Source organism: Zea mays, chromosome 8 (assembly GCF_902167145.1).
Source record: "Zea mays cultivar B73 chromosome 8, Zm-B73-REFERENCE-NAM-5.0, whole genome shotgun sequence".
In the NCBI taxonomy this organism is placed as follows: Eukaryota; Viridiplantae; Streptophyta; class Magnoliopsida; order Poales; family Poaceae; genus Zea; species Zea mays.
The window spans coordinates 138,027,967-138,097,212 of NC_050103.1; the positions used below are offsets into that span (position 1 = coordinate 138,027,967).

A 69,246-nucleotide genomic window follows, 5' to 3' on the forward strand; every position below is an offset into this window, starting at 1 on the left:
TGAAAGCATCTAGGCCCCTGGTTGGTTTTAGTGATTAATGACAACGTAATATTATATGTGACTAACGTGTGTTTTGCAGAGACAAATGGTAAGTTAGGTCACATGACAGGTAAAAGCACTACAATGTGAAAGCAATCCCGGAGATAAGAACTCGAAGCGACGGCTAAAACGACGGAACAAAAGGTGAAGGTCTACGGAGTCCGAGTGTCAAGGAGATGTGGACACTCGCGATTTAGTTAGGTCTTTTATTCTCTTTTAGCCGTACTATAAAGAGGGGTTGTCGATGAGTAGTTTGACCAAGAGAGTTCTAGTGTAGTGTTGGTGCACAATCACACTCATACACAGTGCTAGGTGTCACTCTAGAACTCACATACAAGTTAGAGCGAAAACCGATTTGAAAATCAGCTGAAAAACAAGACTTAGGGTTTCTGGCTTTGGGGCACCGGACTGTCCGGTGTGCACCGGACTGTCCGGTGCACCCTCTGCCAGGTGGGACCAGGCTGGTTCACAGCAGAGCCTTCCCAGTCGCAGAAACCCGAGAGCGCTGCCTTCGGAGATGAATTTTAGTGGCACACCGGACATCGCACCGGACTGTCCGGTGTGCACCGGACAGTGGACTGTTCACTGTCCGGTGCGCCATGAGTCCAACGGCTCTGTGTCAGAACTAGCCGTTGGAAGTGACCGTTGGCGCACCGGTGGCGCACCGTTGGCGCACCGGTGGCGCACCGGACTGTCCGGTGCGCCATCGCGCAGCAAGTTTCCTGTAACGGCTAGTTGGTGGGTGAGGGCTATTTATACCCCTTCCATCCACCATATTCAATGTCTTGCACTCCACATTTATTCCAGCACCTTGGTAGAGTATTGCAAGCACCAAAAGCCTAGTGAGGAGATTAGAGAATCATAATCCGCGCTTGTTCCTCATTAGCGCTAGTGAGAGCCACCTAGAGCACACACCACTTGCATTAGGCTTCTCTTGGTCAAGCGAAAGTCTATGGCTTGTTACTCTTGGTGATCGGCATCACCTAGACGGCTTGGTGGCGTTGGGAGCTCGGTGATCACCGTGAAGATCTTGTTGGTGACCCGACTCAAGTTTGTAAGCGGTCTCGAGGGATCCACCGCGCCGGAGTGGCAAAGGATCATCTCGTAGTGAGCACTTGGTTCTTGCGAGGACCAAGGGGGAGCGATACCCTTGCGCGGGTGCTCCAACGAGGACTAGTGGAGAGTGCCGACTCTTCGATACCTCGGGAAAAATTGGAGGAGTCTTCTAAACTTTGCTTTACATTCCGCACTTAATTCAAGCTATTTACTTTGTGTATTTGTTTAGCAAGTATTTGAAGCATTGTTTTAGCCTTGTTACATTTCTAGTATTATTTTCTTAGTGCTAGTTGTTGGGGTGAAGTTGGGCTCTTGTTTAGCTCTTGCTTAGGTTTTAATTAGTGTTGATTTTTAGAAAAGCCCAATTCACCCCCCCTCTTGGGCATCGTGATCCTTTCAGTTGTGTTTGATGAGACTAACAGCTCTCAAGTAGAGCAAGTTGATCTTGATGAGATAGGTAATGAAGAGGCTCCATGCATCGCGCTAGGAACATGTCCATTGGGGATGTGTGTCCTAAGGAATCCAAAGAGCCTCCAAATTCACAAGATCAACCGTCCTCCTCCACGCAAGTATCTCCACCAACTCAAAATGAGGATGAAGCTCAAATTGATGAAGTAGAAGATCAAGCAAAAGAGCCACCTCAAGATGATGGCAATGATCAAGGGGGAGATACAAATGATCAAGACAAGGAGGATGAAGAGCAAAGGCCGCCACACCCAAGAGTCCACCAAGCAATCCAACGAGATCACCCCGTCGACACCATCCTCGGCGACATTCATAAGGGGGTAACTACTAGATCTCGTGTTGCACATTTTTGTGTGCATTACTCTTTTGTTTCCTCTATTGAGCCACACAGGGTAGAGGAAGCACTCCAAGATTCGGATTGGGTGGTGGCGATGCAAGAGGAGCTCAACAACTTCTCTAGGAATGAGGTATGGCATTTAGTTCCACGTCCTAATCAAAATGTTGTAGGAACCAAATGGGTCTTCCGCAACAAGCAAGATGAGCATGGTGTGGTGACAAGGAACAAAGCTCGACTTGTGGCCAAGGGATACTCACAAGTCGAAGGTTTGGATTTCGGTGAAACCTATGCACCCGTAGCTAGGCTTGAGTCAATTCGCATATTATTGGCCTATGCTACTTACCATGGCTTTAAGCTTTATCAAATGGACGTGAAAAGTGCCTTCCTCAATGGACCGATCAAGGAAGAGGTCTATGTTGAGCAACCTCCCGGCTTTGAAGATAGTGAGTACCCTAACCATGTTTATAAACTCTCTAAGGCGCTTTATGGGCTCAAGCAAGCCCCAAGAGCATGGTATGAATGCCTTAGGGATTTTCTCATCACTAATGGATTCAAAGTCGGAAAAGTCGATCCTACTTTATTTACTAAAACTCTTGAAAATGACTTGTTCGTATGCCAAATTTATGTTGATGATATTATATTTGGGTCTACTAACAAGTCTACATGTGAAGAATTTAGTAGGATCATGACACAAAAGTTCGAGATGTCTATGATGGGGGAGTTGAAGTACTTCTTGGGATTTCAAGTGAAGCAACTCCAAGAGGGCACCTTCATTAGCCAAACGAAGTATACTCAAGACATTCTAAACAAATTTGGGATGAAGGATGCCAAGCCCATCAAGACACCCATGGGAACCAATGGGCATCTCGATCTCGACGAAGGAGGTAAATCCGTCGATCAAAAGGTATACCGGTCGATGATAGGTTCTTTGCTATATTTATGTGCATCTCGACCGGATATTATGCTTTCCGTTTGCATGTGTGCAAGATTCCAAGCCGACCCTAAGGAAGCTCACCTTACGGTCGTAAAACGAATCTTGAGATATTTAGTTTATACTCCTAAGTTTGGGCTTTGGTACCCTAGGGGATCCACTTTTGATTTGATTGGTTATTCGGATGCCGACTGGGCAGGGTGTAAAATCAATAGGAAGAGCACATCAGGGACTTGCCAGTTCTTGGGAAGATCCTTGGTGTCTTGGGCTTCAAAGAAGCAAAATTCGGTCGCTCTTTCCACCGCCGAAGCCGAGTACATTGCCGCAGGCCATTGTTGCGCGCAATTGCTTTGGATGAGGCAAACCCTGCAGGACTACAATTACAAATTAACCAAAGTCCCTTTGCTATGTGATAATGAGAGTGCAATCAAGATGGCGGATAATCCCGTCGAGCATAGCCGCACTAAACACAAAGCCATTCGGTATCATTTTCTTAGAGATCACCAACAAAAGGGAGATATCGAGATTTCTTACATTAACACTAAAGATCAATTAGCCGATATCTTTACCAAGCCTCTTGATGAACAAACTTTTAACAAACTTAGGCATGAGCTCAATATTCTTGATTCGCGCAATTTCTTTTGCTAAAATTGCACCCATAGCTCATTTGTATACCTTTGATCATGTCTCTTTCATATGCTATGACTAATGTGTTTTTCAAGTCTATTTCAAACCAAGTCATAGGTGTATTGAAAGGGAATTGGAGTCTTCGGCGAAGACAAAGGCTTCCACTCCGTAACTCATCCTTCGCCGTCGCTCCGCGCATCTCTCCATCTTGTTGGGAGAGTTCAAAGCAAAAGGACTTCGTCTTTGGTACAATCTTCACTCATTTATTTATGACCAAAGGGGAAGAAAGTACTTCAAGGGCTCTAATGATTCCGTTTTTGGCGATTCATGCCAAAGGGGGAGAAAGTATGAGCCCAAAGCAAAAGGACCGCACCACCACCTAATTTTAAAATTGGAGATTTTCAATTGGTATCTTATTGTGTTCAAAAGGGGGAGAAAGTAGTATTTCAAAAATGATATATCAAAACCCTCTTGAACACTAAGAGGAGGATCTCATTTAGGGGGAGTTTTGTTTAGTCAAAGGAAAAGCATTTGAAACAGGGGGAGAAAATTTCAAATCTTAAAAATGCTTCGCAAAATGTTAAAAATAAAGAAACAATTTGCAAAAGAACTTTAAAAAAGATTTACAAAAGAGTTTGCAAAAACAAAACATGTGGTGCAAGCGTGGTCCAAAATGTTAAAAATAAAGAAACAATCCATGCATACCTTGTAAGTATTTATATTGGCTCAATTCCAAGCAACCTTTGCACTTACATTATGCAAACTAGTTCAATTATGCACTTCTATATTTGCTTTGGTTTGTGTTGGCATCAATCACCAAAAAGGGGGAGATTGAAAGGGAATTAGGCTTACACCTATTTTCCTAATTGATTTTGGTGGTTGAATTGCCCAACACAAATAATTGGACTAACTAGTTTGCTCTAGTGTATAAGTTATACAGGTGCCAAGGTTCACACTTAGCCAATAAAAAGACCAAGTATGGGGTTCAACAAAGAGAGCAAGGGACAACCGAAGGCACCTCTGGTCTAGGGCACCGGACAGTCCGGTGTACACCGGACAGTGTCCGGTGTACACCGGACAGTGTCCAGTGCACCACCGGACAGTGTCCGGTGCACCAGAGGACTCCAACTCAAACTCGCCACCTTCGGGAATTTCCAGAGGCGCTCCGCTATAATTCACCGGACTGTCCGGTGTACACCGGACTGTCCGGTGTAACTGCAGGGCAACGGCTACTTCGCGCCAACGGTCACCTGCAACAGCAATTAATGCGCGCCAGAGCGCGCAGAAGTCAGGCACGCGCGTAGTGGCGCACCGGACACTCTACAGTACATGTCCGGTGCGCCACCGGACATCAAGGCGGGCCAAGAAGACAGAGCTCCAACGGTCGAATCCCAGCGGCGTTGGTGACGTGGTTGGCGCACCGGACATGTCCGGTGTACACCGGACTGTCCGGTGCACCATACGACAGTCAGCCCCACCAAACGGCTAGTTTGGTGGTTGGGGCTATAAATACCCCCAACCACTCACCATTCATTGCATCCAAGTTTTCCACTTCTCAACCACTTACAAGAGCTAGACATTCAATTCTAGACACACCAAAGAGATCAAATCCTCTCCAATTCCACACAAGGCTTTAGTAACTAGCGAGAGAGATTTGCCGTGTTCTTTTGAGCTCTTGCGCTTGGATTGCTTCTTTTCTTTCTCACTTGTTCTTGTGATCAAAACTCCATTGTAATCAAGGCAAGAGGCACCAATTGTGTGGTGGCCCTTGCGGGGGAAGTTTTGTTCCCGGTTTTGATTTGAGAAGAGAAGCTCACTCGGTCGGAGGGACCGTTTGAGAGAGGGAAAGGGTTGAAAGAGACCCGGTCTTTGTGACCACCTCAACGGGGAGTAGGTTTGCGAGAACCGAACCTCGGTAAAACAAATTCGTGTGTCACACTCCTTATTTGCTTGAGATTTGTTTTGCACCCTCTCTCGCGGACTCGTTTTTATTTCTAACGCTAACCCGGCTTGTAGTTGTGTTTATATTTGTAAATTTCAGTTTCGCCCTATTCACCCCCCCCTCTAGGCGATTATCAGCCTTCTTGGTTCATCAATCTCAACATAGCTTGCTCTTTACTGTTAATTTATGTCCATCGATGCCAAGTCCTTGCTCTTGCTTCACCGCCACACGGTCCCTCACACATGAGCCTCTGACTTGCCCTTCACACTAGCCACTTGGTCCATCGAAGCCAAGCCATATCTCTTGATCTTCTCCATATAGACACATGACACCATGTCATGTCTTCATATGCAATGAGCTCCTTTATCACACTAGTTGAGCATCTCAATATCACCAAGCCACATCACCACCATGGCTTAAATAGCTCACACTAGTGTACTTGTGGACTAAACACCCGTGTATCTCAACATAAACACTTATTAGTCCACCTAAGTTGTCAATCAATTACCAAAACCAAACAGACTTTCACAATAAGTTAGCGCAAAACCAAACCAAGTTGGAGTGAGAAGAATAGAGAAAATGTCCTCTTCACTTGATTGCTTTTAATTTCAAGATATAGAATATACTAAGAGAAATATTACAAGTGAATTTTGAGAACTTAGGAAGAACAAAATCGCAAGAAATTATATGCACAAGTGACACAGGCGATTTTTATATCGTGGTTTGGCCAAGTCACAATGCTTGCCTATATCCATGTTGTGGTGTACTCTTTGGACAATGGTTGCTTTCAACCCCACTCAAGTGATCCAAAGATCAAACTTGAGTGACACGGTCTTCCTTATATCAATAGTCTTCCCTTCGCAAGGAATCTCCACAAATTGGAGTCTCTTGCAACCGTACACAAGATCAGAGTTACAACTTACCACAAGAGAGGGAGAGAGAGTACACACACAAGAGACAAAACCAACAACACAACACGGGAGCAAGATCACAAGAGCGCAAACACAAAGAGTTACAAGAACCGCTCAGAAACAACGCTCATATCTCACTAAAATAGCTGGAATGCGTTGTGGTAGAATGTCGGAGTGTATAGAGCTCTTGGTGTGCTTGTGTTATGAAGAGGTGCACCATGGGGTCTATTTATACCACCAAAAGGTTCCATAGTCGTTGCCCCTTCCTTCTAAAAAGATGTTTAAATCCAGCTATCTTCGGGGGCACCGGACCGGTTTGCTGCACTACCGGATTTGGTCCTTGTGCACTAACTTTACGATCTGACAACCTCCTTCCATCTGGGGAGCATATCGGACTGGGTTCGTACACCTCCGGACTGGACAAGTGGCGCCTCCCATGAAATAGTCGTTGGACTCCTGAGCTAGCCGTTACTGGACAATCCGGTGTGCCACTGGACAGTGCACAGTAACAGAATTATTAAAAATAATTCCCGGGACCTCACTGTTTAGCTGTACGAGTGGTCCGGTGCACCAGGCCGCCAAAACTCCAAGTCCGGGGCCCCTGTCGATTCGATCCGATGTGCCACCGGACCGGTCCGGTGAGGCCCAGAACAACCCAACTTAGGCTCTTCTAAACCTATCTTCAATTCTTTTTGGTTTTTCTTGGGAGCTTTCCTACGACTTAGACAAACCTAATTAGCACATAATCCAATTGACTAAATGTAGAGAACTCACCATTGACTTGGTCTTTCACCAGGATTTGTATTTGGGCTCAAACTAAGTCCTTAAAGCACTTTTCTCACAGAATAGAGTTAGAGCTAAAACAAAAGTGCTAAGCACATAGTATTAGGTATATGCGACTTATCTAAGTACTCAAACCTCATGTTTTACCCTTTTACTCAAAGTTGCACTTTGTACCCTCCATTTCAACTCTTTTGGACTTAGTGCCTTTAAATTGCCTTCAAGTGAACCTATGATTATACTCATATCAAACTAGTTAGTCAACGTTGGTGCGTTGAACACTTAATCACCAAAACAGGTAGAAATGTATATCTTGCGCATTTCCCTTTCAGAACATTTTGGAAACGCTGCCAATACTGCTTCTTATTCCATTAACCCCAACTGGTATGTCAACAGTGGCACCAATGACCTTCTTACTAGCGATCTTGATCACCTAAGTGTCCACGAGCGCTACACCGGCAAGGACTCCATTTAGGTCACCAGTTGCACAGGTCTGCCAATTTCTTATACTGGTCATTCGTTGCTTCCTGGCTTGACTCGTCCTCTTTACCTACTCAATATTTTACATGTGCCTGGTACATGTCTGCCTATTACATGTCTGACTCGTTTGCTTATTTGGGCTAGGGGCACCATAATTTTATACCTTTTAACATATTGATCAAGCAGCCATGACCGAAGAAGATGCAATCACAAATAGCCTTTATGAATTAGAGTTCTAAATGGACTATTTGGTTGAAAAAGTTGGAGACTTGCATGGGCTAGAGTTCTTATTTCGGGAACAGGGTGAGTTGTGAAATCTATTGCTTCTCGAAAGACACTAGTAGTACAAGTGCTTTTGGTTCATGACCTCCACCAAAAGGAGGGGGCATGTGTTGAACAACAAATTTGGCACTTGGATAGTCGGATGGTCCGGCCTTGTGGCCCGAACGGTCTATGCCCTGGACGATTCGCAGGAGTAGTTCGGAAGGTACGCGATTAGATTAGTTCAGGCTGGAGTCCTTATCCCATGCGTGGTTATCCTAACAAACTCGGACGGAACTATTGGATCTCGCCTAGGAATGGGTCCAAACCCCCCTATATACATGATAGGTACGACCAAATGAGAATACAAGATCAAATCGAAACCAATTTATTACATTATTTATCTTCATGCCTTAGGAGTAGATGTAGTGTAGCTCTAGTTGTAGTTTCCCAAACTCAACCTTGACCTCTTTAGCTCTACGTCATCTAGAGGTGCTTTAGGTGGCTTGTTGATATCAAAACAACCCTATGATCTCTTCTCCCCGACGGGGTCCTCGAGAGACGATATTTAGGTTCTACACAAAACCCTCTACGGCATCGTGGATGGTCCACCACCTACAAGTGGACGGTCCACGCGCCTGCAGAGAAGAGCATAGTTATTTGCTCCATGGTGACCTACACGCGAACGGTCCAGTGACCTATCACGAACCGTTCAGCACCTTGCAGAGAGGTCTCCAAGGTCTCGACTACTCATGAGCGGAATCTAGTGATTATTGGTGTTTAGCGCAAAAACGGCGCCAACAGTAGGGTTTACGTGCGAAGTAAGATGGAGGGTCATAGAGTTTAAGATATAGAAATTGACAGATTCCTCCTATTGTTGGATAACTCGGCGGATTTTGTTCAGATTGATTTAGACCATTTTCACACACTATCAGATGCCGATCCTAGCTAATGGCCAGAATCTGAGAAACAAACACCCCGAAACGTACAGCGGTGGGCGAGGTGGTTAGGTCACTGTTCACCGAGTTTTGATAAGTTTCTGTCCGCGTCAGCGCCAGCTACGCGCGCTGGAAAATGCTGACTATTTTGGCTGCAAGCATGGGATAACCATGGATTTTTTTTCCTGCAGTGTTGCTATCTGTTCTTTGTTTCGTAGTGGCTGTTTATCCTCGTGTGCCTCGCGTGCGTATATACACACACGTCCTGCCTGCACGCAACGCAGCTCTATAAATACCTCATCACCGGTGCACTCGCTTAATATATATCCAACAACCAGCAGTGCAACAAGCAAGATTTACCTGCCCGTGAGTGTGCCTTTCAATAATATAATGTCTTATTTTATTATTATGTTTTTGCAGTGATAGTAGTCTGTAATAAATCTCTCCTTTCAATATATATAATTCACATGCCAGATCGATCATATCGTCAACTGGTCCGGCAGTTCGCGACACCATGAGCTCCACGGAGTGCGGCGGCGGCGGCGGCGGCGCCAAGACGTCGTGGCCTGAGGTGGTCGGGCTGAGCGTGGAGGACGCCAAGAAGGTGATCCTCAAGGACAAGCCGGACGCCGACATCGTGGTGCTGCCCGTCGGCTCCGTGGTGACCGCGGATTATCGCCCTAACCGTGTCCGCATCTTCGTCGACATCGTCGCCCAGACGCCCCACATCGGCTGATAATATATAAGCTAGCCGCTATTTCCTTTCCTTGCCCCAGAACTTGAAATAAATATATATACGATGAAATAACGCGGGCATGCCGAATAATGGATGTGTGAATTCTCACTAATTAAGTAATGCATAAATAAACGTATTCAAATGTCGCCCCTTCTTGCACAGTGAATATATTGTGTTGACAGCAAAAAAAAAGTATGAGGTTAAATTCGGTACAATTAATTATGGGCCTATTTGGATCGTCACCGGACGAAAGTTTAGCCTAACGTTGACTAATTAAGAAATTCTAATGAGTTCTACTCATCAATTAGCTTCTATTTGTTCTTGTTAATTTATGTTTAGATCTTAGAGTTGGCAACCGAAGTATGCAGTAAAGTTTAGTCCAAACATGCCCCGTACTGAAGATAGGATCTGATTAGAAAATAAAGTGAGAAAACATGCGTCCTTTGTGTTTTCTCTTAATATGTCCTAAAATCTCTAGAATGAAATATATCACAGGGGAGAGGAATTAGGGTATAGATCATCTGCAAGTTTTTTTTTTATCCACCGGAAAGTGAGGTTACCAAAGTGGGGTTACTATTAGGAGGTTGCAGTAAGATTTTATTAAAAATCGAAGGGCAGGAGTTCTATATGATTTCCCCCCTACTAATTACACAGTAGACGCACATGCATAAACATACGCACGCAAACCATATATCATACCAACGTTGTAGCAGTCATCGTGTCGACTAAATCAACGTGTGTTAGTGCTTATTATAGAGCCTTGTGTCAAGAAACCATTATTTCAAACCTTGCAGCATATAATTTACAAGAAATCTGTATATATCGATTGATGGTGTATATATAGCTCCTACTTTGGTTCTTATAAAACACAAACAAACATCTGAAAGTTGGCAATTTGCGTGTATCGCCGATCTGGATATCAAATTTCCATTTATTGGTGTTATTGAATTCTACAAGTTGTTGTGCTTCATGAACTGCATTGGAATATTAGATTCTGACGGATATTACATTCGTATAAATGCTGACGAGTTGTGTAAAGTCCACATGATAATGAGTTCATCTTAAGTGACCATGCTTCCGAGATGCTGATAGTTAGTGCTGCCTAACAAATCAGAATGTGCTTCCAAGATACTGATAGTGCTGTCCAACAAATCAGAATGGTAACTGACGCTAGTCATATTATTGTCAGATAAATGAAGCCAGACAATCAGAACTGACGGTAGAATATTGGCTTGTAACAAAACTAGGAGGAACTGCTGTTAGCTGCTGGTTTCAAACAATCAGACTTCCTTGCTCAACTGAGATGACAATTAGTCCAGTAAGATGCATTCCGATCACACTTTAAACCACAGAACCCACAGCAGCTCAGAACATTCGATGAATTTCGTGACAAGTTACACATGTAATAAAACCTCACAAAACTCTTGCTAGCTTATTCGACAAGTTCGACTCGTACAATCGCGAGGGGGGCAAGGGCAAGTGGGCAACAAAGCTAAGCAGACTCCGACTTGGTGTACATCCTAACGGCAACAGCCAAGCCCAGGATTGCCAGGGGAACCAAAAACTGGAGGATCTTGATGACAAACTCGGGAGTCTTGTCCTGGTTGTAGTGCGGTTGTTTCGGGGGGACATACTTCGTCCTGGAAGGGATCGTCGACGCGTCGATTTCACCCACCAAGTACTCATCCATCATCGCGCGGGCAGTGTTGCTGTGACCGACATCCTCGAAATCATCAGTCGCATCCTTGCCTGTATAAGGTTCAAATGGATTGTATGTTACAGCATACCTTTCGCAACCTTAGCCAGGCACTGGTTTAGTGGTACGCAAAGACAAGAAGGCATACCAGTTGAGGACAACAGAACATCATCACCTCCTGGGTGGTCTACCAAAAACTTCGTCACATCATACACCTATTCCACAGCAAAACATAGAGCTGGTCAGGTTCCTTATTATGGAGAAAAGGTTAAAAGTACTGGTTATTAGAGAAAGTAACAATAGCACTGAAAGAATTGTAGCAATGCCACCAGCAAAAGGGGGGCACCGTAAGAACATGTGTTCAAATATTATCAAGATGTCATTGTCGAATAATGTTATGTGAATGCAACTTTCAGGTTTCAAAGGAAGGCAAAACAGAAAATGCAGAAGGCCGAGAAGACACAAGTTTCATCAAGGTTATGTAGCATGTCTTATCTAAGTAAAAAGCCATCAATCTTTGGGGAAAGGCAATATAAAACATCTATATGTTATATGTGATAAATCAGCAAACGAGTTACGAAACTTTCAAAAACTTATACTCCACCAATTTACATGCTTATCAGTGTGAAGATAAAAAAATGCAGACTTGTTATTAGAAGATGATGTTTAAGAGCTTGCTTTCCCTAGCCGAACAAAGATATGGCACTTAATGTTTAAAGAGAAGTCCGTCAAACATCTGTCGCGGTTAAGCAAAATTATGGATAAGTCAGCAACCCGACATAGCAGAATTATGGACAGTTTAATGCTGACAACATTACTGGCTGCTGCATTGTTGGGGTGCAGAACATGTTGAAAGGTTTAACATGCATTTCTATCAAGGAATTGTTGCTGATGTTTTGATGGCTTGTCGCATGGGTGACACAGGACATAGCCAAACATCTGACCGCGCTATGGCACTTTGCAGAAAGGGAATTTCCTCATTAGTCATTACAAGGAGACATCAGGATAAAAGATGACATCACAAGCACAAAGGTGCAGGCAATTGCCGAAGTAGGGGGTCTGCTTGCAGATACGAACGAAACACACGCAGATTCGATTTGGTTTGTGGGTGCGCAGGCACTGGACTGTAAACATCCACCGGAGCAGCCGCGAGTCGTCAGCTGAAACAACGAGAGGCTATCTGACTCTGAATCGGCCGCCCCGAGAACAGAGACCAGTCGCTAGTGCAAGAGTCTACGCGGGAAACAAGCACCGGACAGATCAATCACGATGGTCTCCACCGGATCTGCGGGCTCGTCGCCAGCACACGCAGAATCAAGGAGAATCCATCTTGGACAGAACAAGGCTACCTAGCACCAAAATCGAGCAGGGCCCGTCGGCGTGGCTAGGAGACGCAAAATCTGATCTTTGGCAAGGGAGCCATGGCTGGCTGGGGAGGAAGAGAACAGGAGGCATCGACCATCCATCCACCGTAAGGGAATGGGGGAGGGGAAGTGGAAGAGGAGACGGAGATGTATACCTTGCCGCCGATGATGAGCCAGCAATCCTCCTTGGAGTTGTGCTTGGCGACCGCGTCGAGGGTGAAGACCTTGGACATGGCTGCTGCCTGCTGTCTGGATCGAGGAGGTCGATGGCGAGGTGGTTGGTTGCGGTCCCTCCTTTTAAAACCGCGGCGGCTGGTCCAGCTCCGCGAGCCACAAATCCGATCGACTGCCAAATTTCGTCTGCTCCGGCTCTTGCCACCTACCCCCACAACACACCAAACCCTCTCCGTCGTCGGACCCACCTGTCAGCGGCCGAGTGCAGGGTTTTATGTTTGCTGTTTTTCTGTTTGTTTCTGTCCTGTTGGGCTAGTTTTGTGTTGGGCTACCATCTTTTTAACAGAATTTTTATTTTCTAAAAATTTAGTTTTTTAAAAAAATAGGAATTTTATGAGAAATTAGTTTATTTTTTTGTTGTTGTGCAAATGCTGTTGGATAATACTCTTTTTGTCCACAAATGTTAGTTGTCTTAATTTTCTAGAAGTCAAATATTTTTAACTTTGATTATGTTTATATAAGAAAATATTAATATTTATAATACATAATTAGTATCGTTAGATAGATCTTTGAATATATTTTTGTAGTAAAATTATTCGATAATATAAATATTGCTTATATATTGTATAAATCTAGTGAAATATAAAAAGTTTGACCGTCACGAATAACATAGCATAAATATTTGTGGACGGAGTGAGTAGAAGCTTCTAGAGTGAGGACCGGTAGTGGTTGGCCAACATGTACGTTGGATGGAGTATTGGCGGCGATTGAAACTTGCCGGCGAAACAGAAGAAGCTGCTGGTCGCAATCAGTTGGCTGGTGGCTGCCATGCGCCCCCGGGTTCTCGCTCGTGATCGACCACCAGGCACTCCACGCCTGCCACAGTGCCACACATGACCTCCATTCCATTTCATATGGTCAGCGGTAAGAATCTATTTTTTTTCTCGTGTCTCTACCATTGCTCCAAGAACACCACGTTAGAGACGAGAAATGAATCATCTATTGGGTTTATGTATAAAACTAGCAGGTTTATATGTCTTCACGTTGCAAAGAACTTAATTTTTTCAAAAAAAACATTAGTATTATGTAAACCACTGTAGTCAAAATACAATAATCAGTTATTGAATTGATTTTATGTAAAAAAAATTATAGTTCCTAATCATACTCCGAAACATCACATGAGCAACAGGACACCCAAACTCTGAAACACTAACATGGTATTTTTGTAGTCCCAAGACAATACCATGGTATTTTGACATACCACGACATTTTAAGCAAAAGGTTTTTGGGAATACGTAATGCAAACTTTGTATTTTAAACCATGGTTTTATTAAAACCATAGTACTTTTGTGGTCTAAAACTTTGGACTTGACCAAAGTTTTTCGCTGGCGGAGGGAAACGACGAGCCCATTCGCCCCCCCCCCCCCCCCCCCCCCCCCGTCGCCACATCCTTTTTCTTCCCTGTGTCTCTTTCCCGCATGATAGGGCTCTTCATTTTGTTCATTTCCCCTAATGTCCACCGTAGAAGAAACCCTAGATAAGGATAATCGCCAAGTTAATCTGATCATTGGGGGCGCAGAACGTCCAGGCCTTAGGGCTGGACCGTCCGCCACTTTTGATGTTCAACACATGCCCCTGCCTTTTGGTGGAGCTTGGCGTACCAAAAGCACCAGCGCACTTCAAAAACAATAGGTCTCATGAGTTATTTTGTTCCCAAAATAAGGACTCAGCTCGATGCAAGTCATCGACTCTTGTGATCACATAATATAAATATTTGATAGAACTTTGATGCACAGAGGTCGTTTTAGATTGCATCCTCTTTGACCATGTTTGCCTCATCAATATGTCAATATGCAAAAAAATATGGTGCCCCTAGCCCGAATAAGTAAACGGATTGGGCCGGTAATATGGATTCATCGCTATACCGCCCCATACTTGAGTAGGACAACACATTGACGATGAATAGACCAGAAAGCACCATGGCATCCCTGTAGGAGGATGACCAGGCGATCTTGGTTGCACCATTTCTTGGGTCAGTTTAGTCATCCTTTGCTTTCACACAGATCGCCTTTTGACTTTGTTTGTTTTATTGGTCGGTTGTGTGGAACGTCCTTCTTCTTCATGTATTTAGCAATCAGCTAATCAAAAGCAGGGATGACTCTACGGAACCGGCCAAATGTATTAGAAGTGTTTTGCTTCCTAGTACCTATTTTAGGACGTTATGGTCTGACGATCTAAGGTCGTTGCTGCTTCTGATCGTCTACGGACCATCCAACCTTCATAGTCGGAACTGTCCGCACCTGTCCCGGACTGTCTAGCCTTAGTGCCCGGACCATCTGGGGTACGCAGAACAGGTGACCGTGATCGGGTGTCCGATCGTGCTTGCCCCCGGCATCTCTGGTCTTTCTTTTGTCCTGAGCCTTCCGAGTAACCACTCTACATGACATGTTTGGCGTGCGAGGATCACCAATGATGATATCTTTATCTTTGCTTTTATCGGCCACACATGACCGAATTAAGAATTTTTTGCTCATTGGCTCTAATATGGCGACTAGAACAGGTGGCCTGTCAATCTTCACCTATTGAAATCTCAATCGGTCTTCGTTTATAGCCGATTGTATTTGCCGATGGAAGACAACACAATCATTGATGTTATGAAGAAATGAGTGAAAGAGAAATGGCCTTAAACCATTTCTTATATTGATTTTGGTGCTTGATGACCATCAAAACTATTCGGGCTAACTAGTTTACCTAGTCTTTGATTCACAGGTTCATAAGTTCAACAGTTTAGTCTCTAAGTCGTAATCAACTCAGATCCAACCAAATAGGGGCAAAACATGTAATAGATGAACTACCAATTATTCTACTTTTTGGATAAGTTTTAAATACCCCAAGGAACCTATTCAACACTTCTAGAGAGGTTGGAAAGCTCGGAATCAACATCTCACTATTTTGGAGCTAGTTTGAGCAAAAGAAGAAATATGAGTTAAAGAATCAAAATGTTCATGGTCCATGACTTAGACTAGATGGAAAACCACTTGAGATATTTTTCTAAGTCATAGGATCTCTCTCAAGTTTATCCAAAGCAACTTGGAGAAAATTGTTCAAAGATCAACGACAAGTCAGAAACTCAAGCTCTGAAATCGCCAAGTGTGGACCGTCCGACCCCTTCCAGCGGACTGTCCGCTACACCACTATGACTTTGGACAGGAACTAAATCATGGATAGTCCGGCTAAATCATGGATCGTCCGACTATAATTCTCGGACCGTCCACACGTGAAGATCTGGTTCAGCCCGAAGGTGACAAGTTGAGCAAAAAGATTTTTAGAGCTGGCGCGGATCGTCTGGGACCAAGGGCAGACCTGAGAGCACCTAGAGGGGGGGGTGAATAGGTGATCCTGTAAAAGTTCAAACCTTAAGCCACAAAAACTTGTTAAGGGTTAGCACAAGTATGGCCAAGTGGCTAGAGAGAACACGATAACCACAAGAAAGCAATCACAGAGTTGACACGGTGGTTATCCCGTGGTTCGGCCAAGTACAAAACTTGCCTACTCCACGTTGTGGCGTCCCAACGGACGAGAGTTGCACTCAACTCCTCTCAAGTGATTCAATGATCAACTTGAATACCACGGTGTTTTTCTTTCCTTTGATCTTTTCCCGTTTGCGAGGAATCTCCACAACTTGGAGTCTCTCGCCCTTACAATTGAGTTCACAAAGAAATACGGAGTAAGGTGGGAATGAGCAACGCACACAAGACTCGAAAATCAGAGCAACAACACGCACACAAGTCGCAACAAGAGCTCGCAACGCAACAAAGAGTTCACAACTCCACAAGAGCTCTATATGCTATCACAATGAAACGAATGCGTGAGATTGATGTCTTGGTGCTTAGAAGAGTTGTAGGAATGCTTGGTGTGCTCCTCCATGCGCCTAGGGGTCCCTTTTATAGCCCCAAGGCAGCTAGGAGCCGTTGGGAACAAATCTGGAAGGCCATCTTTGCCTTCTGTCTCGTGGCGCACCGGACAGTCCGGTGCACACCGGACACTGTCCGATGCCCGATTTGTTTCCTTAAACAGCGCATCCGACTGTTGCTGTCAGAGTCAGATCTGCGCACCGTTGGCGCACCGGACATGTCCGGTGCACACCGGACAGTCCGGTGCTTCCTTCCGACCGTTGGCTCGGCCACGTGTCGCGCGCCGATCGCGCGGCCGACCGTTGGCTCACCGGACAGTCCGGTGCACACCGGACAGTCCGGTGAATTTTAGCCGAAGTCGCCGGAGAAAAACCCGAGAGCGGCCTCTTCGGCTGGGGCAACCTGGCGCACCGGACACTGTCCGGTGCACCACCGGACAGTCCGGTGCCCCAGACCGAAACAGCCCCTTGGCTGCACACAGCCAAGTCTTCTCTTCTCTTCTTCTTTCTGTTTCTAACACTTAGACAAATATATTAGTACACAAAACCAATGTACTAAGACTTAGAAACATACCTTTGTTGAAGATTTGCACTTTGTTCAACCATGGGCATTGATTTACATTTAAGCACTTGTGTTTGCACTTAATCACCAAAATACTTAGAAATGGCCCAAGGGCACATTTCCCTTTCAATCTCCCCCTTTTTGGTGATTTATGCCAACACAACATAAAGCAACTAGAACAAGTGCAAAATCACTTCACATAAAAACTAACTTTGAGTTTTATTCAATTTTGGCATATATGGATCATCCTTTGCCACCACTTGGTTTGTTTTTGCAAATCACACTCAAATCTCTATCTCTAAGTCAAACACACATGTTGAAGCATAAAGAGAGTCATTCCAAAAGAGATTGATCAAAGATTTCAAAAACTCCCCCTATTTCCCATAATCAATACTTCTCCCCACAAGAAACCAATTTTTGACAAGAGAGACAATAAAAGAGTTTAACAATACAAAAACTCTATTCTATTATTTTCAAAATCTCTCAAGTGGTAGCTGATCCATTTATCACTTTGGCCTTTATTTTCTCCCCCTTTGGCATCAAGCACCAAAACGGGATCAATCTTGGCCCTTTAACCCCATTGCCTCACCAAAGTCTTCAATTAAGAGCAAATGGCAATAAGATTTCATGAGATGAACTTGGAATTAGTTACCCTCTCATCGGAGTGCAGTGGAAGTCTTTCATGGTCCAAGTCCACCTTTTCCCTTTCAATCCTCCTTCGAGACTAAATTACCAAACTCAAGCACATGGTTAGTCTCAAAGGGTCAAGTTGTAACACATCTCCCCCTAAACATGTGCATAACTTTGCAACGGACTTGTGAGGTCCAGGGAGTGTTTGTACAACTTGAGCACCACAATAAGCAACAAAATGCAGAATGAACATGATCAAGGGCATAAACACATGTATGCTACAATTCAATCCAAGTTCCGCGAATCTAAGACATTTAGCTCACTACGCAACCTGCAAAAGGTCTTCTCATCTAGAGGCTTGGTAAAGATATCGGCTAGCTGGTTCTCGGTGCTAACATGAAACACTTCGATATCTCCCTTTTGCTGGTGGTCTCTCAAAAAGTGATGCCGGATGTCTATGTGCTTTGTGCGGCTGTGTTCAACAGGATTTTCCGCCATGCGGATAGCACTCTCATTATCACATAGGAGTGGGACTTTGCTCAGATTGTAGCCAAAGTCCCTGAGGGTTTGCCTCATCCAAAGTAGTTGCGCGCAACACTGTCCTGCGGCAACATACTCGGCCTCAGCGGTGGATAGGGCAACAGAGGTTTGTTTCTTAGAGTTCCATGACACCAGGGACCTTCCTAAGAATTGGCACGTCCCCGATGTACTCTTCCTATCGACCTTACATCCAGCATAGTCGGAGTCTGAGTATCCAACTAAGTCAAAGGTAGACCCCTTTGGATACCAGAGCCCGAAGCAAGGCGTAGCAACTAAATATCTAAGAATTCGCTTCACCGCCACTAAGTGACATTCCTTAGGATCGGATTGAAATCTAGCACACATGCATACGCTAAGCATAATATCCGGTCTACTAGCACATAAGTAAAGCAAAGAACCTATCATTGACCAGTATGCTTTTTGATCAACGGACTTACCTCCTTTGTTGAGGTCGGTGTGTCCGTCGGTCCCCATCGGAGTCTTTGCGGGCTTGGCGTCCTTCATCCCAAACCGCTTTAGCAGATCTTGCGTGTACTTCGTTTGGGAGATGAAGGTGCCGTCCTTGAGTTGCTTCACTTGGAACCCAAGGAAGTAGTTCAACTCGCCCATCATCGACATCTCGAATTTCTGCGTCATCACCCTGCTAAACTCTTCACAAGACTTTTGGTTAGTAGAACCAAATATTATGTCATCGACATAAATTTGGCACACAAACAAATCACCATCACATGTCTTTGTAAAAAGAGTTGGATCGGCCTTCCCAACCTTGAAAGCATTAGCAAGTAAAAAGTCTCTAAGGCATTCATACCATGCTCTTGGGGCTTGCTTAAGTCCATAGAGCGCCTTAGAGAGCTTACACACATGGTCGGGGTACCGTTCATCCTCGAAGCCAGGGGGTTGCTCCACGTACACCTCCTCCTTGATTGGCCCATTGAGGAAAGCGCTCTTCACGTCCATTTGGTACAACCTGAAAGAATGGTGAGCGGCATATGCTAGCAAAATACGAATGGACTCTAGCCTAGCCACAGGAGCAAAAGTCTCCTCAAAGTCCAAACCTGTGACTTGGGCATAACCTTTTGCCACAAGTCGAGCCTTGTTCCTCGTCACCACCCCGTGCTCGTCCTGTTTGTTGCGGAACACCCACTTGGTTCCCACAACATTTTGCTTCGGACGAGGCACCAGTGTCCAAACTTCATTGCGCTTGAAGTTGTTTAGCTCCTCTTGCATGGCCAACACCCAGTCCGGATCTAGCAAGGCCTCTTCTACCCTGAAAGGCTCAATAGAAGAGACAAAAGAGTAATGTTCACAAGAATTAACTAATCGAGATCGAGTAGTTACTCCCTTGCTAATGTCACCCAGAATTTGGTCGACGGGATGATCCCTTTGAATCATCGCTCGAACTTGGGTTGGAGGTGCCGGTTGCGCTTCTTCCTCCATCACTTGATCATCTTGTGCTCCCCCTTGATCAAGCGCCTCCACTTGAGGTACCTGTTTGTCATCTTCGGTTGGGGGTTGCACCATAGTTGAGGAAGAAGGTTGATCTTGTTCATCTCGTTCCTGTGGCCGCACTTCTCCAATCGCCATGGTGCGTATAGCGGCCGTCGGAACATCTTCTTCATCTACATCATCACAATCAACCACTTGCTCTCTTGGAGAGCCATTAGTCTCATCAAATACAACGTCGCTAGAGACTTCAACCAAACCCGATGATTTGTTGAAGACTCTATACGCCTTTGTATTTGAGTCATAACCTAATAAAAACCCTTCTACAGCTTTGGGAGCAAACTTAGAATTTCTACCTTTCTTCACTAGAATGTAGCATTTACTCCCAAATACACGAAAGTACGATACATTGGGTTTGTTACCGGTTAGTAGCTCATACGACGTCTTCTTAAGGAGGCGATGAAGGTAGACCCTGTTGATGGCGTGGCAAGCAGTGTTAACGGCTTCCGTCCAAAAGCACTCGGGGGTCTTGAACTCTCCTAGCATCGTCCTCGCCATATCGATGAGCGTCCTGTTCTTCCTCTCTACCACACCATTTTGCTGTGGTGTGTAGGGAGCGGAGAACTCGTGCTTGATCCCTTCCTCTTCAAGGAACTCCTCCACTTGAAGGTTCTTGAACTCGGACCCGTTGTCGCTCCTTATCTTCTTCACCTTGAGCTCAAACTCATTTTGAGCTCTCCTGAGGAAGCGCTTGAGAGTCCCTTGGGTTTCAGACTTATCCTGCAAAAAGAACACCCAAGTGAAGCGGGAAAAATCATCAACAATAACTAAACCATACTTACTCCCTCCTATGCTCAGATAGGCGACAGGTCCGAAGAGGTCCATATGCAGCAGCTCCAAGGGTCTTGAAGTGGTCATCACGTTCTTGCTGTGATGCGCTCCTCCCACTTGTTTACCTGCTTGACAAGCTGCACAAGGTCTATCTTTTTCGAAATGCACGTTAGTCAAACCTATCACGTGTTCTCCCTTTAGAAGCTTGTGAAGGTTCTTCATCCCCACATGTGCTAAGCGGCGATGCCACAGCCAGCCCATGCTAGTCTTAGCTATTAAGCATGCATCTAGACCGACCTCTTCTTTTGCAAAATCAACTAAATAAAGTTTGCCGTCTAATACACCCTTAAAAGCTAGTGAACCATCACTTCTTCTAAAGACAGACACATCTACATTTGTAAATAGACAATTATACCCCATATGACATAATTGACTCACAGATAGCAGATTATATCCAAGAGACTCAACTAAAAACACATTAGATATGGAGTGCTCATTAGAAATTGCAATTTTACCTAAACCTTTTACCTTGCCTTGATTCCCATCACCGAATATAATTGAATCTTGGGAATCTTTATTCTTGACGTAGGAGGTGAACATCTTCTTCTCCCCCGTCATATGGTTTGTGCACCCGCTGTCGATAATCCAGCTTGAACCCCCGGATGCATAAACCTGCAAGGCAAATTTAGGCTTGGGTTTTAGGTACCCAACTCATGTTGGGTCCTACAAGGTTAGCACAAATATCTTTAGGGACCCAAATGCAAGTTTTGTCTCCCTTGCATTTTGCCCCTAGCTTCCTAGCAACAATTTTCTTATCCTTTCTACAAATTGCAAAGGAAGCATTCAAAGCACAATAAATTGTAGAAGGTTCATTCACTACTTTCCTAACAATATTAATAGCATTTTTTCTAGGCACATGATGAATAGTATTTCTCCTAGACATATTTCTACCATGCATATAGGAAGAACTAGAAGCAAACATGGCATGAGAGTCAAAATCATCAAAAGCATTAAAACTCCTATAAGCATTTCTAGTTTGTCTCCTATCATGATACATAAAAGCATGGTTCTTTTGCACATTACTAGCCATAGGGGCCTTCCCTTTCTCCTTGGCGGGAATGGGAGCCTTATGGCTTGTTAAGTTCTTAGCTTCTCTCTTGAAGCCAAGTCCATCCTTAATTGAGGGGTGTCTACCAATTGTGTAGGCATCCCTTGCAAATTTTAGCTTATCGAAATCATTCTTGCTAGTCTTAAGTTGAGCATTAAGACTAGCCAGTTCATCATTAAGCTTGGAAATTGAAACTAGGTGTTCACTACAAGCATCAACGTCAAAATCTTTACACCTAGTACAAATTTCAACATGTTCTACACAAGAATTGGATTTATTTGCTACTTCTAATTTAGCATTTAAATCATTGTTTACACCTTTCAAAGTAGAAATGGTTTCATGACAAGTAGATAGTTCAAAAGAAAGCATTTCATTTCTTTTAACTTCTAAAGCATAGGATTTTTGTGCCTCAACAAATTTATCATGCTCTTCATACAACAAATCCTCTTGCTTTTCTAAAAGTATATTCTTTTCATTCAAGGCATCAATTAATTCATTAATTTTGTCTATCTTAGATCTATCTAAGCCCTTGAACAAACATGAATAATCTACTTCATCCTCATCACTAGATTCGTCCTCACTTGAAGAAGCATAGGTAGAGTTGCGAGTACATACCTTCTTCTCCCTTGCCATAAGGCATGTGTGGCGCTCGTTGGGGAAGAGGGTTGATTTGTTGAAGGCGGTGGCGGCGAGTCCTTCATTGTCGGAGTCGGAAGAGGAGCAATCCGAGTCCCACTCCTTGCCTAGATGCGCCTCGCCCTTTGCCTTCTTGTAGTGCTTCTTCTTCTCCCTTTTGTTCCCCTTTTCCTGGTCACTTTCATTATCAGGACAGTTAGCAATAAAATGACCAAGCTTACCGCATTTGAAGCATGATCGCTTCCCCTTGGTCTTAGTCTTGCTCGGCTGTCCATTGCGACCCTTTAGCACCGTCTTGAAGCGCTTAATGATGAGAGCCATTTCTTCATCATTAAGCCCGGCCGCCTCAATTTGCGCCACCTTGCTTGGTAGTGCCTCCTTGCTCCTCGATGCCTTGAGAGCAATGGGTTGAGGCTCGTGGATTGGACCGTTCAACGCGTCATCGACGTACCTTGCTTCCTTGATCATCATCCGCCCGCTTACAAATTTTCCAAGAATTTCTTCGGACGACATTTTGGTGTACCTGGGATTCTCACGAATATTATTCACCAAATGAGGATCAAGAACAGTAAAGGACCTTAGCATTAGGCGGACGACGTCGTGGTCCGTCCATCGCGTGCTTCCATAGCTCCTTATCTTGTTGACAAGGGTCTTGAGCCGGTTGTATGTTTGAGTTGGCTCCTCGCCCCTTATCATCGCGAACCGTCCAAGCTCGCCCTCCACCAACTCCATTTTGGTGAGCAAGGTAGCGTCATTTCCCTCATGAGAGATCTTGAGGGTATCCCAGATTTGCTTGGCGTTATCCAAGCCACTCACTTTATTATATTCATCCCTGCACAATGAGGCTAGAAGAACAGTAGTAGCTTGTGCATTATTATGGATTTGCTCATTAATGAATATAGGACTATCCGAACTATTAAAGTGCATTCCACTATCTACAATCTCCCATATGCTAGGATGGAGAGAGAATAGGTGACTACGCATTTTGTGGCTCCAAAATCCGTAGTCCTCCCCATCAAAGTGTGGGGGCTTGCCGAGTGGAATGGAAAGCAAATGTGAATTTGAACTCTGCGGAATACGAGAGTAGTCAAAAGAAAAGTTAGAATTAACCGGTTTCCTTTGCTCGTAGTCGATGTGGTCGTTGTCCTTTTGGGAAGATGTAGACTCATCACTGTCGTCGTAGTAGACGATCTCCTTGATGCGCCTCGTCTTCTTCTTCTTCCCTTCCTTTCGTCTATGACCCGAGCCGGAGTCGGTAGGCTTGTCATCTTTGGGCTCATTGACGAAGGACTCCTTCTCCTTATCGTTGATCACGATTCCCTTCCCCTTAGGATCCATCTCTTCGGGCGGTTAGTCCCTTTCTTGAAGAGAACGGCTCCGATACCAATTGAGAGCACCTAGAGGGGGGGGTGAATAGGTGATCCTGTAAAAGTTCAAACCTTAAGCCACAAAAACTTGTTAAGGGTTAGCACAAGTATGGCCAAGTGGCTAGAGAGAACACGATAACCACAAGAAAGCAATCACAGAGTTGACACGGTGGTTATCCCGTGGTTCGGCCAAGTACAAAACTTGCCTACTCCACGTTGTGGCGTCCCAACGGACGAGAGTTGCACTCAACTCCTCTCAAGTGATTCAATGATCAACTTGAATACCACGGTGTTTTTCTTTCCTTTGATCTTTTCCCGTTTGCGAGGAATCTCCACAACTTGGAGTCTCTCGCCCTTACAATTGAGTTCACAAAGAAATACGGAGTAAGGTGGGAATGAGCAACGCACACAAGACTCGAAAATCAGAGCAACAACACGCACACAAGTCGCAACAAGAGCTCGCAACGCAACAAAGAGTTCACAACTCCACAAGAGCTCTATATGCTATCACAATGAAACGAATGCGTGAGATTGATGTCTTGGTGCTTAGAAGAGTTGTAGGAATGCTTGGTGTGCTCCTCCATGCGCCTAGGGGTCCCTTTTATAGCCCCAAGGCAGCTAGGAGCCGTTGGGAACAAATCTGGAAGGCCATCTTTGCCTTCTGTCTCGTGGCGCACCGGACAGTCCGGTGCACACCGGACACTGTCCGGTGCCCGATTTGTTTCCTTAAACAGCGCATCCGACCGTTGCTGTCAGAGTCAGATCTGCGCACCGGACATGTCCGGTGCACACCGGACAGTCCGGTGCTTCCTTCCGACCGTTGGCTCGGCCACGTGTCGCGCGCCGATCGCGCGGCCGACCGTTGGCCCGGCCGACCGTTGGCTCACCGGACAGTCCGGTGCACACCGGATAGTCCGGTGAATTTTAGCCGAAGTCGCCGGAGAAAAACCCGAGAGCGGCCTCTTCGGCTGGGGCAACCTGGCGCACCGGACACTGTCCGGTGCCCCACCGGACACTGTCCGGTGCACCACCGGACAGTCCGGTGCACCAGACCGAAACAGCCCCTTGGCTGCACACAGCCAAGTCTTCTCTTCTCTTCTTCTTTCTGTTTCTAACACTTAGACAAATATATTAGTACACAAAACCAATGTACTAAGACTTAGAAACATACCTTTGTTGAAGATTTGCACTTTGTTCAACCATGGGCATTGATTTACATTTAAGCACTTGTGTTTGCACTTAATCACCAAAATACTTAGAAATGGCCCAAGGGCACATTTCCCTTTCAAGACCGTCCGCGTATCGTCACCAAGGAAAGACAACCATTGATCTAGCCATTGGTCTGTCAGGCGTATCCGTTCAGATGTCAGAATCGACCGTTGGAGGGTCGCGGACCATCCGCCAGTGCAGTTTCTGGTAGATGCGCCACAACGGCTATATGGGTGGTTGACGGCTATAAAAGCCACCCCAACCAGCCGATTCATGGTATTCATTGATCTACATCATACACAAAATCATGTGCGACCCTTAAGATGGGCTCTGTGTGACTTCGGACTGTTTGACATAGGTTGTCAGACGGTCTAACGAAGGGTTGAACGGTCCGAGATCGTGTGTGGATGGTCCGGCCATGATCATAGTCGACCCACCGTTTAGCGAAGATGGCGGTGATAGTTGTTCCTGGATATGAATCCACCGGCATACCGGAATAGGGTTGGGGAAGCATTTGTTGCCGATGTGTTTGGCTCAATTGTTCCAGTGCCCAATTCATGTGATAAAAATTAGGCATGTGAGTTTTTCCTAATGCATGTGTCATCTTTTCTATATCACCCGTGATACTTTTAATCCGATTATCGAAAGAAATTTTAATATATTGAATATCATCGGCTGACGTGACATCACTTACCTTGGGGAGGTGTTGTAGCACGGTTGACATGTAATTGACGTTTATTTCCCTCTCCTAGACGACCTTCTGGTGGCGATCTATCTTGAAGTGCGAGAGGTACCACTTCTTCGCCACCTTGAGCACCTGATCTTGTTGTCACTGGATTTTCTCGTCCAACTTCTTCATGTCATCTTCTATTTTTGTATGCTCGGGGTCGACCAATTAGCCAGCCTTGTGTCGCTGTTTGGAGAAGCACCGTTGAGATCTTTGGAATCGACCATATAAGCCTAATTTTATAGATCTTCAACCTTCATCCCCAGCGGAGTCGCCAAAAAGTGTGTTGGCGTCGATCTATACGCCAAACACTAGGAGATGAACTGCTTAGTGGTGTCATCTGCGGTGGCGTGGACAATCCACGGCTCTGGACGGAACGGTCCGCGACCTGGGCGCAAAAGCGGCGCCTTTCCTACACGCTTCTAGATGGTTCACGCTTTGGGGCTGGGCTATCCGTGATGGCGCAGTGTCGTCTTCCTTTTCGCTAGAACCTAGATCTCACACCATGGGAGAGAGATCTTAGGGTGCTCTGGATCGATCGAACACAATGATACACCGGAGGGAACCACGAACTAGTTTTTGTGAGCATCCTCAAATAGTATAATTCATCAAGGCATCGTGCACAAAATGGTTGGGCCGAAGAAGATTGGAATAGCATGGTGCAGCGCATGAATGAGAAGTTTGTGTCAGCAAACTTCACTGTATCTCAACTGAAGGATAGAGAACAAAGGCTTAAGAAGGATCATAATGTTGTCGATCTCATCTTATTAAAGAGGGGCTTTGGCTGGGATACCAACCTGAAAATGGCAACTACGATATAAGAAAAATGGGATGAGTTATCGGAGTATTTGTGGAGATGGAAGTATAAGCCCTTCCCCTATTATGATGACCTGCATGAGATTTACAATGGTACATTATTTTATATCTATGTGTCTGAATCAAATATACATTTTACTAATTGTTGAACTATTTTATCTATGTTGAATCCACAGGGAAAGTAGCTGCAAGGAAGCTTTGTAGACGATCCTCAGGGAAGGCATCTAATTGTGAACATTTATTTTTGGAAGATGATGGACATATGAATACACCTAGCCCAACCATCCTTGGTATGCAAAGTACATGGACTGATTTCGTGTGGCTTTAATCCGTACAGGCTTCTACTGTTTCTACAGTGTTTTTGTCTCTACGGATTACTGACTTTAATCCGAAGCGAACAACCCCATTAGAACTGACATCACTAGGCAGCACTACAATATAAACTAGACAAACACTAGAAGCTAACTAGTTATTTCTTTGCAAATAGGCAACATAATCAGTCCACATAGCTTGTGCAATTTGGTTCCTTCTAATATTCCCTGCACATCGACGTTCATTCATAGATAGTACATCATCCTCATATTTCTCGTCTCCATTTGGGACATCCACTATATTAGTTGGATTGCCTTCCATGCTGTTGTGATTAAGCCATTGTTCAAAACCTTTATTTTTTGTTATGAAGTTATGGAGAGCACAAGATGCGAGCACAATATCTCTTTGCGCATGAACAGGGTAGTAAGATGCATACTTTAGTATAGGAAAACACATTTTAAGAACACCAATAATGTGTTCAACATGGTTGCAGAGCTGTGCATGACTTAAGTTGAATAGTTCCTTCACATTATTTGGTCTCTGGTTACTCCTTCCTTGCTCTTGTAAATCATAACGGACATTACGAAATAGAGCAATAAAATTTGGGTGTTAGCATATCCTACATCCACTAGAAAATTTTTGCAAGAAGGAACATAAAACCCATTAGCTAATGCATCTTGCAAAAATCGGGCATCTGAAGTCACATGCAACCATTACGTTTTGTGACAGGCCTCCCATCCTATTGCGATATGGATCTTGCAAACTTGGAGAAATAGTGATAGGTACATGAGTCCCACCAATTGCTCTAATGCAGTCCTAAAAAGAGTATGTTAATAATAGAGCAAACAAGAAAGGAAAACGACATAAACAGTACTAAAAATACCTTAAAATGTGGCATAAACTTAGGGTTGCTAGAGATCTGGAAGGAGGTGTTGATTGGAGGAAGTTGTATTATCTCTGATGACAATGAAACAATAGCCTCAAGAACAGTGTTGAAGTACCGACTAATGGTCTCACCACTATGTTGAACCCGACTAAAGGCAAAATAAGAATACAACCAATTGTTCTTCCAATGAAACTTATCTATTATTTGCAAGGGGATTTCTGCCACAAAGGAGATCTACATGCTTGAAAAAAAATTCCTTCTCCATGCGAAGTTCTCGCCTAGCTAGCTCGTACCTCATGGCCTTGGAGAAGTCCTTCAACATGCCTCCTTCCTGAAAGGATGGAAGTGTGGAGACGAATTAGCTAGCCACTGCATCACACTCTCCGTTTCTTCCTCATCTCTTCTTTTCCTACTAAAAAAAATTTCTCCACATTTTTTATGTTGTATGCCCCGTCGCTTCCTGCTGAAAGGATGTAAGTGTTTTCATTTGACCCTGGAAGCAAACACCCTATACACTGACCGACGATAGTTGTTTTCATTTGCTATATGTATAGAAAAGAGTATTGCATTTCTCTTCTTGCAAAAAAAAAGAGACATCCTTCAGCTTCCACTCGGTCTTATTTATGTGCTGCATTCAACAAAAACTCTACCTTAAAAACTGTTGTGATGTCATTTGAACAACATTGGGGATGTAGCTCAAATGGTAGAGCGCTCGCTTTGCATGCGAGAGGCACGGGGTTCGATCCCCCGCATCTCCATTTTTTTTTATCTGCAAAATTTTGAAAGGTTTTGAGTTTGCAGGCGGCATTGTTGCCATCTTCTTGGGTCTCTTCAGAGTGCCGTCTCACGGCCCGAGATCGAGAAATCCCTCTTTGGGCTAGGCCCATGGTGAATGAAATCCGCAGCCCAACCAGCACTGATCTCGTCTCGTCCGATCCATCTCCAAGAATCACCATTCTTGCTCTAGACAAGTCTGGTACGGTCATGCCGAAATATATATAAGGGGAAAGGAAGACGACGACGACCCTAGCTTAGCTTAGCTGGCCATCTTTTTTCGTAATCAAAGAGGTGCCCATCTTATCACTCCATCTATCTCAACCTCAGCTAAATATATAGAAATACTAATCTTGTTTATGATGTGAAAACCACACAGCTTTAATAGGATTCCATTCCACATCGACAGTTTATTTAATTTAGGACTAGTGAGTGTGTGTGCTTCATTAATTGCTCGCAACAGCTAGCATGCAAAATCTGAAGCACATGAGACAAGAGTTTCACTTACTTGTGTATGAATGCACGCCCCTTAAACCGTGGATACATATATATACGCATGGACACAGATACCGAACACTAATTAGCTACCGCGTTTGAATCTTTCAAGTCTTAGTGAGCTACCTAGGTTAATTTGACCACTAACTAGGCTCGATCGCACTCGTGGACTACATATAATAGGCTCGTGATATGTATATAATTTAATAGCAGCTGGCTAGCTGCTGATGGCTTAGCAATCTAGCTAGCTGCCTAATTATTCATTCTATATACGATGTGCGTAGTGTGTACCTGATGACAAGGCAGCTACACGCACGTACTATACTAACTCAGTCGTCAGTCCCTGCATCCACACAACACCGTAAAATCTATATCAGTCCCTGACAAGCAGGCAGGCAGTGTCGTCAGTCATGGTGGACATGGAGGCAAAGAAGCCTTACGTGATCGCCATTGTCGTCCAGCTCATCTACGCCGGCATGTTCGTCGTCTCCAAGGCGGCCTTCAACCATGGCATCAACACCTACGTCTTCATCTTCTACCGCCAGGCCGCCGCGTCGCTCCTCCTCCTGCCGATCGCACTTGTCCTCGAAAGGTACTATACCTTACCTAACCTAACCTTATCAGCTAGCCTTGATCGACGTCTGAGACTGATTGCTTGATTTTAACTCGCAGGAAAAATGCGAGAACCATGCTGTCGCCATGGCTGCTTCTGAAGCTCTTCTTGTTAGCATTAATCGGGTAATATATTAATTAACACGTACAGCCCCTTATTAACTTAAAAAAAACAAACTTATTACTATTAGCTAGCAGCACCTAAACCTAACTAACTAATAGCAACAACGTTAGGATCACATTCAGCCTGAACCTGTACAACGTGAGCCTCAAGTTCACGTCGGCGACCGTGGCGTCCGCGGCAACCAACGCCATGCCGGTCGTCACCTTCTGCTTCGCGCTGCTGCTCAAGATGGAGGCGGTGAGGCCGAGGAGCGCGTCGGGCGTAGCCAAGCTGGCCGGCGTGTCGCTCTGCCTGGCCGGAGTCCTCGCCATCGCCTTCTACGCCGGGCCGGCGCTCAGCCCCGTCAACCGCCACCGCGCCTTCGCGACTAGCAGTCCAGCACCAGCTGCTGCTGCTGCGAGCGGCAGGACGGCGACGTGGGTCAAGGGCACGTTCCTCATGGTGCTGGCCAACATGGCGTGGTCGCTCTGGATCCTGCTGCAGGCCAGGCTGCTCAGGGAGTGCCCCAGCAAGATGCTCGTCACGGTGGCGCAGTGCGTCTTCAGCGCCCTGCAGTCGTTCGTCGTCGCCGTCGTGGCGGAGAGGGACTTCTCCCGGTGGAGTCTCCGGCTCGACGTCAGCTTGCTCGCCGTCCTCTACACCGTACGTACCAATGACTTGTTAGATCGATCGATAGCCTGGTACTATGGGATGGTGGAAGGAATGCATGCATGAACAATGTAATTAATCTAATCTGACAGGGGCTCCTGGTCACCGGGGTGACCTACTACCTGCAAGCATGGTGCGTGGAGCTGAAAGGCCCCGTCTTCTTCGCCGTCTGGACCCCGCTCTGCTTCGTCTTCACAATATTCTCGTCCTCCTTCTTCCTGGGCGAGATTGTGCACCTCGGCAGGTACGTAATTGTGAAACCAATTCCTAGCTCGCCTCGCCTCGCATCTATCTTCTTTGAGTGTTGTTCATTGCTCTAGCTTGTTGTGTTGTGCCACGCAGTATTGTTGGGGGGATCCTGCTGGTTGGTGGACTTTACAGTGTGCTCTGGGGCAAGAGCAAGGAGACAAAGGTTGCAACGTGTGGCAAGGTGAACAGTGCACTGGATGCTGATGCTGATGAGGAGAACAATCGACATAAACAACCTCAAGAGAAGGTGGAGGAGACAGCATCATCAGCATCAATAGTTTGACCAGCTGTGACGACGGATTGGCGCCCTTAACTTCCTTGGCTCCTAGTATTTACCAATGCAGGGTTTAGAATGCGCTCGCGCTCCCGTGCGGCGCTCCGCCGCCGCTCGCTCGCCTTGGGCCGCCGATCTTCCTCTGCCGCCACCCGCCAGATATCCCGCCCCGCAGTTCTGCCCACCGCTCCAGCTCCAGCTCCAGCCCCATCCTCCGGCGGCATCGCCGCTGCAGCCACCCCCGTCCTCACAATCGCCTCAACATCTGGTTTGGAAGCTGGGGAGGGGAACTCCCATAGTTTCCCCCTCACGGTAAGCCCTACAAAGGGGGATTTTTGCTTGCAGGAGCAGATCAAGGATGCTTTGCCCCATGTTTTTCAGTCCCGCAGAGACAAAGTTCCGTCAGATTTGGATCTGCAGAAGCATGCCGCAACTGCTGATGGCACGTCTCTGCTTGCTGCGTCAGCTTCAGCGCCAAAATCAACAAGGAAGTTTTATTCAGAGACATCTTCAATCGGAGATCCTGTAGATCTGTTGGCACCGGCCCGAATCCCGGTCTCAGAGAAGAGGAAATGGGCAGTGGGCAGCTCGCCGGCGCCTGACTGCAATGAAGTTGATTTCAATTTCAATGCGAGCAATGCTACTTCACATCAGCTGGCTGTGGACGGCGGACATGACCTGAGAAGTTACGGCCGACTTCATTTCGGTCAGCACAAGGCTGACGCCCCGGTACTGGAAGAAGGTGGATGGAGTGTGGTGAGGCCTAAATTCTGGTGGCGCAAGACTGTTGAAAATCTTAAGAGATCTCCGTCTCAGCAGCAACATGACACGAAAGGTACCAGCACCTTCAAGACAAAGCTTCAGGGTAAATGCTACAACTGCCTCTCGCCAGATCACTTCGCTTTTCGTTGCTCGGAGCCTACTCGATGCTGGCAGTGCCTACATTTTGGCCATAGGGCTAGGGCATGCCCAGGAATTTACTACAGAAGCAGGCACAATTCAACTCCTCCCCAACCTGAACCAGTGCAGCATTCAATGCAGTACACCAGCAATGTCAACTCCAGGCGCCAACAGCACCAGCGACAACTCAACTCTCTTCTTAAGGAACAGAAACAGGCCCCTGAACCTGTGCTCAACTTTTCTCCAGTTCAACACAACAAATCCTACCTCCGTGCAGCTCAGGAGGGCCAGAACATGGAGGCTCGCTACCCAGGTGACCCAAGGGCAAGACCGTCGCGCGCCTTCTGTGCAATTTCGGCGACTGGTTCAATCCGTCGTCGCAGGGATGATCTCATCAGCAAGGCGGTGGTGTGCTCATTCGATGGAAATAGCCATGAGGTTGACACCATTGTGGCAGGAGACATGCTGAGAGAGAAGTTCAATCTCTGCCATGGTCAGTATCAACTTGTCAAACATTTCCCAGAACAGTTTTTCATTATCTTTCCTGATGCAAGAACCAAGCAATGGGCTATTGATAGAAGATCAGTTTCTTATCGTGGGCGTGAGTTTCATTTCGGTGACTGGTCAGAAGAGAGCTATGCTAGAAAGACCAGTTGGGAGTTTAGAGTTAAGGTCCGGGTGGAAGGGATTCCTGTTCACTGCTGGGGTGAGGAGGTGGCATCAAGGGCCTTAGGCAGGAGCTGCACTATTCATTATGTTCAGGAGCGCTCTAGGCGTAGAGAGCGTACCCGTTCTTTTGACCTTTGGGCATGGTGCTCTGACCCCTGTGAAATCCCTAAGGAGGTGTGGCTAACGGTGTCTGAACCCGACTCTGAATTACCACCTATAAGCACCCCTCTGCCTCTTGTGGGTGCTCACCATGCTGAACCGACAGATCTGAAAAAAGGCCATGTGTACACGCTTCGCAACCATATTGAAGTGGTTGAGGATCTCTGCCTCATTCATGGGAGGAACACTAGGGGTGGGCCTATGAATCGGAAGCCTCGCAGAGAGTTCGTGTGGAGCTATGGTGTTTCTGACTCTGCTGGTGAAAAGCGGGAGCGTTCAGTGGAGTTCAGAGGCAGGGAGACCATGCGTCGGGACTGGGACCATGATGATGATGAAGATTTTCACCAGCATAGGCATCAGGACACTCGTCGGCAGCGTAGCCTCTCTGGGTGGGCGCGTTCCTCGCGATGCCGTGGTGGTGTGGAGGACTGCTACAGCTCGAGTGGAAGATACAGGCCATCCACTCCTTTCCGGCGTAGGGGGATGGGGATGGGGCAGCCAGGGCGCTGGATTCCCAAGATAAAGAACAAAAAGGTCTCTTTTGCAGATCCTGTCATCACTGCTATCTGGCCTACAGATGTTTCTAAAGGGCGCATCTCTGCTGAAAATTCCATTTCACTGGGAGGTATGGATCTTGGCACTCAAGCTATGGAGGAATACCAATGTTCTGCACATCCCAAGGTATCTGTCCCAATTGCATCAAATTCTGTTAATGCTTTAATCCATTCATGGTCGACTAGGGGGACAGATTCTGCTCCAGTCCCTATTATTAGTGGTAGTCATCTTGCAAATGAAACAATCCAAGGAAATTTATGTATCCAGAATGTGCAAGTCGAGTCCAATTTTTCCAATTCTGAACCAAACAGTCAAAGGAATGTTGTTACTAATGAAGATCGACAATGCTTTTTACCTAGTAATGAGGTTCCACCTATTGGCCACGAATCATCAACACATTCCACCCCTCGGTCACTAGAAAATCAGCTGAACTCAAATGATAGGTTGCAGATTTTCATTGAATCAATCACAAACACACCAGAGCCGCCCCTCATCCTGTCCCCTCCGAACAGCAACACACTTGCCACATCACCAGTTCTTGGGGGGTCAGATAATCTAGATGCTAATGTAACTATAAATGCTGGCACACCTGGTAAACGCTCGAGTAGCAGACTGGCAGCAAAACAAAGATTAAACGTGGGGGGTAGCCGTGACGCCATTTCCAAAGCACAGGAAATTCTCATTGCCAAGTTAAATAATTCTGCAGCCATACAATATCAAGGTTCAAGTGCGTCGACCTCCAATAACCATGTAAACTCTTTTGAACAGATTGAAGGCCTTTTCTCAAGACCTCTCAGCAAGGATCAGATGGAGGCAATTATGGAGCTGGCAAATCAAGGGAAGGGGAAGAAAGGGAGCAAGCTCAGGGGCTGCAAAGTGGCGCCACTTAAGGCTCCCATAATCAAGGCTGCTTCGGGAATATGAGATGCTCATCGTGTTGGAGTTATCAGTGGTTTCCAGTTTTTATATTATGTGTCTGAAGTTGTTCCTACTTTCCTCTTGTCTAGGGGTAGAGCATGGTGTGCTGCAGCCTCTTTTGCCAGACTTTTGGCTGCTGCTTGACATTTGGTGGTCCTGTTGGATCTCGACCCCCACTCATCTGTATCGTTCTATTTTATGGCTGGAACTAAATTGTGTGTTGTGGGTCATGTGTTTCTGTTCTTCAATATTGATGGTGATCATGGCTGCTAGTCGGCATCAGATGTTAATTATGTTATCGCCTTTATGTGGCAATGTCTGTTCAAGTGGAGAAATGGTTACTATCCAATGAATACAAATTGCTGTATTTTTTCTTGGAATGTGAGAGGTCTGAATGATCCCGCTAAGCGAGAAAGTGTGAGGCAAACAATTCTTTCTACGCACGCAACTTTAGTTTGTCTTCAAGAGACAAAAATTATGAACTGGACTAACGATTTATTAAAGGACACTGTGGGTTACAAACTTGCCAAGCAGACTGCGCACTTGCCCTCTATTGGAGCATCGGGTGGAATTCTTATTGCTTGTGATGAGGACTTTTTTGATATTACTCCAGTTACTTACGCTTCAACCTACTCATTATCAGTTCGAGTGAGCTCTAGATTGGAGGATGTGGTTTGGGACCTCACGGCTGTTTATGGCCCCCAGCAGGAGAACGAAAAAATGTGTTTTCTATCTGAGTTGTGTTCCATCTCTAACCTGATGAAACCTGAATGGCTGATTTTAGGAGACTTCAACATGATAAGGAGAGTGAGGGAAAAAAATAAGGGAGCAATCAACAAAAGAGTAATGAGGAAGTTCAACCAAACTATTGACGCCCTACAGCTCCTAGAACTGGACCTTATTGGTAAAAAGTTCACTTGGTCAAATGAACAGGATGATCCTACGATGTCTAGGATTGATAGATTGATGGCAACTACTGCGTGGCATGGGCTCTATCCAGCGGCTAATTTGCAGGCATTGTGTTCCATGACTTCAGACCACTCTCCGTTATTAATGCAGGGCCACTCTCCTTGTATTTTCTATAAGGGGTTCCGTTTTGAATCCTACTGGGTTCACATTGACGGGTTCAAAGATGTAGTACAACAAGCTTGGGCGACCACAGTTAACTCCTCTGATGCCATTCTTCGGTTACATGTTAAAATGGTCCGCACGGCCAAAGCTCTTAAAGCTTGGAGACGACGCACGGTCGGTAACATCAAAGTGCAATTGGCTATCATTAAGATTGTCCTTACCATGCTGGAAAAGGCACAGGAAAATAGAACACTTTCTAGTGAGGAACTGGACTTCAGGAGAAGGCTAAAAATCAAAATTCTTGGCCTTGCAGGCATCCAACTATCTATTGCTAGACAACATTCCAGACAGACCTGGGTGCGGTTGGGTGATGCAAACACAAAATTTTTTCATTTGATGGCCAATCACAGAAAAAGAAAAAACTTTATCCGATCCTTGAATTGTGGAGACTGCCTGTTAACTAGTCAGGAAGATAAGCTACAAGAGGCTCATAGACATTTCCTAGAGATCCTTGGCACTAGAGGCGGGAGGACTAGTGTTGTTCGTTGGGAAAATCTAGGCTACTCGCCTTTTGAGTTATCCGAGTTGGACACCATGATCAATGATGATGAGATTAGGAATGCGGTTATGGGCATGCATTCAGAGAAAGCGCCTGGACCTGATGGTTTTATAGGGCTTTTCTACAAGGAATGTTTTGAGGTGATTAGAGAAGACCTTTCCAAAGCGATCAATGATTTTTATCATCATAAATGCAAAAATTTGCATTTGGTCAATGAGGCAAATATTGTTCTTCTACCAAAAAGGGAGAACCCTGACAGGATAGATCTATTTAGACCAATCAGCCTTATCAATAGTTGTATGAAGATTATAACCAAAATAATGGCAACAAGGCTGGCGCCGCGTATGAATGAAATTGTCTCCACTACCCAAAATGCCTTCATTCAAAAGCGATCAATTCATGATAACTTCCTCTACGTCCAGAAAGTGATTAAAAAACTTCACAAGAGCAAACAAGCAGCCCTATTTGTCAAGCTAGACATATCAAAAGCTTTTGACTCTCTTAATTGGGCATATCTTCTAGACGTCTTAAAAGCCCTAGGCTTCACCCAAAAATGGAGAGATTGGATTGCTACCATCCTTGGATCATCTTCATCCAAAATCATCATTAATGGTCAGCAAACCAAAGAAATCAAGCACATGAGAGGGGTGCGTCAGGGGGACCCACTATCGCCTTTTCTCTTCATCCTCGCAATGGATCCCCTACAACGAATGATTGAAAGGGCAGCTCATGAGGGGCTACTGGGCCAGGTATTACCCAATGGGGCAAAGTTTCGTTGTTCTCTTTATGCAGACGATGCGGGGGTGTTTGTTAGAGCAGACAAACTAGATCTCAAAGTTCTAAAAAGAATTCTAGAAGCTTTCGAATGGTGTTCAGGTCTAAAAATCAATTTTGAGAAAACAGAGATTTTCCCAATACGTTACCCTGAATCTTTATGGTCAAATTTAATGGAAGTTTTTCCAGGCAAGTACTCTAACTTCCCTGGCAAGTATCTCGGGCTACCGCTTCACTTCAGGAATATTAAAAGAATAGAGTTTCAACCTCTAATTGAGAAAATAAATAAAAGGCTTGCTGGGTGGAAAGGTAGGCTTCTTTCAAAGGCAGGAAGGGAAACCTTGGTTAAATCTGTGTTGACAGCGCAACCGATTTATCTTCTAACTGTTTTCCCAGCTCAGAAATGGTTACTTAAAAGGATTGACAAGATAAGAAGGAACTTCCTTTGGAAAGGAGAAAATTTGGATTCATGTAGTGGGGGTCATTGCCTGATAAATTGGGCTACAACTTGTTTGCCAAAGAATAAGGGAGGTCTTGGCATACTCGATCTAGAGCGCTTTGCAAGAGCGTTAAGGCTTAGATGGCTATGGCTACGATGGACGAATAGAGACAAAGCATGGACTGGGTTGCAATTACCTTGTGATAAAGCAGATGTCGATCTATTTAATGCATCTACGATTGTAACAATTGGTGATGGCAAAATGGCTGATTTCTGGAGATCAAGCTGGATTCAGGGTCAGGCCCCAAAGAACATTGCGCCAACCTTATTCAAGAAAGCAAAGAGGAAAAATATCTCAGTGTGCCAAGCCCTTACAAACAATCGTTGGATGCACTTTTGTTCTCCTTACACACATGAGGATGAGATAAAAGAATTCATTTCCCTCTGGCAAGGTATCAACAGCACTCATGAACTCAATGATCTCGACGATACTATTTTATGGAGGTGGACGACGGATGGGAGTTATAGTTCAAGTAGTGCATACAAAATTCAGTTCGCAACGAATTTTTGTAAAATCAAAATTTCTCCTATCTGGAAAGCGAGAATTGAGCCAAAATGTCGTTTTTTTCGCGTGGACCATGTTGCATAACAGAATTCTGACTGCGGACAACCTACAAAAGCGGGGATGGCCTTGCAATCCAATTTGTTGTCTTTGCAACTTATCACAAGAAAGTATGCCTCATTTAGGCAAAGACTGCCCGTTTTCTGTAGAGGTTTGGAACATGATCCTATCTTGGGCCAATCTGTCATTTCTAAGTGGCGTTCCTAACCTCGGCTCGTTGTATGATTGGTGGAAGAGATTAAGGAACCGTTGCTGCAAGGAGTCAAAGAAGATTTTCGATGGACTCATCATCTCCTTTTGGTGGAATATATGGTTGGAAAGAAATAACAGAATCTTTCAGAGACTTCAAAGATCTGCTATCCAGGTTACGCAATTGGTGAAAGATCAAATTGGGAGTTGCAGTGTATGTTAGATTGAGTTAGTATTTGTTTTTTCTTCCTTTCATTTTTTTTTCTTTTGCTCCGTCTTCTGAAGTCTGTTATCTATTTCTCTTCTAATATATTGAAGAGGCAAGTCTTTTGCCGCTTCCTTTCAAAAAAAAAAGTATTTACCAATGCAAGATGACGTGCTAGTTTGAGAACCTTATTTTTTCAAGTGGTTTTCATTAGCTTGGGAAAATGAAAATCTCTTAGAAAACTGAGGTTCTCAAACTAGTCCTAATAGGGGGAAAAAACTACGCTTCTTACCTTAGTCATACAAGAAGATAAAAAGTTAAATGTTCTTCTCACTAATTGATATATCTGAGCTAGGAACTGAACTAGTCATGCTGAGCAGACCTACCTAACGCTACAACTGTTGTACCACACATGTTTCTGGGATATAGCAGCCAAGATGCATGTAAAATTCTGCAACATGCATGCTGTTATAAAAAATTTTTGGCCTCCGCTAGCTACTCTATAGAAATGTGATAGCTTCTCGGCCAAAATCTTGCTTGCCCCTGATGTTTTATATACCTCATCAAAATGTGCCAAAGAAAAAACAAAGGAAGTTCCCACTCATCATCATCATGTGTGCAAAAGGTTGATGAGCATTGCAGCGTGTGTGTGAATCCTTCAAGTACAGTATTAATTAGGACTACTGATCGATCAGTACACTAGCTAGCTGCTAGGCCCAAGTCTGGTCAAGCAAATCGAGTCAAACTAATTGACGGGCTTCCGATGGAGTGCTCACACATTACTATTGCATTCAGCAAAATACTAGTTAGTTTAATCAGGTATGATATATTGGATATTTAGCACACGCCATGGAGATCGCACGATGTAGACAGCAATGTTTGCAGCTAGCACAGCACACGCTGTTTAGACCTCGCTCCCTTCTGGTTGACGACCTGAGTTCTCTCGTAATACTTGTCAACAATTAATAACGAATAAGGGAAACATCAAATCACAACGAGTCGCGCTAAGGAGGGGCGGACGCAGGACCAGAATAATTATGAGAGGCTAAGAAGACCGTATGACAAAATTAAACAATAATGTAAAAAAAACTAGTGTTGCGTGAAATTCGAGTTTCGTATCAATACGCAATACAATGCAAGCTCAAGGAAGAAAAAATAAATATAAATAAAGGAAACAAACATACCACTAAGTTATAGTTGACCAAATCAAAATCATGTCTACCTTGTTGAATGCTGATCTCCTCGAAGGGTGGGAGCATTAGGAAGGGCCAGGTTTAGGCGACGTCTCCTGTTGAGAGTCATGTATGTCTCGCTGGTTCGCCAAGCTCACTGGCTGTCCGGGGCTGTCCGGACGGATCGTCGCGACGAGTGAGATTAGGTTTACCAAAAGGGTTGACGTAGCGACAACGACGGACGGGGCGGGAGCACGTGGAAGGTGTCAGGGTCGGACGACGTCTCGTGTCCAGAAAGGGGTGGCATCAAGCGGCAGCGAGGACGTGGCTCGGGCAGTCTCAGAAAGGATGAGTCGGAGGATGGGAGTTGGGTGGACCAGACCGATCCAACAAGTAGACATATGAAATGACTGTTTTAGCCCACCTTAAGCTTCAACTTTTTTATACTTAACAGTAAATGAACATATAGATTACTAGGTGTGTGCCCGTGCGTTGCAACGGGAACATATAATACCATTGATAACTTATGTACGTTGGGGATGAACAGCGACACATATCTGACTGGATCTTCTTCCTTGGGGATCTAGAGAAAAGCCTGTTCGGAAGCTAAACATGTTAAGACCTGATCATGTGCCGCTCTTGTGTCTCTGATCATCATCAGCACATTGTTCAACGCTTGTATGAGTCTTGTTAATTTGCATGCCTCGTGCATAGTCTCTCAATCATCAATTCACTATGGTATACAGAATCTGTGTAACAGACACCTCCCTATCTTCTAGCGGTCTAGCCTTCGTAGCGGATGTAGTCACCACACCAGTGGGCAGTCCATCATTAAAACAAAATTGTCAAATCAGGAAGGGACAAGGCTTGAAGTGAAGAGGAGAAAGACAGACGCAACAGGCCGAAGGGGACACAGTGAAAGCACTTGCATAGCAGTGAGAGCACTATGCGGAGCAAACAAAGATAGCAGCATCAGATCCTTCCTTCATGTGCTGCTGCTACATGGGATCAAGACTAAATTTACACCAGAACATCCATGAAAATCATGATCAAAACAAACTTACAATTTTGTAGAGAAATTTATATTAGTATTTGTGCTATTAATTTACAATCATACAGACAGCCCTGAGTAACGATTTCACGCCGTCTGATAGCATCCCTTATTCCCTTTCTTTTGACCTCATATAAGACAAAAATTAACAGCAAGGGGGGCAAATTTGCAGGTCAGAACTAATCCCAACCTAGAGCATAGCACAGACGGATACAGAGGCAGTCGGCTTACCTTGCTCCTCCGAATGGAGTAACCTCGAATCCTTCTCTTTGCTGCAGATACAGTGCAAGGCCTAAAAATGAGAAAGGAGAGGTTAGACGAGGAGGATCTAGGTGGCCGTCGCGGGGAAGAACAAGGACAGCGTAGGACTCAGCCATTAGATTCCAATAGCCTCCACCGATTGATTGGCGCGCGACCAAAATCGATGGTGGATCCCGCTGAAGAAGGATTAGTTGTGGTGCGGCATGTGTAAACTCACCTGATGTCAATCATGTTTGGAACCCTTGAAGCAATTGGTTCGATCTATGCAGTGAACTAATCCCATTGAGACATGTAGTCATTCGTGTAGCAGATATCCCTACTGTTATTTTGCTCTGAAGGCGCTGACCTGATTAACTGTATAACCATCTTTGCTTGCCCTTGATAGTATACCATCTTTATGTAGCCTCTCCATAATATCTGAAAAAATCAATCATTAACTACTAATTTAAGACGTCAACATGAGCGAGGAAGGAAGGACTGATTTTATTTCCTGCCAACAGAACCTAGCTGAAATGAAAAGAAAATTGTTAATTTGCTTCAGAATATGAAGGGGCTGACCTGGTTAACTGTATATGAGAGCACCTAGAGGGGGGGGTGAATAGGTGATCCTGTAAAACTTCAAAAACTTAAGCCACAAAAACTTGTTAAGAGTTAGCACAGGTATGGCCAAGTGGCTAGAGAGGAGTCAAAACACAATAACCACAAGAAAGCAATCACAGAGTTGACACGGTGGTTATCCCGTGGTTCGGCCAAGTACAAAACTTGCCTACTCCACGTTGTGGCGTCCCAACGGACGAGAGTTGCACTCAACTCCTCTCAAGTGATCCAATGATCAACTTGAATACCACGGTGTTTTTCTTTCCTTTGATCTTTTCCCGTTTGCGAGGAATCTCCACAACTTGGAGTCTCTCGCCCTTACAATTGAGTTCACAAAGAAATACGGAGTAAGGTGGGAATGAGCAACACACACAAGACTCGAAAATCAGAGCAACAACACGCACACAAGTCGCAACAAGAGCTCGCAACGCAACACAAAGAGTTCACAACTCCACAAGAGCTCTATATGCTATCACAATGAAACGAATGCGTGAGATTGATGTCTTGGTGCTTAGAAGAGTTGTAGGAATGCTTGGTGTACTCCTCCATGCGCCTAGGGGTCCCTTTTATAGCCCCAAGGCAGCTAGGAGCCGTTGAGAACACATCTGGAAGGCTATCCTTGCCTTCTGTCGTCGGGCGCACCGGACAGTCCGGTGCACACCGGACACTGTCCGGTGCCTGATTCGTTTCCATAAAAAGCTCATCCGACCGTTGCTTTCTGATGCAGATCTGGCGCACCGGACAGTCCGGTGCACACCGGACAGTCCGGTGCTTCCTTCCGACCGTTGGCTCGGCCACGTGTCGCGCGCCGATCGCGCGGCCGACCGTTGGCCCGGCCGACCGTTGGCTCACCGGACAGTCCGGTGCACACCGGACAGTCCGGTGAATTTTAGCCGAAGTCGCCGGAGAAAAACCCGAGAGCGGCCTCTTCGGCCGAGGCAGCCTGGCGCACCGGACACTGTCCGGTGCACCACCGGACAGTCCGGTGCCTCAGACCGAAGCAGCCCCTTGGCTGTACACAGCCAAGTCTTCTCTTCTCTTCTTCTATCTGTTTCTAACACTTAGACAAATATATTAGTACACAAAACCAATGTACTAAGGCTTAGAAACATACCTTAACTTGTGATTTGCACTTTGTTCATCCTTGGGCATATTTTCACATTTAAGCACTTGTGTTTGCACTCAATCACCAAAATACTTAGAAATGGCCCAAAGGCACATTTCCCTTTCAATCTCCCCCTTTTTGGTGATTTATGCCAACACAACATAAAGCAACTAGAACAAGTGCAAAATCACTTCAAATAAAAACTAACTTTGAGTTTTATTCAATTTTGTCATATATGGATCATCCTTTGCCACCACTTGGTTTGTTTTTGCAAATCAAACTCAAATCTCTATCTCTAAGTCAAACACACATGATGAAGTATAAAGAGAGTCATTCCAAAAGAGATTGATCAAAGATTTCAAAAACTCCCCCTATTTCCCATAATCAACACTTCTCCCCACAAGAAGCCAACTTCTGACAATAGAGTCAATAAGAGACAATAAAAGCTTTTGACAAAACAAAAACTCTATTCTCCTATTTTCAAAATCTCTCAAGTGGTAGCTGATCCATTTATCACTTTGGCCTTTATTTTCTCCCCCTTTGGCATCAAGCACCAAAACGGGATCAATCTTGGCCCTTTTAACCTCATTGCCTCACCAAAATCGTCAATGAAGAGTACAAAGGCAATAAGATCATAGAGATGAACTTGGAATAAGTTACCCTCTCATCGGAGTGCAGTGGAAGTCTTGCATGGTCCAAGTTCACCTTTCCCTTTCAATTCACCTTCGAGACTAAATCAAGCAAACTCAAGCAAATGGTTAGTCTCAAAGGGTCAAGTTGTAACACATCTCCCCCTAAACATGTGCATCACTTTGCAACGGACTTGTGAGGTCCAGGGAGTGTTTGTACAACTTGAGCACCACAATAAGCAACAAAATGCAGAATGAACCTGATCAAATGCATAAACACATGTATGCTACAATTCAATCCAAGTTCCGCGAATCTAAGACATTTAGCTCACTACGCAACCTGCAAAAGGTCTTCTCGTCTAGAGGCTTAGTAAAGATATCGGCTAGCTGGTTCTCGGTGCTAACATGAAACACTTCGATATCTCCCTTTTGCTGGTGGTCTCTCAAAAAGTGATGTCGGATGTCTATGTGCTTTGTGCGGCTGTGTTCAACAGGATTTTCCGCCATGCGGATAGCACTCTCATTGTCACATAGGAGTGGGACTTTGCTCAGATTGTAGCCAAAGTCCCGGAGGGTTTGCCTCATCCAAAGTAGTTGCGCGCAACACTGACCTGCGGCAACGTACTCGGCCTCAGCGGTGGATAGGGCAACGGAAGTTTGTTTCTTAGAATTCCATGACACCAGGGACCTTCCTAAGAATTGGCACGTCCCCGATGTACTCTTCCTATCGACCTTACATCCAGCATAGTCGGAGTCTGAGTATCCAACTAAGTCAAAGGTAGACCCCTTTGGATACCAGAGCCCGAAGCAAGGCGTAGCAACCAAATATCTAAGAATTCGCTTCACCGCCACTAAGTGACATTCCTTAGGATCGGATTGAAATCTAGCACACATGCATACGCTAAGCATAATATCCGGTCTACTAGCACATAAGTAAAGCAAAGAACCTATCATTGACCGGTATGCTTTTTGATCAACGGACTTACCTCCTTTGTTGAGGTCGGTGTGTCCGTCGGTTCCCATCGGCGTCTTTGCGGGCTTGGCGTCCTTCATCCCAAACCGCTTTAGCAGATCTTGCGTGTACTTCGTTTGGGAGATGAAGGTGCCGTCCTTGAGTTGCTTCACTTGGAACCCAAGGAAGTAGTTCAACTCGCCCATCATCGACATCTCGAATTTCTGCGTCATCACCCTGCTAAACTCTTCACAAGACTTTTGGTTAGTAGAACCAAATATTATGTCATCGACATAAATTTGGCACACAAACAAATCACCATCACATGTCTTTGTAAAAAGAGTTGGATCGGCCTTCCCAACCTTGAAAGCATTAGCAAGTAAAAAGTCTCTAAGGCATTCATACCATGCTCTTGGGGCTTGCTTAAGTCCATAGAGCGCCTTAGAGAGCTTACACACATGGTCGGGGTACCGTTCATCCTCGAAGCCAGAGGGTTGCTCCACGTACACCTCCTCCTTGATTGGCCCGTTGAGGAAAGCGCTCTTCACATCCATTTGGTACAACCTGAAAGAATGGTGAGCGGCATATGCTAGCAAGATTCGAATTGACTCTAGCCTAGCCACAGGAGCAAAGGTCTCCTCGAAATCCAAACCTGCGACTTGGGCATAACCTTTTGCCACAAGTCGAGCCTTGTTCCTCGTCACCACCCCGTGCTCGTCCTGTTTGTTGCGGAACACCCACTTGGTTCCCACAACATTTTGCTTAGGACGAGGCACCAGTGTCCAAACTTCATTGCGCTTGAAGTTGTTTAACTCCTCTTGCATGGCCAACACCCAGTCCGGATCTAGCAAGGCCTCTTCTACCCTGAAAGGCTCAATAGAAGAGACAAAGGAGTAATGCTCACAAAAATTAACTAATCGAGATCGAGTAGTTACTCCCTTGCTAATGTCACCCAGAATTTGGTCGACGGGATGATCCCTTTGAATCATCGCTCGAACTTGGGTTGGAGGTGCCGGTTGCACTTCTTCCTCCATCACTTGATTATCTTGTGCTCCCCCTTGATCAAGCGCCTCCACTTGAGGTACCTGTTCGTCATCTTTGGTTGGGGTATGCACCATAGTTGAGGAAGAAGGTTGATCTCGTTCATCTTGTTCCTGTGGCCATACTTCTCCAATCGCCATGGTCCGTATAGCGGCCGTCGGAACATCTTCTTCATCTACATCATCACACTCAACAACTTGCTCTCTTGGAGAGCCATTAGTCTCATCAAATACAACGTCGCTAGAGACTTCAACCAAACCCGATGATTTGTTGAAGACTCTATACGCCTTTGTATTTGAGTCATAACCTAATAAAAACCCTTCTACAGCTTTGGGAGCAAACTTAGAATTTCTACCCTTCTTCACTAGAATGTAGCATTTACTCCCAAATACACGAAAGTACGATACATTGGGTTTGTTACCGGTTAGTAGCTCATATGACGTCTTCTTGAGGAGGCGATGAAGGTAGACCCTGTTGATGGCGTGGCAAGCAGTGTTAACGGCTTCCGTCCAAAAGCACTCGGGGGTCTTGAACTCTCCTAGCATCGTCCTCGCCATGTCGATGAGCGTCCTGTTCTTCCTCTCTACCACACCATTTTGCTGTGGTGTGTAGGGAGCGGAGAACTCGTGCTTGATCCCTTCCTCTTCAAGGAACTCCTCCACTTGAAGGTTCTTGAACTCGGACCCGTTGTCGCTCCTTATCTTCTTCACTTTGAGCTCAAACTCATTTTGAGCTCTCCTGAGGAAGCGCTTGAGGGTCCCTTGGGTTTCAGACTTATCCTGCAAAAAGAACACCCAAGTGAAGCGGGAAAAATCATCTACAATAACTAGACCATACTTACTCCCTCCTATGCTCAGATAGGCGACAGGTCCGAAGAGGTCCATATGCAGCAGCTCCAGGGGTCTTGAAGTGGTCATCACGTTCTTGCTGTGATGTGCTCCTCCCACTTGTTTACCTGCTTGACAAGCTGCACAAGGTCTATCTTTTTCGAAATGCACGTTAGTCAACCCTATCACGTGTTCTCCCTTTAGAAGCTTGTGAAGGTTCTTCATCCCCACATGTGCTAAGCGGCGATGCCACAGCCAGCCCATGCTAGTCTTAGCTATTAAGCATGCATCTAGACCGGCCTCTTCTTTTGCAAAATCAACTAAATAAAGTTTGCCGTCTAATACACCCTTAAAAGCTAGTGAACCATCACTTCTTCTAAAGACAGACACATCTACATTTGTAAATAGACAGTTATACCCCATATGACATAATTGACTAACAGATAGCAAATTATATCCAAGACTCTCTACTAAAAATATATTAGATATGGAGTGCTCATTAGAAATTGCAATTTTACCTAAACCTTTTACCTTGCCTTGATTCCCATCACCGAATATGATTGAATCTTGGGAATCCTTATTCTTGACGTAGGAGGTGAACATCTTCTTCTCCCCCGTCATATGGTTTGTGCATCCGCTATCAATAATCCAGCTTGAACCCCCGGATGCATAAACCTGCAAGGCAAATTTAGGCTTGGGACTTAGGTACCCAACTCTTGTTGGGTCCTACAAGGTTAGTCACAATTTCCTTAGGGACCCAAATGCAAGTTTTATCACCTTTGCATTTTGCCCCTAACTTCCTAGCAATTACTTTTCTATCCTTTCTACAAATTGCAAATGAAGCATTCAAAGCACAATAAATTGTAGAAGGTTCATTCACTACTTTCCTAGGAGCATGAATAACATTCCTTCTAGGCACATGATGAATAGCATTTCTTTTAGGAACAACATTTCTCCTAGTAACATTTCTATCATACACATAAGAGGAACTAGGAGCAAACATGGCATGAGAATCATAAACATATGAATCAAAAACATCATGACTTACATTTCTAGTTTGTCTTTTATCATGATACAAAAATGCATGGTTCCTTTTAGCACTAGTAGCCATAGGGGCCTTCCCTTTCTCCTTGGCGGGAATGGGAGCCTTATGGCTTGTTAAGTTCTTGGCTTCCCTCTTGAAGCCAAGTCCATCCTTAATTGAGGGGTGTCTACCAACCGTGTAGGCATCCCTAGCAAATTTTAGTTTTTCAAAATCACTTTTGCTAGTCTTAAGTTGGACATTAAGACTAGCCACTTCATTATTTAGCTTTGCAATAGAAACTAGGTGTTCACTACAAGCATCAACGTCAAAATCTTTACACCTAGTACAAATTTCAACATGTTCTACACAAGAATTGGATTTATTTGCTACTTCTAATTTAGCATTTAAATCATTGTTTACACTTTTCAAAGTAGAAATGGTTTCATGACAAGTAGATAGTTCAAAAGAAAGCATTTCATTTCTTTTAACTTCTAAAGCATAGGATTTTTGTGCCTCAACAAATTTATCATGCTCTTCATACAACAAATCCTCTTGCTTTTCTAACAGTATATTCTTTTCATTCAAGGCATCAATTAATTCATTAATTTTGTCTATCTTAGATCTATCTAAGCCCTTGAACAAACATGAATAATCTACTTCATCCTCATCACTAGATTCGTCCTCACTTGAAGAAGCATAGGTAGAATTGCGAGTACATACCTTCTTCTCCCTTGCCATAAGGCATGTGTGGCGCTCGTTGGGGAAGAGGGTTGATTTGTTGAAGGCGGTGGCGGCGAGTCCTTCATTGTCGGAGTCGGAAGAGGAGCAATCCGAGTCCCACTCCTTGCCTAGATGCGCCTCGCCCTTTGCCTTCTTGTAGTGCTTCTTCTTCTCCCTTTTGTTCCCCTTTTCCTGGTCACTTTCATTATCAGGACAGTTAGCAATAAAATGACCTAGCTTACCGCATTTGAAGCATGATCGCTTCCCCTTGGTCTTAGTCTTGCTCGGCTGTCCATTGCGACCCTTTAGCACCGTCTTGAAGCGCTTAATGATGAGAGCCATTTCTTCATCATTAAGCCCGGCCGCCTCAATTTGCGCCACCTTGCTTGGTAGTGCCTCCTTGCTCCTTGATGCCTTGAGAGCAATGGGTTGAGGCTCGTGGATTGGACCGTTCAACGCGTCATCGACGTACCTTGCCTCCTTGATCATCATCCGCCCGCTTACAAATTTTCCAAGAATTTCTTCGGGCGACATTTTGGTGTACCTGGGATTCTCACGAATATTATTCACCAAATGAGGATCAAGAACAGTGAAGGACCTTAGCATTAGGCGGACGACGTCGTGGTCCGTCCACCGCGTGCTTCCATAGCTCCTTATCTTGTTGACAAGGGTCTTGAGCCGGTTGTAAGTTTGAGTTGGCTCTTCTCCCCTTATCATGGCGAATCGTCCAAGCTCGCCCTCCACCAACTCCATCTTGGTGAGCATGGTGATGTCGTTCCCCTCGTGAGAGATCTTGAGGGTGTCCCATATCTGCTTGGCATTGTCCAAGCCGCTCACCTTATTGTACTCTTCCCTGCACAAAGATGCTAAGAGAACAGTAGTAGCTTGTGCATTTTTATGAATTTGTTCATTGATAAACATAGGGCTATCCGAGCTATCAAATTTCATTCCATTCTCTACAATCTCCCATATGCTTGGATGGAGAGAGAATAAATGACTACGCATTTTGTGACTCCAAAATCCGTAGTCTTCCCCATCAAAATGTGGAGGTTTACCAAGAGGAATGGAAAGTAAATGCGAATTCGAACTATGTGGAATACGAGAATAATCAAATGAGAAGTTCGAATTAACCGTCTTCCTGTAGTCGTTGTCGTCGTCCTTTTGGGAAGAAGAGGACTCATCGCTGTCGTAGTAGACGATCTCCTTGATGTGTCTTGTCTTCTTCTTCCCATCTTTTCGCTTGTGTCCCGAGCCCGAGTTGTTGGACTTGTCATCCCTTGGCTCGTTGACGAAGGACTCCTTCTCCTTGTCGTTGATCACAATTCCTTTCCCCTTAGGATCCATCTCTTCGGGCGGTAAGTCCCTTTGTGAAGAGAACGGCTCTGATACCAATTGAGAGCACCTAGAGGGGGGGGGTGAATAGGTGATCCTGTAAAACTTCAAAAACTTAAGCCACAAAAACTTGTTAAGAGTTAGCACAGGTATGGCCAAGTGGCTAGAGAGGAGTCAAAACACAATAACCACAAGAAAGCAATCACAGAGTTGACACGGTGGTTATCCCGTGGTTCGGCCAAGTACAAAACTTGCCTACTCCACGTTGTGGCGTCCCAACGGACGAGAGTTGCACTCAACTCCTCTCAAGTGATCCAATGATCAACTTGAATACCACGGTGTTTTTCTTTCCTTTGATCTTTTCCCGTTTGCGAGGAATCTCCACAACTTGGAGTCTCTCGCCCTTACAATTGAGTTCACAAAGAAATACGGAGTAAGGTGGGAATGAGCAACGCACACAAGACTCGAAAATCAGAGCAACAACACGCACACAAGTCGCAACAAGAGCTCGCAACGCAACACAAAGAGTTCACAACTCCACAAGAGCTCTATATGCTATCACAATGAAACGAATGCGTGAGATTGATGTCTTGGTGCTTAGAAGAGTTGTAGGAATGCTTGGTGTACTCCTCCATGCGCCTAGGGGTCCCTTTTATAGCCCCAAGGCAGCTAGGAGCCGTTGAGAACACATCTGGAAGGCTATCCTTGCCTTCTGTCGTCGGGCGCACCGGACAGTCCGGTGCACACCGGATACTGTCCGGTGCCTGATTCGTTTCCATAAAAAGCTCATCCGACCGTTGCTTTCTGATGCAGATCTGGCGCACCGGACAGTCCGGTGCACACCGGACAGTCCGGTGCTTCCTTCCGACCGTTGGCTCGGCCACGTGTCGCGCGCCGATCGCGCGGCCGACCGTTGGCCCGGCCGACCGTTGGCTCACCGGACAGTCCGGTGCACACCGGACAGTCCGGTGAATTTTAGCCGAAGTCGCCGGAGAAAAACCCGAGAGCGGCCTCTTCGGCCGAGGCAGCCTGGCGCACCGGACACTGTCCGGTGCGCCACCGGACACTGTCCGGTGCACCACCGGACAGTCCGGTGCCTCAGACCGAAGCAGCCCCTTGGCTGTACACAGCCAAGTCTTCTCTTCTCTTCTTCTATCTGTTTCTAACACTTAGACAAATATATTAGTACACAAAACCAATGTACTAAGGCTTAGAAACATACCTTAACTTGTGATTTGCACTTTGTTCATCCTTGGGCATATTTTCACATTTAAGCACTTGTGTTTGCACTCAATCACCAAAATACTTAGAAATGGCCCAAAGGCACATTTCCCTTTCAGTATAACCATCTTTGCTTGCCCTTGATAGTATACCATCTTTATGTAACCTCTCCATAATATCTGAAAAACCAATCATTAACTACTAATTGAGGACATTTACCAACAATAAGCAATTGGTTTATCTGATTACAGATCATGCACTTTGTTTACAGAAAGCATGTCATCCATTTCCACACAAAAATTCCAGAAATATGATGATTTGAAGAAATTAATGATAGAATCCGTACCAGCTCAAAGTATTCTCGGTTGTTCTGCGTTAAGCAAGAAAAGGTTAATTATATCCTAGGAAAAGAAAACCTATATAGAGAATGGACAGTAACATTTGATTCTTCATCAAATTGAAATACAGCAGGTATACGTGCCACTATCTGGTTTGCAACAGTCTAAAGAAAAGTGACAAAAGGTGCATACCAATATATCTATTTTAGACTTTAGAGTGCCAATAGTCTACAGAAGAGTCAAAAAAACTGCACACTGATGCTGAATGTATGCGTTCCTTGAATCCTTGGAATGAATCATACTTGGGCAGAGTGGCAAACAAACTACGGTTGAAACTTCATAATAGTTTTAAAAAAAATCATAATGGTAGACCTTAGTTTGAATATATTTCATTTAATTCAAGCATGTGACCAAATTCTATTGATTAAATACAACTTTTTAAAACTGTAGCATTCTCAAAAACAACTTTTTCCAGATCACTATATGACCTTCAAGGGCTATATTAATTCAGATTTTGAACATAGAATAGCTTCAACTAGGGATATGAACAATTAATTTTGTGAGTCGTTATAAATAGATATGGTACCTCGGGTCCAGAAGAACCGATCAACTCAAAAGTTTCAAGGTCCCAAAATTTAACAGTCGTATCAACTGAACCTGCAAAGGTTTTGAAAAGGACAACATGGAATATGTTACTTAGATCTACAGGTGATGTACAAATAAGAAGCATGAGGGAGTAATAGGTCCTCAATAAAAATAATAGAAATCTTATTTTAGTAAATCAACATCCTGTGTGAGTATATAGGACCTAAATTTACCTGTAGCCAATAAAAACTCATAGGGGTGAACATCTAAGCAGTTGACTGGACCTTCATGAAGACAAAAATTATGCATGAGTTTTCCGGCCGTCAAATCCCAGACCTAGCAATATATTTTAAACAAAATTTTAATGATCAGGAAATATGTGGTAAAATTTTATATCATGATATTACGAGATTGTCTATCTCAACAATCATGCTGTAATTTGTAAGATGCCTTAATTTTTGGGTTTTATGATCTTCGAATACTTTGCATTACGATTAAACGGACATGCTCAAAATTTTACCTTCACTGAGTTATCAGCCCCACCAGAAACAATCCATCGGCCATCAGGAGTAAATTTAAGCACATTAATTCGTTGGGTATGACTAGAGATGTCAATGGGGAATTCCCCATCGGGTTATAACATCTCATACCCATCCTCATCATGTTTGATCCATCCCCATACCCATCCCCATACCCATCATGGGTACAAAACTCATCCCATACCCATCCCCATTCGGGTTTTAGGTCCCCAATGGGTCCTCATCCCCAATTAAGGGATAACTAGGTACTAGCATGTAGCACAAACAATCTAGATTTCAGACATCACTACATCGACAAGCACTCATCCATGAACCATGATCCATTCATCCATCCATCAGAAAAGACATAAGTACTTCGGGACCGATAGAAGAAATGGAGAAATGGAGGTTTCTCACCTTCCTTGGTCACCATCTGAGTTTGTTGGCGCCTGAGAATCCATGGTCGTCACCGTCGTCCGGGCAGGGCGTAGCATATGGCTGGTTATTTTAGGGTTTTATTTTTTTACTAGTCTGCTAGTTGCCTTGTTGGGCTAGGACCTGGGGCCTGGTGCGCTGTCATGCTGGGTTTGGTGGCCGGCTCGGCCTCAACTCATTCATACAAACACGACAGGTGTAAACGTATGAAATACCCATGGGTAATCGGGTTCAGATTATTGCTTCCCAAACCCATACCCGTTTACCCAATGGGTGGAGATTTTGTCACATATCCATACCCATGGGGACAATTTTCGTTCCATACCCGTACCCTAATAGGAGAATTCCCCACGGGTTGGCGGGTATCGGGTCCCCATTGACATCTCTAGGTATGACCCTTGTATGTGTGGATGCATCTCTTCTGTTGAGTATCCCATATTTTCATGTTTGTATCTGAAGACCCAGTGGCTAAGAATTCTCCAAAAGGATGGAAATCAAGAGATGCACAGCTTGATCTGTGTCCAGTGAAAGTTCGAACAACTGCACATTATGCAAATTGTCAATAGAAACTGAGATTATTGCAAGACATAGTTGCAGTTCATGTTTTCAATGCACTGACTGTTGAGTACCAACACTGGTTAATACCTTTCGCCTCCTCAATATTTTTTATCGTTCCACTTGCTGCACCAGCACCTATCGTAACTTCAGAAGAGTCAGGTCGTACTGACTCAACTGGACTTATAAAGCCTGATAGACTCTGCAATGTACAATGAAAAACACCTAAAGTAGATGTTGCCAAAAAAAGAGCAAGAATGACATATTGATATTACACATAAACCGTCGGGATAGGAAATTACCAGGAGGGCACCGGGTTTCCCTATAGCCCAAAGATTGACCTTCAAATCCTCCCCACCAGTGATGAGGATCCTTGATGCTCGCCTCCCAAACTTGGCACAATTGACATTCAAAGTGTGCGCGACAAACTCCTCTGGTCATTGTCAATCGAGTGTCAAATACTTTGATCCAACTTCAAAATTGCAGCAGTAATAAATATGCTCAAAACCTTCTTAAATACTCTAGCATAAAAAATATCACTTGGTGCTCCACCATTTCAAGCAATAAGGCTCTCTCCAACAAGGTCATGTAAAAGGTCATGTTCGATATATTTAACTCACCGAGCTCGCCCCTACACCTCTAGCAAAGTCTTCTATCACATCCTTTAAAATTTGGCGGCCTCTTCTCATCCTCTAAATGTAGCGGCTCCTTCTACAATTGTACAATTAATTATCTTGCAATTTGGCAATGGTTTTGTTTGTTCAATATTCAATGCCATTTCAATGGTAGTTTACAATTGTGCCTTAGCTGCAAAAACAGATGGCAAACATAAGCATCCCAAAGAGGTGCAGGTGCATGAGCTAAACTGACAATTTGTTTTCAAAAGAAGATGGTTCAAATTGAAAAGAATGATTTGATGGTGTATTTTAGCGAAACAGACAGATAAAAAATGACATGGCAACTACCACGTTAATTGAATAGAAGTGCAAGTGGCCCAGCCAGCTCACATCACACCTCTATATATGCAACATTGGAAACCTAACACATTATGTAGATTACTTCTATACATGGGTAGTAGTTCTGTTTAGTGCAAAAATACAGCTAATGATCCAAGCACATCCTTCGTAATTAAAAAACAGAAACTCCACACAAGGAAGTGGCCGCCCAAGCAATCTTCAGCTAAGATATTTGCATGTTGCATTGCAGTGGCAGTGTGGCACTCCAAGTCCAAGTCTCACATTTGCATATTCTTGATCGTGGAACCCAGCATCACTGACACTCTCTATGGATATTTTCAACAAGCAAAAATTTATGAATTTTATCAACATTTTGGATGTTTTTGCATGCTGTCATGTTGCCAGAGAAACAGATCCACCATGCTCAAATGAATGGGCTAAAGCTGCACTATAATCACTAGGCAACCCTAATGTCTGATAACATGAGGAAACAACTTTTTTAAAAATTTAATCATACAACTACAATGTTCTCAGTATTTCGTAAGTGTGGGTCAACAGGCTGGTAGCACTCTGCTACCCATCTCACATCAGACTCCTCCCGTAAATGTCTGTTGAGCCTCCCTTTCATTCGTAAGTGTGACAAAAGCCATTTCACAATCCTCGTATAGTGACTAAGGGAATGAACCAGTTGCGCATAGGCATCCTAATGAACTTACAGAAGGTTGAGCAGAGACATACCGATGTGGATGCCGAAGTTTGCTGCCGAGATGATCGGTTGTTGAAGGGGATCTATGCCGACGGCGTGCCCTATGCCCACTGCCGCTGGTCAGACAACAATGCGTGGCAGCCAATTGAATTATGCACGTCGATTGACCTATGCATGTGATGCTTAAGTTGATTTAATAGGAACTTATTCCTGATTTCAGGTTTGAGTTGGATATGCTGTTGGAATCAGTTAATGCAGCGACTAAGCGTGTTGAAGAGCTGATAGAAAAGATGCAAGACAACTCAGTCAAACCTGAGAGTCCAATACGCATGGATGAGCATTTAACTCGTAAGTATTTGTTCAGGCATAAGTTAATAATATTCGAGAATACCTGAACTGAATGGACTTTGACTGTTACTGTTGGTTGATAACGTTTTTCAGCGTTGAACCTGAAGTGCATTGAGCGACTGTACTGTGATCATGTTCTTAATTAATGAAGAGAGACGGTGATATGATCATCAGAGGCCAAGGAGCTGGCAGTTCTCCCAGATGGTCCTGGCGGAGCGGCGTAGTCGCTTGGCCTCCTCCTCGTTGAGCTCCATCTCGGTGACGCCCTGGATGCCAACGCAGCCGAGCCTGGCGGGCAGGCTGAGGAAGACGTCGTTCCCATCGGGGATGCCGTGGAACCCCCTGGCGAGGACGGAGACCGGGTGGATGCGGCGCTGGTCGCGGAGCAGCGATGCGGCGAGGCTGGCGACGGAGTAGCCGATGGCCCAGGAGGTGTAGCCCTTGAGGCTGATGACCTCATAGGCGCTATCAACAACGGCGCGGCGGATGCCCTCCAGCACCTCCTCGTCGAAGCAGCGGTGGCTAGTGGGGCTCGCGACTGAGGCCGAGGCCACCACGCCGGATGTGCGCCTGGCCCGACACACGCCCGTGGAGGACTCCATGATGAAGCTGGTGAACGGTGCTTGACCACCACCTTATTGTCCTCCTCAACCGCCTTCACCTCCTCATCTGTCGGTGCTTAAGCGGGGGACAAGTCAATTGGCATCGCTGCGGCGCAAGCCATATGCATCCGCCCGGACCCCATGCTCGCGAAGCGCAACGGGGGGCGAGGGGGGAGCGAGGCGAGGCGGGCCCCTGGTGGCGGCTGCAGGCAGGGGGAAGCGAGGCAGGGGAGCGCTCGACACTGAGCATCGAGGCGGCGGCTGCAAGTAGGATTGCAGAGGGCGGGCGGGGATTGGCGGATTGCGGTGGGCGGGCGGGGCGGGGGCAGTCTACAGTAGCCTCTTAATAATTAGTAGAGATAAAAAGGGGAGGGGCATGGCCCACTCAACCCGGGGAGGGGGGGTTGCGTCCGCCCCTGGCTCAAATCAACAAAATTTATTGGAAACGTAGATATATAGACACAATCCAGTCTCATGTTTCAGATTAACCCAATTTATTGCATTGCAACAAGGCATGCTGCAGCAAACCAGAAGCAACGGCACCAATGTTTCCACCCGAATGCCCATCTCGCTTTGGACATTGTTGAAGATGCAACCAACAAGGACAGCCACTAACAGATTCAGGATTGTTCCTGTTGGTAGAACATGTAGGAACCGTCAGAAAATTCAAACACCATCAAGAACTCAATACGAGTCCCTGTCGATTTTTGGCGTTTGAGGGGAAAAAAATCTTCCGTGTCTCAATAGAAGATAGGATGAGTAAGCTGCTAGAGATAATTAAATAAGTGCATAAAACACCATTTTCATGGTAGATAGAGTGGAGTTCGAAATACAAATGATGGAATAGACGCAATTTTCAAGCCGAAATTTGGGCCTCATTCGTTGTTACGAAACAGATCGGCGATCTACGCTACTCATTTACGCTGTTTTGGTTCACGTTTTACGCTAAAATTTACCCGAGTCAGAACCCGTGCACGATCGGACGCGCGCGATTTTCACGCCGTAATTTCCGGTCTTATTCGTTGTTCCGAAATATATCTATAATTTACGCTAAAATTCGTACTCATTTACGATGTTTTGAGTCAAGTTTTACGCTGAAATCCGTGTGAGACAGAAACCATGCACGATTGGACACATACATGTACGCCTCGTGGATATATCTAGCTGGGGCTTTCTGATACTAATGGAAGCTTACCTCCTCTCTCTCTATATATATGTATATATGCTTCATTTGCTGCTGGGCAGTAGTGATGCTTGAGTCTTGTGGTTTTCTGCAAGTTCCATGACCCCACAGGTCATCCTCAAGCCGATATGCAATCCGAGTTGAGGTTGCCGTTGACACACGCTCAAGAGAGGTCTCCGCTCATACACTTTTTCTGTGTTCTCATTCCAGCAGTTTTCTGCATGATGCTCACAAAATCGTCTTCGACTGTGAACGAACAGATTGAAACACAAGAATCCAGATAAGTTAGGCCAGTCTCAGTGGGGTTTCATTCCCATTAAAATTTTGTTTGGATACTTTAGTATTGTCATCAATACACGTGCGTTGAGATGGATTATGATGTAAATTAACTTAAGTTACATCACAATCCACATCAATATAAGTGGATTGAGATCAATACTAAAGTACTTAAATTAGGCCTAAAGCATTGTTCGGTTATTTCTGATTCATGTGAATTGAAGTGTATTGAACAGAATCAAGCTAGATTTTAATTTGCTATGAATTTAAATTGACTCAGTCTCACTCAATCTATATGAATTGAGAGACAGCCAACCTTACAAAGCCACGCACGTTTGTGAAAAGCGGTCATTTAGCGCACATGTCTGCACCGTCCCGCATGTTTGTGTCAGTGTCAGCTAGACACACCTTTCAAGCCTGTACATGCTCATCCAGTGAACTATAAACTTTGTGCTTTTTACTGCTATATATTCAGGTGCCAAAGCTAGTATTTTATTAGTTCAGCAGCATATATGTAAGCATCTTCTTATATGTAAATGTATATTATAATTAATCTATTTTGATCGGCACCATACGATAGACTATTTTTATTTATCAACATGAGCACGCTCAAATCAACTATCCTGTATATTGTACATACAATTGCCTACATAATTCATGTGCCACAATTGACCGTAACACCGTGCAGGAATTAAATGTTTAGATAGTCTATGGAACTGTGAATAAATAATGCATACTTTAAGAGGTGTTTGGTTTCTAAGGACTAATATTTAGTCCCTCTATTTTATTTTATTTTATTTTAGTCTCTAAATTGCTAAATACGGAAACTAAAACTCTATTTTAGTTTCCGCATTTGGTAATCTAGAGACAAAAATAGAATATGGGACTAAAAATTACTCCATGGAAACCGAACACGCCTTTAATATCTTTATTTTTGTGAAAAGAATGTGGGGACTGGGATGTTTTGTGTTATAAATGCACTTCACTTCTTGTTTGGCTCCATGTTTTGAAGTGCCCCGTCACTGTATAGTGTCAGGAAAGATGAAGTGATGTGAAAAGTGCTTGCAAACACATAGTTAAGATGAGTCCATAGTTTTAGTATAAGTTATTTTCAAGGAGATGATTGGTTTTGATTTAGTGTTGACTAACCTTAGCATAAGTATGGTGTGTGCAACATGTATCTTGGATTATGGTACATAGGTGTGGAGCTCGGAGACGGTCGATGGTAACGGTAAAGGTCAAATGAATTCGTGACGATGGACTTGAAACAATGACTGAGACAATGCAAATATCAAGATTTGTAAGTTGTATATGAAAAATGCAACTATACATAGGGTTAGTCCAGAAACAGGGATAAATTTTAGATAAATCACTTGAAGTGAACCCTCTTCAGATCATGAGTCCCATCATCAGGGTTGTGAGTGTTATGTATACATCAGGTTCATACTATTCGATCCATTCGACCTGATAGATTTGCCAAAAGAGGACTTCACCATCTTACGACATGCCCTCTTTGCGATTAGGAAGAAGAAACTATTCCGCATCTTCTTCTCTCTTTTGCCTTTGCTAGACAAGTTTGGGTCGGTATTTTTCAAAACTTGGTTTTTTTACCTTTGGTACCCCAACCCACAACCAGTTTTTTTTTCTTTCTGGTACTACAAAATGATCAAAGGGGTTCCCAAGGCTAAAAGGAAATGAATGAGTTCTATCATTATCCATGTTGCATGGGATCTATGGAAAAATATAAATAGTTGTGTCTTTAATGGGCTAAACCCTTCATTAGAATTGGTTATGCAACTCGTATCCATGGAGTATACTATGTGGAGTGTTGCTGAGGCTAATGGGCTAAAGGAGCTATGACATGGTGTTTAGTGTGTTGTAATCTGAGTTCCTAGTGCGGTCGGGGATATATCCCCCTGTGTACTTCCTCTCTTCTCTTATCAATATAACACACAATTCACTTACGAATTCGAGAAAAAAGTTCATCCAGTCTGAACTTCATTGCTTGGTAATGATTTTATGCCTCGAGGCTTGTACATCCTCACCATTTTGAAGGGACATAACACCCATGCTCAAATTGTTATCCACTCCACTGCTTGTTGTTAGCATCTCATCATTGTTGTTGCAAGCTCTTCGATTAGGAAGCTTTGAATCGTGAGGGCCGATAATTCTTAAGCTATGAGTGTTGCAATCACTATGTTCACTCACACTACCCAGTAATTTATGTTGGTCAGAAATTCCATTGCAATGCCATGATCGTCTAGAGTTTGGACTGTGTTGTTGAAGCATTGAGCAACTCATTCCTTGTCTGGTGAATTCCATTCCTTGTCTTCAGTCAGATCGACGAACCGAAGGCACCGGGACGAAATCTCGACGAAACGAACGCAGCGGTACCCTCGGATTCCGCAAACGATGCACATATCGAAAGTAATTGCTCGCCAAAGTTGAAACCGTCCCGAACTTCGGCGAGCAATTCCGGGAGCTGCGAATCTAAACTGGGGAAAGGGTTTCAAAATTTCGAAAGGGCTCGATGAGAGGGTTCCAGCCATATATATATATATTGCTAGGGTTTGAAGATATTTTATTTCTCGTAATAACCCTATTTTTTAAATTAAAATAATTCCAAAAAAGGTTGAATCGTTTTTAATGTTCGAAAAATATCTCGAAGGCTTCAAAAAATATAGGAAAATTCTTAGACATGATTTGCATCCAATAAACTCAAAAAACATATTTAGAACTTTTGAAAATGTTTTAAGTAACTCAAATAAATAGATTTTAAATTTTGGAAAATAGAAAATTTATTCAAAAAATATGAAAATTTACCGGAAACTTTTACAAGGCATATTAACATGTTCAAACACTTATTGCACTTAGAAACACTATGCAACAACATTAATGCAACAACCAAAGCATTTATAGGGCTCACGCCAACATACAACAAAATAACTCTATATTGTTTTAATACAGAGAAAAGAAAAGCAAAGAAAGGAAAGAGTAACTCCTGAATTTTGAGTATAGAGCAAAGAAATGTTTATACCCCAAAATTCAGGGTGTTACATCATCATAGCAGAATGCAAACCTTCCGTGATAACACTATTGACCATATGTAGGTTCTTGCCCACCAAAAACAACAGAAGGATGAGAGCAACCAATCTAGAGGTTCACAAAATTCTCCATGGAAAACAACGGCTTGGAAAAGGAGAAAATAGTGATATTTGTCATTCTGTATCATAGTTTTATACTAATATTTAACTCCCGTAGCAACATATAGGCACATTTGTAATAAGTCATCGTGGTATTATATGTTCTCGTTGTAACATGCGGGCACTCACCTAGTTAAATTCTATGACGTTAATTGCCCATCTTGTCATTTTAAAGTTAATTTTAGATAAAAAGAAATAGGACCAACTAGACAAGATGCTATTGTCAGAGAAGAATTGTATTAGTGAGTGGTGTTTCCTAGATGTCTTATTAACTAGGAGCATTTCTTAGATGGTAAGTTAAAGAGAGTCATTGAACTATTGTTCGTGAATTATTGTTCCATGTCTAGTACAAATTTTTGTTTGCTATTCACTTGCAAAATGGTCACAAAGAGAAAATTATTTTTATGTTAGAAAAATGTTGTTGTAGACTCTTGGTTTGTGAAATTATTATATATTATTGTTAGAATGTCTTCTAGTTTCAGAAAAAAGCATTCCACCTTAATCAATACAATAAGTTTTATGTTTAATTTACATTGTACTATATAATCAAAATTATTATTATTATTTCTGTTATTTAAATCAAATGTTGTAATAGCCATTGATAGTGTCCCATGAATGAAGAATATAGATATGAAATCAAGAGTAAAAAATAGAAGAGAAAGAAAGAAAAAGCAGAAATTTCAAGTTTTTTTTTTTTTTGAAAAACGGCCGACACGAAGGCCCCTCGGGTGCGTTTTTTTTACGCTGTCAATGCATAACCTGCGTTGGCATTCCGCCTGCTGGACTTCCTCGTGCTGTGTCTCTGTCTGTCGCTCTCGCTCTCAGACGACTGGGCCGCCGCCGCTTGGTGCTGAGGCTTTCGTTGGTCTCTTCGGCGGCGACGAGCACCCACCAGGTACTCCCGCTCCTTCTATTCCCTTCCATGCGAAGCTGAGCACCGAAACCTTAATCATTTAGCGGCGCGATACGTGCGGAACCCGCGCCGCCGCCGTATGAGTTTGCTATGGCCTCGATCTGGCCAGATCCGTGGTGTGGTGTAGTGTGGGTGGAGATCCATTTGCAGGGGCACGGATCCGCATCCCATGAGTCCGGATCTGCACTCCTTCGAGCTGGTGAGATGGTTCACGGGCAGCAACACCGGTGCATCTCGACGCACGCGGGCGGCGTGGCGGCTGTGCTGTGGCGCACTCCTAACTTCGAAATTATTGGGTGTCCCTTTACTGGATCCGCCCCTGAATGTGATGTTGAAAATCTTAGATGCATAAATCAGGAACTGCTGTCTTTGTGTGAACTACTGCTTTCAGTTAACCTGCACATTCAAATCCAGTGTTTCTTTTCAATCACATAGTGAACTAAAACACTCTCATCACTCAGTGATATTTGATTTTATCCACATGCCACTTGCAGCAGTTCTGTAGAAATGGCTGATGGTGAGGACATCCAGCCTCTTGTCTGCGACAATGGCACCGGAATGGTCAAGGTCAGCCCCTTGGCCCTGACTTGTACAACCTTTATTTCCAAATATGCCACTAATTATGTCTGTCCTTTAGGCTGGTTTTGCTGGGGACGATGCACCAAGGGCGGTTTTCCCTAGCATTGTTGGCCGTCCTCGCCACACTGGTGTCATGGTAGGGATGGGACAGAAGGATGCATATGTTGGCGATGAGGCACAGTCCAAGAGAGGTATTCTCACGCTCAAGTACCCGATTGAGCACGGTATTGTGAGCAACTGGGATGACATGGAGAAAATCTGGCATCATACTTTCTACAACGAGCTTCGTGTTGCACCAGAGGAGCACCCTGTGTTGCTCACTGAGGCTCCTTTGAACCCAAAGGCCAACAGGGAGAAGATGACCCAAATTATGTTTGAGACTTTCAATGTTCCTGCCATGTATGTTGCAATCCAAGCAGTTCTATCACTCTATGCTAGTGGGCGTACTACTGGTATGACCTGATCCTTCCTTTACTTTGGCGTTGATTCAGTTTCATAGTTCTAGCTAGCAACATCTCTTTGATCCCAATATGCTGTTGTCAACTGTTTATCTGAGGCTATTGTCAATGTCATACGGAGCCACCTCATCTTTATCATCTATTACCACCTCAGTCTGTACGCATATATGAATTCAGTAAAAAAATGAGTATAATATATCAAGAATAAATAATGGAAGTTAAACTTAATTGTTTACATGGTGTGGCTGGTGTTTCCTCTTTTTTTTTCTCAATCTTCAGGTATTGTTCTTGACTCTGGTGATGGTGTGAGCCACACTGTGCCCATTTACGAAGGATATGCCCTTCCTCATGCCATTCTTCGTTTGGATCTTGCTGGTCGGGACCTCACAGACTCCCTCATGAAAATCCTGACTGAGAGGGGTTACTCCTTCACAACCTCTGCCGAGCGAGAAATTGTAAGGGACATCAAGGAGAAGCTGGCATATATAGCCCTTGACTATGAGCAAGAGTTGGAAACTGCCAAGAACAGCTCCTCAGTTGAAAAGAGCTATGAGCTACCTGATGGCCAAGTAATCACCATTGGTGCAGAGAGATTCAGATGCCCTGAGGTCCTCTTCCAGCCATCCATGATTGGTATGGAGGCTGCCGGAATCCATGAGACAACATACAATTCAATCATGAAGTGCGACGTGGATATCAGGAAGGACCTCTACGGCAACATTGTGCTCAGTGGAGGTTCGACTATGTTCCCGGGAATCGCTGATCGTATGAGCAAGGAGATCACTTCCCTTGCACCAAGCAGCATGAAGATCAAGGTCGTTGCACCGCCTGAGAGGAAGTATAGTGTCTGGATAGGAGGGTCCATCCTAGCCTCGCTGAGCACTTTCCAACAGGTATGTTGTATTGTTTATATTACTTTCAGCTGCTGCATTTTATTTCTCTGAACTCGTATTATGATGAAACGAAATAACTTCTGAGTTCTGTTATGACGTGCCCTTGATTTACCAGATGTGGATATCTAAGGAGGAGTACGATGAGTCTGGCCCGGCAATTGTTCACAGGAAGTGCTTCTAGGCTTCGCAAGTTCCTCATCGTTGCCTAGTCTCAAGTTATGTCCCCTTCATTTCTCAAGATACGTGTGGCAGATTTGCATGGTACGGTTCATTTATCAAATTATGCCCACCCCCTCTTTGTATGTTGTGGCTCCATGTGCGAGCACGCTGTCTGTCGTGACACCTGGTTCGTCAGATGTTTTGTCAAACTTGCTTGGCTTGATTGGTTGTACTTGTACCTGTAAGAGCTGATAGTTATATGAATGGCTTGGACTGTCCTGCTGTTTATAGCCTTAGGACTAGTTTGGAAACACAATCCCCCTTGGGGATTAAAAGGGGCTGAGGAGGAAATTAGTTCATTTCCATCTCAATCCCTTTCAATCCCGAATGGGGTTTAAGGTTTCCAAAGTAGCCCTTAGTATGTATTCTGAGCATCCGTGCAAAGTATGAATGACCCTGTAGATGGGCTGGGTTTTCTGGTTTATATTCTTTATACCGTGTCCAACAGCTTACTCATATGGTTATCCAAAACACCGATTTACACTGTAGATTGCATTGTTCACAGAGTAGAGTTTGAATATGGGGATGTGGATGAGTAAGCTGCTGCCAATTGTGAAGACTTGGAATATAAACAGTGACGTAGTGCAGATATTTGACAACCGGTGGTTACACAACAATGGTAGCCTAGTTTGGATTTTTTTAACAACCAGAAAACAAGTGTTAGAAGAGTAGCCTCTGCTGCATTTTATGTCAAGTACTACCACCATTTTTTATTTGACGCTGGTTAGTGCAATTTTACTACACCATTTTTTTATTTGACGCTGGTTAGTGCAATTTTGTACTAAGAAACGTCAAGTATAAAAAAATCAGAGGGAGAACCGAAGTATTAGCTGACAGTCTGAGGTTTTCAGGACACTCGAGGATACGATTTGCAGCTCCGAATTTGACAAAATCTCACATTGGAACACTGTTCCCTGTCCGTGTCTACTTACAGCGTTGGTTGAATACTTGAAACAAATCATCATACACATGAGCCCTGGAATCTGCTTGCTCACAAGATTTGGCAGGACTAGCCTAACCTATACTTTTGGTACAAAATTTTTCTTCTGCTTCAGCCTGTAGAATACAGATGCATTCAGAATAAATGTTCAGTCCACAGTTTCAACGGATCAGTTCAATCCAGAAACAGACCCTCGAAGATAGCCTAAAACTACCCATGCGGAATCTAAACGAGCTAGTGAAATTCTAATTTCACTGTCACAGTCCGGTGCATGTCATACATATATGAACCTGACAATAGTTTTTAAAACGAGGAGTTTTGGGAGAAAATAGAAAAACCGGAGTTTTGGGAGAAAATAGAAAAACCGGAGTTATGGGAGGGAAATAGCAAAATCGATCGGTGTCCAAAAATTGTGAAAATTAACACAAAAACATCTTAAAGAAGGTTCACACCAAATTTTACTTCCAAAATCAAAAAAGTTTGAATGCTGGGCACCTGATGTGTCCGATATGCACGAGGGGTAGCTATAATTTTCAAGAAAAAAAATTCACTTACGGTTTAAATCAATTCCGATCATTATTTAAAATTTTGCAGTGTACTGCTCTTAGAGCATCAGCACCCAAAACTTACTAGAACTCCATCGACCTCAAAACCCATCTCTAGAAAAATGATACATCAACCTCTGAAAATCGCTATGAAGGTTGATATTTTTTCGTGGTGCTTGTGGTAAATCTGCCCAAATTCACGTGGCACGAATGTTCATCAAATGTCTTTTCAAGTACCTAAACAATCAAACCAATCCCAAAATGCTAAAACTCAAAATCCAAAGAAACAATCAAAGAAGGAAAAACCAAATACAATCAAAACAAGAGATCAAGTGACATGATTTTAGAGGACAAATTTGTTTATTGCTTGAAATCAACTTTGCATAGGGTATAGTCTTACACATATGCGAGGATTATATAGGTCCAGTTTCCATATTTGGATCTCTCTTAGAGGACAAGTTTGAATTATAAAACTAAATACTGCCTAAGCACTTTGAAAGGGAAATGACTTTAACATTTCCTATAATCGATTTTGGTGTTTGACGACCATCACAAACCTTATGTACTAACTAGTTTGTCTAGTTGATCATTTCTCAGGTGAATAAGTTTATCTATAATTATTCTAAGTCGATTGTCCGGAATACCGTAGATTATTCCAGACAGGAGAAGCTTTTTGGAAAAACACATATGTGCAGACCGTTCGGGCCCTTGCGGCGGACCGTCCGCGACAATAGGGTGAGCCTCGGACAGGAACTCTGCAAAAACATATGTTAACACTACGGACCGTCCGAAGGAGAAGCGAGCACCGTCCGGGACTAGGCGCGGACCGTCCAACCTCAAGCGCGGACCGTCCGGTCGTTGTAAAATTAGAAAACCCCGAAGGTGACGGGTTCGGTAAAATTCATTTTTAGCGTCCCCGCGGACAGTCCGGGGTGCACAGCTGGACCGTCCGCGACTGCTCTGTCTGACAATCTGACGACATATTTAATGCACTTATAGTCGTTGATATAGTCATTATTGCTGACCGTTGCGATTTCAGCCGTTGATGTACAAGGGCGGACCCTCCGCGTTCAGCAGAATTGGAGCAACGACTATAAAATGGTTGGAGACTATAAATACAACCCCAACCACCTCCATTCACTTAATCCAAGCCTCTCATTCACTCTCATTCAATACAAGAGCATTCACTTCAACCAAAGACACATTCAAGGTTCCAAATCTTTTCAAGTTCCATAATTGTGTCTAGTGATCAATAGCGATTAGTGACTTGAGAGAGTGTGATTTTGTGTCCTTTCTTATTGCTTGGCTTTTAATCGTGCTTTCTTCATCTCTCTCTAAACATTCTAAGTGATTTGTAAAGCAAGCAAGAGACACCTAATTGTGTTGTGATCCTTGCGGGGTCTTAGTGACCAGTGTGATTAAGAAGAAGCACTCGATCGGTCTAAGTGATCGGTTGAGAGAGGGGAAGGGTTGAAATAGACCCGACCTTTGTGCCATCCTCAACGAGAAGTAGGTTCTTTGGAACCAAACCTCGGGAAACAAATCACCGTGTTCATTTGTGTTGATCTTCATCACTCGATTTGTTTCTTCCCTCTCCTTGCTTTCTAAAGTTCTTGGCCCAGCGGCAACTCCTAGGGAGGCGATTTGAGCTGAGGAGGGGAGGACACTGCCGTGTGATCCATGATGCTGGGCGAGTTCTCGCCTAGGCTCCCCACCCGGGGGAAGTGACCTCCCATGGTATTGGCTGCAAGGCATTCCTGACTAGGGTCGCAGCTTGCCTCGCTAGGTAGGGACATGAGTCCGTTTTTTGACCCTGACAAGAGGATATCCAGGAACGAGTCCTGGACGCAGTCCAGTACTCCCACTACCTCAGTACAATTGGGTGGTGGCGAGCCGTGCGACCCATGGTACTCTTGAGGTGGGTCGAGTAGGAGGTCGCCGAGACTTCCAGCTACGTCGAGGAAGTCGCTTGCCAAGGGAGACTAGGCTTCTGAGGCCCTCGTCATCTCTCCTTTTTTGACGACAAAATCCAAACTCTCGAAGCGAATGTCCGTCCCTGGAGTCCAGACCGCGCCACTATCGTTGCTAGCCATCCGGAGCTTGGATGATCTTGTCGCGGAACGCGCAAGTCCCCTACCTGGCGTGCCAACTATCGGTGTTTCGTACCTTGCTCCAACAAGTAATTTTTTGTGCGCGTTCCGGGCTTTAGAGGGTGTGCACGGATGGCGCAAGATTTATACTGGTTTGGGCAGAATGTCCCTACTTCTAGTCATTGGTGGCTTGCGCTACCGACACCATTAATGATAAAACTCGTAGTAGGAGTTACAAGTAGTCGAGAGAGGGAGGAGAGGCTCCCAAATATCTTATCAAGGTGGAAGTGGAGCTTAAAGCTACAAGGTTGAGTCCTAGCTAAGTCTTGGCTTGGCGGGGCTCCAACCTCCTGGTCCTCGTCGGCGCTCCTCCTCTTGTTTGTCCTTGTGGGTTCTTCTCCGTTTGAAGGTGTTCGGTTGCCTCTCTGTCCCCTCGCCTTGAGGCGAGCCTCACCCTTTCATAGGCCGGGAGAGGGGTCGAGCGGTGTCTTCTCTGGGAAGGAGTCATATTGGTTTACCCCGGGTGAGACCACACGTACTCGCGGGGCCTGGGGCTGCCTGGCTATCGCACATTTATCGTGGTGTATGACATGAGGGCGACGATGGTCTCATGCACCATCATTCGGGCTATGCTAAGCCTTGGCTACCGTAGCCTGGGGCTTGACGCGGCCCGTCGTGTTGTGCCCCGTGGGAGGTCTGCGCACTCAGGCCTAGTCCGATAGGTCATAAGTGCGCCGCAGGCCGAGGGGAGGGCTTGCCATTAATACACCGGAGTCCAGGGGTTCGTAGGTCATGAGCGCTATGCGACCCGATGGCTCCGTAGGTCATGAGTGGGAAGCGGACCAGTGCCCACATTGTGGCTCGGTGCTAGGCATGGTTAATGCAGTCAGTCATTTATGGTAGGTCAGTCTGGCGGTGGGCACATGATCCACTCAAGTGGTTCCCTTCTGACATGCCCATCCCCCCTTGTTAAGCTCCGCCACGCCCGACCCTGAGCTCGGTGGCACGGGGTTCGACCAGGGGCGGGTCCTTCCAGGGCTGGTACACCTGCCTTTTTTGACTGACTAATGGGCCCCAGGGATCGGGGGCTCTTTCCTAAGTACGCTCACTGACCGCTGGGTCCCAAGGACCGAGGATCATTTCCCCGACAAAACATATAGTCCATATACCAAATATTAAACATACAAGAAAAACATTTCATTTTATCTTAACTAAAAGGCCAAACATGGTATGAGTTAAAAAGGAGCACAATTCTTTTAGCTAGCAGGATGTTACTACATGAGAGTGCTATGTTGCGTGAGGCCTCTTATCGTGTTGGGATTGAGTGGTTTCTCACAACCAATCTATAAAGTAACGACCCACTCATAAACAAGAAGGAGAGAAAGATGAATAGACCTACACACTGTCGTGTTGGGTGAGTTAACAAACGAGAGGTGAGGGATAGAGTTATAAAGGCATGTTTGGATCGTAGCCTCACTTGCCATACTTTGCCTAACATTTCTGCTTAAGTTTAGTTCTTCAATTCGAACGACTAACCTTAGGCAAAGTGTGACATAGTTAGCCACGAACCAAACAGGCCCTAAATGTGTGCTTCGCATGTGACGCAGAAGTGAGGGAAGAGGGAAACAAATATCCATTTCACGCGTGAGGCAGGAATACCTAGAGAAAGATACATCATTTTTAAGACACCTTGTTAATGTATGTGCTGGCCACAAGCAAGTCCAGACGAGTGCACTATTTTTTCCTTAAAAAAATACTCCATTCGTTTTAAATTATAATTCGTTTAACTTTTCAGTCCAAATTTGATCGGCTCATTTTATTTAAAAAATTCATAATTATTCGGAATGAGTATTTTAGACTAGCCGTCGATGCATATACCACCTGCATTCCCCTTTCGTCCACTGCATTTTATCCTTCCTGGTGCTCTGTCCACCTCTCTCGCTCTGGGCCGCCGCCGCCGCCCTAAGCCACGTGCTGAGGCTTTCGTTGGTCTCTTCGCCGGCGACGAGCACCCAGGTACTCCCTCTTCTTCTCTTCCCTTCGTGCTGTGCGAAGTCCTTTGTGGGGCGACACGGGCGGAGTCCGCGCTGCCGCCGCAAGAGTTCGCTCGCCTCGCTCCTCCCAACCTCGCCGTCGCCTGGGCGCCGGTCCAAGGATGGCGGCGGCGATGCCTCTCTGCTTTCCTCGCGCGTTCTCCCCCCAAGCGTGCTTGTCTCCTCGTGCCTGCGCCAGCTAGGACGCTTCCCTGGACAAGCTGCCGTCGTCGTCGCTGTCTCTTGCGTGGACGATGTCCTGCCGGACGGCGACTCAGCGGTGGCGCCGGCCTCGATCTGGTGCGGTATGGCCGGATCCGTGGCGTGGTGTGCTGTGGGTGAAGATCCACTTGCCAGGGGCACGGATCCGCACTCCATGAGTCCGGATCTGCACTCCTTGGAGGTGGTGAGGTGATTCACCGGCAACAACAGCGGTGACATCTCGACGCACGCGGGTGGCGGTGCTATGGCACCCTCCTAGCTCCGAAAGTCTTTGTAAAAAAAATTAAAACATAAAAATAAAAATATTGGGTGCCCCTTTACTGGGCTTGCCCCTGAATGTGATGTTGCAAATTTCAGATGCATCAGAAACTGTTGTCCTTGTGCGAACTTTTCTGTATAAATTGAATTTACCGCTCTCAGTTAGCATGCACATTCAAATCCACTGTTCCTTTTCAACCACATAGTGAACCAAAACACTCTCATCACTGAGCGATATATGATTCTATCCATATGCCACTTGCAGCAGTTCTGTAGAAATGGCTGATGGTGAGGACATCCAGCCTCTTGTCTGCGACAATGGCACTGGAATGGTCAAGGTCAGCCCCCGTCCCTGACTTTGACAACCTTTACTTCCAAATATGCCACTAATTATGTCTGTCTTTTAGGCTGGTTTTGCTGGCGATGATGCACCAAGGGCGGTTTTCCCTAGCATTGTTGGCCGTCCTCGCCACACTGGTGTCATGGTAGGGATGGGACAGAAGGAC

The 69,246-nt window shown here is 44.8% G+C and overlaps 7 protein-coding genes and 1 non-coding gene across 12 annotated transcripts in view; 6 read left to right on the forward strand and 2 right to left on the reverse strand.

The window, feature by feature from the left end:
- Nucleotides 1-8,945: 8,945 nt before the first annotated feature.
- On the forward strand, nt 8,946-9,718 carry LOC542408 (subtilisin-chymotrypsin inhibitor homolog 1). Of its 2 annotated transcripts, NM_001245885.2 has the most exons (2): nt 8,946-9,133; nt 9,242-9,718. In NM_001245885.2, the coding sequence occupies exon 2, from the start codon at nt 9,282-9,284 to the stop codon at nt 9,501-9,503; it is 222 nt and encodes a 73-aa protein (NP_001232814.2). In that variant the 5' UTR covers nt 8,946-9,133; nt 9,242-9,281; the 3' UTR covers nt 9,504-9,718. The 2 variants fall into 2 exon arrangements, with proteins under 2 accessions (NP_001232814.2, NP_001105449.1); NM_001111979.1 differs by having other exon boundaries at nt 9,078-9,649.
- Nucleotides 9,719-10,770: 1,052 nt separating this feature from the next.
- Nucleotides 10,771-12,921, reverse strand: LOC100381910 (uncharacterized). Its single transcript, NM_001356975.1, has 3 exons — nt 12,719-12,921; nt 11,348-11,414; nt 10,771-11,252 (listed from the first exon to the last, which is right to left on the reverse strand). Exons 1-3 carry the CDS (start codon nt 12,794-12,796, stop codon nt 10,996-10,998), a joined length of 402 nt encoding a protein of 133 aa, NP_001343904.1. The 5' UTR covers nt 12,797-12,921; the 3' UTR covers nt 10,771-10,995.
- Nucleotides 12,922-28,402: 15,481 nt separating this feature from the next.
- Nucleotides 28,403-28,475, forward strand: TRNAA-UGC (transfer RNA alanine (anticodon UGC)). Its single transcript has one exon. It is a non-coding gene; the product is annotated as a tRNA-Ala (tRNA).
- A 930-nt stretch (nt 28,476-29,405) lies between these two features.
- Nucleotides 29,406-30,902, forward strand: LOC103635978 (WAT1-related protein At5g64700). Its single transcript, XM_008658341.2, has 5 exons — nt 29,406-29,578; nt 29,659-29,724; nt 29,833-30,364; nt 30,463-30,614; nt 30,713-30,902. The coding sequence occupies exons 1-5, from the start codon at nt 29,406-29,408 to the stop codon at nt 30,900-30,902; spliced, it is 1,113 nt and encodes a 370-aa protein (XP_008656563.2).
- Nucleotides 30,903-30,971: 69 nt separating this feature from the next.
- LOC103637323 (uncharacterized) lies at nt 30,972-34,961 on the forward strand. The gene is made up of 2 exons (XM_008659541.3): nt 30,972-33,302; nt 33,945-34,961. Exons 1-2 carry the CDS (start codon nt 30,972-30,974, stop codon nt 34,098-34,100), a joined length of 2,487 nt encoding a protein of 828 aa, XP_008657763.1. The 3' UTR covers nt 34,101-34,961.
- Nucleotides 34,962-40,757: 5,796 nt separating this feature from the next.
- Nucleotides 40,758-51,125, reverse strand: LOC103635980 (katanin p80 WD40 repeat-containing subunit B1 homolog). The gene is made up of 6 exons (XM_020543323.1): nt 51,042-51,125; nt 50,810-50,880; nt 50,232-50,255; nt 50,008-50,064; nt 40,996-41,009; nt 40,758-40,854 (listed from the first exon to the last, which is right to left on the reverse strand). The coding sequence occupies exons 1-6, from the start codon at nt 51,115-51,117 to the stop codon at nt 40,833-40,835; spliced, it is 264 nt and encodes an 87-aa protein (XP_020398912.1). The 5' UTR covers nt 51,118-51,125; the 3' UTR covers nt 40,758-40,832.
- A 9,228-nt stretch (nt 51,126-60,353) lies between these two features.
- On the forward strand, nt 60,354-63,140 carry LOC100191561 (putative actin family protein). Of its 3 annotated transcripts, none has more exons than NM_001406551.1 (5): nt 60,354-60,485; nt 60,998-61,070; nt 61,141-61,534; nt 61,820-62,433; nt 62,549-63,140. In NM_001406551.1, exons 2-5 carry the CDS (start codon nt 61,011-61,013, stop codon nt 62,612-62,614), a joined length of 1,134 nt encoding a protein of 377 aa, NP_001393480.1. In that variant the 5' UTR covers nt 60,354-60,485; nt 60,998-61,010; the 3' UTR covers nt 62,615-63,140. The 3 variants fall into 3 exon arrangements, with proteins under 3 accessions (NP_001393480.1, NP_001393479.1, NP_001130463.1); NM_001406550.1 differs by having other exon boundaries at nt 60,360-60,485; nt 61,001-61,070; NM_001136991.2 differs by having other exon boundaries at nt 60,382-61,070; nt 62,549-62,856.
- A 4,698-nt stretch (nt 63,141-67,838) lies between these two features.
- Nucleotides 67,839-69,246, forward strand: part of LOC103635981 (actin-97) — a 3,250-nt gene continuing 1,842 nt past the window's right edge. The window contains exons 1-3 of one of the 2 annotated variants that reach the window (XM_008658342.3): nt 67,839-68,243; nt 69,006-69,078; nt 69,148-69,246. The exon at nt 69,148-69,246 is cut by the window's right edge and continues 295 nt beyond it. In XM_008658342.3, the coding sequence (XP_008656564.1) occupies nt 69,019-69,078; nt 69,148-69,246 (159 nt within the window). In that variant the 5' untranslated portion in view covers nt 67,839-68,243; nt 69,006-69,018. The remainder of the gene's footprint in view (nt 68,244-69,005; nt 69,079-69,147) is intronic. The other variant, XM_008658343.4, reaches the window with a different exon arrangement.

What these genes read in the sequence shown, in the direction of transcription:
- LOC542408 (NM_001245885.2), top strand. Translation starts at nt 9,282, where the DNA reads ATGAGCTCCACGGAGTGCGGCGGCGGCGGCGGCGGCGCCAAGACGTCG.
- LOC100381910 (NM_001356975.1), bottom strand. Translation starts at nt 12,796, where the DNA reads ATGTCCAAGGTCTTCACCCTCGACGCGGTCGCCAAGCACAACTCCAAG. An exon ending in GGCTCATCATCGGCGGCAAG is followed by an intron (nt 11,415 to 12,718) that starts GTATACATCTCC and finishes GCTGTGGAATAG; the next exon opens with GTGTATGATGTGACGAAGTT. An exon ending in TGTTCTGTTGTCCTCAACTG is followed by an intron (nt 11,253 to 11,347) that starts GTATGCCTTCTT and finishes AACCTTATACAG; the next exon opens with GCAAGGATGCGACTGATGAT.
- LOC103635978 (XM_008658341.2), top strand. Translation starts at nt 29,406, where the DNA reads ATGGAGGCAAAGAAGCCTTACGTGATCGCCATTGTCGTCCAGCTCATC. An exon ending in TGCTCGCCGTCCTCTACACC is followed by an intron (nt 30,365 to 30,462) that starts GTACGTACCAAT and finishes CTAATCTGACAG; the next exon opens with GGGCTCCTGGTCACCGGGGT. An exon ending in GAGATTGTGCACCTCGGCAG is followed by an intron (nt 30,615 to 30,712) that starts GTACGTAATTGT and finishes TGTGCCACGCAG; the next exon opens with TATTGTTGGGGGGATCCTGC.
- LOC103637323 (XM_008659541.3), top strand. Translation starts at nt 30,972, where the DNA reads ATGCGCTCGCGCTCCCGTGCGGCGCTCCGCCGCCGCTCGCTCGCCTTG. An exon ending in AATGTTCTGCACATCCCAAG is followed by an intron (nt 33,303 to 33,944) that starts GTATCTGTCCCA and finishes TCTTTTGAACAG; the next exon opens with ATTGAAGGCCTTTTCTCAAG.
- LOC103635980 (XM_020543323.1), bottom strand. Translation starts at nt 51,117, where the DNA reads ATGCATAATTTTTGTCTTCATGAAGGTCCAGTCAACTGCTTAGATGTT. An exon ending in TGAGTTTTTATTGGCTACAG is followed by an intron (nt 50,881 to 51,041) that starts GTAAATTTAGGT and finishes AAACCTTTGCAG; the next exon opens with GTTCAGTTGATACGACTGTT. An exon ending in TCGGTTCTTCTGGACCCGAG is followed by an intron (nt 50,256 to 50,809) that starts GTACCATATCTA and finishes TGCTTAACGCAG; the next exon opens with AACAACCGAGAATACTTTGA.
- LOC100191561 (NM_001406551.1), top strand. Translation starts at nt 61,011, where the DNA reads ATGGCTGATGGTGAGGACATCCAGCCTCTTGTCTGCGACAATGGCACC. An exon ending in ATGGCACCGGAATGGTCAAG is followed by an intron (nt 61,071 to 61,140) that starts GTCAGCCCCTTG and finishes TCTGTCCTTTAG; the next exon opens with GCTGGTTTTGCTGGGGACGA. An exon ending in CGCTGAGCACTTTCCAACAG is followed by an intron (nt 62,434 to 62,548) that starts GTATGTTGTATT and finishes TTGATTTACCAG; the next exon opens with ATGTGGATATCTAAGGAGGA.